This window comes from Piliocolobus tephrosceles, chromosome 4, assembly GCF_002776525.5.
Source record: "Piliocolobus tephrosceles isolate RC106 chromosome 4, ASM277652v3, whole genome shotgun sequence".
NCBI lineage: Eukaryota > Metazoa > Chordata > Mammalia > Primates > Cercopithecidae > Piliocolobus > Piliocolobus tephrosceles.
In genome coordinates, this window is record NC_045437.1 from 173,746,581 (window position 1) to 173,818,669 (window position 72,089).

The window sequence follows — 72,089 nt, forward strand, 5'->3', positions numbered from 1 at the left end:
TTGCACCACTGTAAAATCTAAACTTAAGTCAGGGACCATATCAGACAATTTTCTGACTTTATAATGGTGTGAAAGCAATATGTATTCAGTGAAAACTATACTTCAAATTTTGAATTCTTGGGCTAGCAATTCTATTTTCCTGGCTGGGCTAGCAATATGTATGATATTCCCTTGTGACGCTGGGCAATGGCAGCGAGCTATAGCTTCCAGTCAGTCATGTGATCACAAGGGTAAACAACTGATTCTCTAGAGTGTACTCTATTTTTGACTTAGGATATTTTCAATTTGCAACAGGTTTATCAGGATATAAGGCCATTGTAAGTTGAGGAGCATCTGTGTTTCTTTTGCCTGACTCTACCTCTCAAATCAAAATATTATCACTTTAAAAACTCTTCAGGTGTAATAATTCATGCCATACACTATTGAAAAACATATTTAAGATAGTATGTTCTATACCTTATAGGGAGCCAGAATTCTCTGCCTGAACTTTTCAACTGTTTCTTGACCCATAGAAGACCACGTATTGACAAATGCTTCAGCTTTGTCTTGTCTAAGATGAATGTTCTCTAATTGCTGCTGCAAAGCTGCTGGCTTCACATTGTGATATACTGCCTATTAAAAAGAAAAGAAAATGACATATGTCCCTCATCTTTATACAGAAACCTTAAACTATAATACAAACAAAATTATTTTTAAATGACTTAAGTCAAAAAAAAAAAAAAACCTCATAGTCCTATTACAGACATTTTTGGTTATTTTACAAATAATAAAATATACAACCAAGGGCTGGAAGATTCAGGATTAAATGGCCTAAATTATTCAAGATGATTTTGTTTTTTCATTTTTGCCTATGCTTTAAGTAATCCTAAATCCACTTAATAACCAAAAAACTTCTTCTTTACTTTGGCTATGTAAATAGTACCCTAATTAAAATTTCATTTATTTCACTTAATCATTTCAAATAAGTATACAAGAAGTTTTGTTTCCCAACTAACAATTTTTTTCCAAGAAGCACTTTCTCAAAATTACCTTATCTACCAATTTCCTACATGATATATAATTAAAAGTTGTAAAAAATTTTAACAGTGATACCAGTTCTGTTTCTTACACTATTCTGGAACACCATGCTATGCTGTCCTACTCAATGATCCTTTTCTTCTACTGAACACCCACCAAAAATCAGAACCACATTTATCTTTGTGATCTATAATGTATGTCAGGCTGTAGTAGATAACTGGCAGCTTGTCCCCCTAATATTTCATTAAAATGCTCATGAAGTTACAAAACTATTTAAACTTTTATTTCACAAATATTATTTTTAATCAACCAACAAGAATGTATGAGGATCTATTTTAAGCCCATCAATGTATTAGGCTTATATAAGATACACAAAAAATATGATCCTGCTCCCCACAAATTAGAATCTGGTGAAGGAGGCATAACTAACATATATGAACTGCTGAAAGACTAACAATGTGCTCTACTGTGATGAGCCAAGGATTTTTAAAACTCCAAATAAAGGAAGACTGAAAGTATAAGGGGTCACAGCTCAAGAAAAGGAGATGAGCCTTGAATAGGAGCTTAAATCATGAAGCGAATTTAGATGAGAAAAAGGGATGCAGAAGGCAGCTTAGTAGCACATAATATGACAATACTTCTTTTCTAAATGTCTGTCTTACCAGCCCAGTCAATACATCCCCCAAATCATTTAATATCTTAAGTAAAATATGTCCATTTTTCCATTATACCAAGTACCAATGAATTAAAATATTTTGTAACTGTCTCAAATCAATGAAGTCTCAATTCATATTTTCAAATACTTTATAATATTCAGGTATTTTTACATTGAAATTGTTCACAGCTTCCATCCTGCATACTTTTTAATTAAAAAACCAGAATGTTAAAGATATCATAACAATACAAATATGTAGTAAACAAATCATGGTTAGAAAATTTGAGGCAACAAAAATACCTGTTCTAAAATAAATGATATTGTTTCAAGAACTAGGTGAAGATCTTGTTTCTCTAGAGAAAATGCCACTTGAAGTTTTTCTTCCTCTTCTTCACTGAAACTGCTCTCAGCCTATAATACAAATAGCAATCTATTATATTAGCACATATTCAGACATTCAAAGTTCATACTTGACAGAAGATTCATTTATTTGTATATGAGATGAGAACTTTAAAGGAAAATACATGGTGAAAAGAAATTGACGTGCATGTAAATTTATAAAATGTATGATGCTCATTTCTAGACCTTTGTAAACAAAATAAATTAGATTAAACAAATATCTTGTGGTGACTCAGGTCATAATTATGAGCATCAGAGCCCTGTGCTAAGGGGCTCACGTATCCTAAAGAACTGCTGAGATACATGGATGATTTTTAACTAGAGCAAAAACAAATCTAAGACTTCTGTCCTTTTATGCTTCTTGGGTCTGATTTTCATAACTCTTCCACTTCATCTCATGATCAGCAGTCATTTCTTAAAGCTGCCTACATGCCCCATGACAGCATCTTCAACCCCCAGTTTGCTATTTCTAGTCTGCCATGGTCAGGAGCGCTGACCTCTCAAAACTAGTTATATAGTACTGTTACCTCAACAGGCTTTGTGTGAGGGCCTCAAAGTCTCTCCTATGAAGCCAAGTACATGAGTTTTTTTCATTGCACGAGCTGTGACAGTTATTTTTGAAGTGCAAAGGCCACAAATGTTTATTTCTAAGTTCCCAGCTATGGAAGTTCATCTGACTTCCATCAGTATTTCCCAATGCAAACCGCTGGCACGCTGAATGAGACAATTCTTTGTACACGACTGCCCTAAACACTGCAAAATATATATATTTTTTGAGACGGAGTCTCGCTCTGTCGCCCAGGCTGGAGTGCAGTGGTGCAATCTCGGCTCACTGCAAGCTCCACCTCCCGGGTTCACGCCATTCTCCTGCCTCAGCCTCCCAAGTAGCTGGGACTACAGGTGCCTGCCACCACGCCCGGCTAATTTTTTGTATTTTTAGTAGAGATGGGGTTTCACCGTGTTAGCCAGGATGGTCTCGATCTCCTAACCTTGTGATCCGCCCGTCTCGGCCTCCCAAAGTGCTGGGATTACAGGCGTGAGCCACTGTGCCCAGCCGACACTGCAAAATATTTCTAAAGTCCCTGGACATTAAATACCAGCAGCAGCCTCCACACATTGTAACAAACAAAGAAACAAAATCTCCGTGTATTTGTATATGCCAGGATGAGCCAGGAAGATGGTCAAAGAGGACTCCCAGATCCATAATCTGGCATGCCCACATTCTGTACCTAAGTTGTCTTTGTTCCCTCATACTGATTCCTACTCGGGATTCCAAGGAATCAGTCTGGACAAAAACATACCTTCTGCCCATAAACAGATCAAACTTGGTAAAATAAAAGTACCAGTAGAGGGGCAACAAAATCCCAAAACGTCTTCACCAATCTGCCTGCCTCAGTTTCACTATTCTAAGAATTCTGCCTCAAGGCAAAGGCCAACTTAATGGAGTCGGGGCACATAAAAGAAAAGCTGGCAGATCCTGAAATGCAGTGCAAACTTGACTGAAGAGCCCTTACCAAAATAAGACCCTCTAAAAGATGATCCCCTGAAACTGTACAGGAAAAAAACAATTACATCTTTCCTGACATTTTCTTAGCAGGCAAGTATTCACATACATATGTTTCTTTATTTAAAAGTACCTGGACATTAAATGCCAGCAGGACCGGTAACTTCGCTTTTCAACAAGCACCTCTATTCCTCTCCACTCCCCTACCTCTGATGACAAAGCATTCAAGCTCCTCCATGGAATTCTTTAGCCATTCAGTTAACTCTAAGATAGATACCAACTTATTCTCAACTCCATACATGACTGAGAATGTCAAAGACAAACATCACAATTTTCTGTGCAAGTGCTCCACTCTCCCTCAGTGTGAAGAACAAAAGATGTGTGTAAGAGTTTCTTGTCCCATATTGTTACACACAAGCAAGCACCCACCAGCTCAAGAAATAAAGCAGCATATCTGTATCGCCCACATCATTTGCTTTTGGGCCAATTTATGAAACATTCCATACCCTTTCCGGAGGTTTCGTGTAATAAGGGATAGAGTTACGGAGCCAAGCTGCCTTACTAACTAGCTGTGTGACCTTGGGAAAGTTACTTAACTGATCTCTGTCTCTAGTTTGGTCACCTCATAGATAAAATGAAGATGACCAGAGGTGACCACAGTACCTACTTTTTCAAGTTGCCATAAGGATTAGATGAGCTAGTAACACAAAGCCATTAGCACCACACCAGTCAAAAAGAAACCAATGTAACTTTATGAATAGCAAATACCACAGAATGCTGCCGCTATCATTGCAGTTTCTCCTTTCTCTCCATCCACATCACAAATTCCTTAGAAAAAGGAATATATTATAGAAGACTGAGGTTTGTTTTGTGTTTTCCACAGCAAGGAAAATAATTAACTCCAAGAATATTTACTGAGTGCCAACTATACTAGTAGCAATGTATTAGGAATGGGAATTATAAAGATGAGTAAGACATAATCCTCAAGATATTTAAAACCAGAGGAAGACACATTAATAGGTTTAAGGGATTTGTTGCCTTCTAATCATGAAACAAATACTTATGATGCAGTACTAAAATCAGGTGAGAATGAATTACAGCACAGAAGAAAGAACAAACTGCTGAGACTGAGACTGTGAAATCCTTGAAGGATGAACAGGTTACTCAGTAAAGAGCAGAAGAAGGCCATTTATAGGCAAGGGAAAGAATATATGCATAGATACATTGCTGAAAAAGTTCATGGCATGTTGTAGTAAACAGGCACCATCTAGTGTAACTGGAGCACTTACAAAATGAGAATGTAGACTGCAGCCCTATTATAATGCGACTTGTACACAATATTAAGCATTTTAAACTTTTCTCCATGGGGCAATGGAGAGTCACTGATGGCTTTGAACACTGTGAAAATTATAATCCATCTTTGTTTTAGGAAAAAAAAAATTAGAAAGTAATTTACATAGTATTATGAAGCAGTAGAAAACAAGAAGACTATAGGCAGGGAAATCAGTTTGAAGGTAACTATTGTCATCTAAAAAACAGGTAATAAGGATTTGACCTAGAATTGTGAGAACTTGGATTTGAAAGACACTTCGAAGGGGAAAGGCATGGTTTTGAGGCTGGCTCTTGGCCAGGAAAAAGAAGAGGAAAGAGTAAGAGTCTTGGTTCTCACTGGATGATGATACCTGGCACTGCATAGAGCAGTTAGTGTGTGCTCCATAAATATGTCAGATGGAATCAAATTTTTATACTTGATAAAACAACTAACTTGGATTGGGCCAGGTAGAGAATTACAAAGCATTCGCATGTCCAAAACAACCATACCCTTAAAATAAAAGTGGAAGAAGAACAAAATTAACTGAAAGATTAAATACTAGTTGATAGAAAAAAACCACAGAATTATTTTTAAGGGGAAAAATCAAACCAAGACATCAGAATTTTTCCCTAAAGTATATTTTATAGAACATTAGTCCCAAAATACATACCATAATAAAACAGATCCAAGGTCAAAACACATTTGGAAAATGTTACCTGCCATAATCACCCTCACATACGTACCACAAACACTAGCATCTAAAATACTCTGAAAAGTTCCATAATTTAAAAAATTTAACTTTATTGAAGACAGTTTCTCAAACTTTTGACCACGAAACATTACCAAATCTTCCACAGAACCAGTGTCCCTAAGAATATACTGGAGAAGCTATGGCTTTGCAAAAAGTTCTCCAAATAATCAGACTTTCAATTAAATCAGAAAGAAGATTACAAAGTGTGGAAACACAAAAATACAAACCTTCAGGTGAAGTTTTTGAAGAATCCGAGTGAGCAACCGTGGAAATCTTCCTATATCTATTGCATTGATCAGTGACACTGCTTTCTTCATGCTAAAGAAAAGTATAAAACAAAGTTTTAAAATGAGCTTTCCAAGTTGAACTGTACTTTCTATAGCTGTCTATAAGTTTTCATTCCAACAACTCTGATTGCTATATGGTAAATCTGAATGAAATAAAGGAAAACAGATGACAGCCAGCAAAAAGGGCAGGGCAACCTGAACATTTCCAAAAAGATGCCCCCCAAATTACTTCTGCTGAAAAGGTCCATTTGGCAAATTTTCTCTTGCTTTTGGGCAAACCAAACTACTAGGGAAAGCTTGTACTCTGCAGGGGAAGAGCATTAATCTAGTAGAGTGTTTATATAACCACTTAACCCAAAAACGGAACTCTGAAAGTGGTGGGAGGAGAGGATAGCAATTATGGCAATTACACCAAAAACATAAAGAATACTGCAAGGCAAGTAACTTTTCAAATACTATGTACAAAAACATTTGGGGTCACTAAGGACACAGTTATTTTAAAACCCTCTTTCGATTGTAATAATCAACTTTATTATTATAATAATAATCAATTTTGAGATAAGGTCTCACTCTGTCACCCAGGCCGGAGTGCAGTGGCACGATCTCAGTTCACTACAGCCTCTGTCTCCTGGGTTCTAGGAATCCTCATGCCTCAGCCTCCCAAGTAGCTAGAACTACATGCACAGGCCACAACGCTGGCTAATTTTTGTATTTTTTGTAGAAATGGGGTTTCGCCCTGTTGCCCAGGCTGGTCTCTAACTCCTGAGCTCAATCAGTCCTGCGGTGGCTCACGCCTATAATCCCAGCACTTTGCAAGGCCAGGGAGGACGTATCACCTGAAGCCAGGAGTTCCAGACCAGCCTAGCCAACATGGTGAAACTCCATCTTTACTAAAAATACAAAAAAATTAGCTGGGCATGGCAGTGGGCGCCTGTAATCCCAGCTACTTGGGAGGCTGAGGGAGGAGAATCGCTTGAACACAAGAGGGGGAAGCTGCAGTGAGCCAAGATGGCGCCATTGCCCCCCAGCCTGCACAACAAGAGGGAAAAGCCTTCTCAGGGGGAAAAAAAAAAGAGACATCTGCCCGCCTCAGCCTCCCAAAGTGCTGGGATTACAGGTATGAGCCACAGTACCTGTCCTGTAATAATCAACTTTAAATGATGTGATGAGAACAATTCTTTACTGCACCATATTGGATACTGTTTACTGATGTAGCAGTGTTCCCCAAGACATTGGTATGAAGAAAGAAACTGGCAATCAGAACCAAAGTGAGGCAGGAAAATAGGGTCGGGAGGCTGGGAACATAAGGCTGATTCACACTTCAGCTATGACACGAAATGTCCTCCATATAGGGCATAGGCGGAGTAAATGACTTTGTAACTTTACTTCATCCTCTTCATTTACATGGGGAGTACACCAAGTAACCAATGGAATCCTCTAGAGGTTATTTAAATTCCCAAAAATTCTGTAGGGGCCCTTCAGCCCCTATGCTCAGGCAGTTTCCACACTGTGGAGTGTAGTTTCATTTTCAATAAATTTCTTCATTCTTTCCTCGCTTTGTTTGTGCGTCTTCTCCAATTCCGTTAACGATGCCAGGAACCTGGACACCCTCCACTGGTAACAAAAGGAATCCAGGAAGAAGGAAAAACTTTAAAATAACTCTTTTCTTCTGGAAGATTCCTGCCCAACCCAAGCACAAAGAAATTACATCCGAATACTATTTTGCCTATATACTTCAGTACTTTTTCTGTATCCACACACCACCTGCACTATTACTTATTTTTTTCACAAATTAAGTCTTTGTTTACTTAAATAATGTTAAAGGGGAACTTTATGTCACCACCATGGACAACCAGCTTTACCTACCATAAGTAGAAATTAACTAAAAATTTGTTTAAAATGCAAACAAAAGCAAATGCTATCAAAGCCAGGCTAGATTCTGTTACCAATCAAAAATTCGGTCCCATATTCGATCCTGATTTAAAAGGGGTTTTAACACACGTTGGTCCAGCACCAGCGCGAGCCTTTCTCACCACAGGGTCCGAGCGGGAACTGAAATGGGAAAGGGAATACCGTCCCACAGGATTCGGCAGCCTCCGGGAACTTCTGTTACCAAACTCCGCCAACAGTGACGCAGACCCCACGCTTGCAGACCACACGCTTCCATACAGCCCTCAGCTGCCAAGCGCAGTGAGCCCCACAGGTGGACCGCCGGGAAGGAAGAGGCGCTACAGGGAGGGCCCCACGCACTCCGCGGACCCAGCGTCGCGCCCTCGGCAGCCCACCCCACCCAACCGGGTCCGCCGCGGCGGCCAGGCGGCGGGCAGCACGGCCAGCCTTGTGCGAGCCCGATCCGCGCCTTCCTGGGCGCGGCTACCGCAGGAGTTTAGCGGATCAGCTACCTGGGGCTTTCCCGTAGGATCAGCGCCGCCGGCACCGCCATCCTGGACTTTCTCGCACTGCCGCCCTCTGTCAGCTGCGCCGAAGCCAGCCAATGGCGGCCGCGGCGGACGGAAAGCCGGAAGGCCCAAGCCGCGCAGGGGCCGATTTCGCGCTCTGGGGCTCCTGCGACCCCGGCACCCGGAGACCTGTCCCGTAGTCCTGGAGGGCGGAGAGGACGGCCCAGTTGTCCTCCCGACACTACAATCGTGTTGGACTTAAATCTGTGCTTATATATATATTTATATTTATGTATTATATATGTATGTACATACGTGGACAGGGGGGTGTGTGTGTGTGTGTATTTAATAGGGCAGGTTTAAGCAAGTCCATGTACAGACCTGGATAGATATGTGTGTGTATGTATGTGCATATATATATATGTTATTTTTGACAGGGCATGTTTAAGCAAGCCCATGTGTACATACTTGGATACGTGGTGTGTGCGTGTGTGGGTATTCTTTGGAGGAACGGAGGCAGGATGGTGCACTTCCGGGTTCTCCTTCACCACCAACTCTTCCCGTGTGTGCGAGAATGCAGCTGACGGCCGGGAAGGTGCAGATTAATCAGGCATGCACCAGGTGATGTCAATCCGAGGAGACCAAGATTTACCTGGTGGCACCTGCGGAGCGCCCCCCCCTCCCCCGGCATGCCCGTGCCCCGCCTATTGCCCTTCCACTCCTAGAAAAGTCACTCCCAGCAGATGCGCCCGGGGCGGGCTTTCTCAGCCCCCACTCTTGTCGGGACTGTATTAGAAACCGCCCCCCCCCCGCCACAGCTCCGGTCCCTGAAGCTAGATGACCAAAGAATAAATTTGCAGTTTTGCTTTTAGCCTTGCCTACTCGCTGGTTCTTTTGTGCCCACTCTGGTGGTCTTAGAAAAACAAATCAGGTATATTTTTTAAATAGGGCAGGTTTAAGTGAGCCTGTGTGTACATACTTGGATAGGTAATGTGTGGGTATTTTTTTTCCTGCGTTTGGCCTGCGGAGAGGCAAGCGGTTGAGCCAGCTCCCCCTGAGCCTGCCCGGGAAATTGCGCATCACCCCTCCGGAAAGATGGTGCCTCCAGTTCCACCCTAAGCACTGTGCCATCAACCCCTCCTGTATCTGCATCTGCAGGGCTTGTAGTATGTATATTCAATTCCTTCAGCAACGTTCAATGAATGAGCGCCTACTGTGTACCAAGCGCTGTTCTAGGCACGGGAGATACAAAAGGCCAAAATTCCTGCTCTCAGGGTTTGCCAGCAGTCTAAATGGACGAGTATTTGTTGCACCCTTCTTTAGAGTCTGACACTGCAGAGCAGGGGAGATGAGTCGCTGCAGTGAGTGATGTCAAGGACCTCATCCAAGACTAGGGAGACACCATGTTTGCATAAATACCTTGGTCTGCCTTTGAGAAAAACATGGAGTGAGTTAAAGGAATTCAGATGGGGGAGCAGTGAAAGGCATCGGAGGTAAGATCAGGAAAAGCTTCCTAGGGCAGGTGGCAAATGCGGTGGGTCTGCAGAGATGTGGAGGTGTGCAGGGTGAGGCAGTGTGTTTCAGGTCAGTAGAATAGAAGGGCGGTTTGACGTTTGAAGAACAGGAATTTAGACTAGAAAAAGCCTTTAATGACTGGTTGTGGCATGTGCACTTAATCTGGTGAGAAATGGGTAGCCATTAAATGTTTTTTCTATCCATTAAATGTTTTGAAGCAAAGAAATTTTGCAATGGGAGTTGGTTTTTTGAAGGTTGCTGTCAGCAGAATGATGATTGGAATGGAGAGGTAAGCAGGAGAGCTACCTGGAAACTACTGCAATAATCTATGGAAAGCAATAAAATCCTGTGGTACTAAAAAGGCATTGGTGAATTAAAAGATAGTGGATGGATTAGTTACATTTCAGCAGTAGAATATTCAAGAGCTGCCAAAAAATTGAATTTAATTTTCCTTCCTAATTATGTTTTACTTAAATTATTATTTAAATTAGTTGGCATTCCTGGAGCAGCCCAAGAACAACCTAACTGAAAGGAGAAACCAGATTGCAAATTAAATGTGAATAATCTCCACATGGATAATTGAGTCAATTATACAATGTGTTGAACACATACAAATACATTTAGTTCCACAACACTCTACAGTCCCCAATGTATGCATATCTGAAAAAGATGTATGTGAATCTACATAAATTATAGATCTCTGATCCAAACACAGATTACCTCATCTGCAACTTAAAAGGGTCCCAGTTCCCTCATTCTTTGAATCATTTCCCTTTTGTCTTGATTCCTTTCCTGAAGTAGAACCACTAACCAACTAAAACTGTTTCAAATCCCTAATGAAGTTCATCCTCTGATTGCCTTAAAAATATACAGCCAGGATTTTGAGCAAAAGAGCATCAAGATGGCTCAAATCCCAAATCCATGTAACCTTGGACAAAGTACTTAACCTCAACAAGTTTCTCATTCTCAATCTGTAATGGGGATGAGAATAATGTCTGTTCCTCCAGATCTTAATGCGATTTAAATAATGTGATACATATGTAAAAGAAATACTCTACCCTCCTTAGAAAACAAACCCAGACCTCTAAGGTTTTCATAAAAGCAAGTCTCCAGTAGACACAGAGGCCACTTACTCTAATTCTCTTCATTTTCAATGATGGGCTGATTACTACTTATTACCACGTGTTTCTATATAGGCGTGATGCTGTGAATAGTTTCACACCTCAAATAAGAACCTCACCCAAGACATTTCTGCATTCTCTGGAGTATAGGCATCTATGTCCATGAAAAGTCCTTTTAGTTGTCTGCTATTATTTTGTGGGAGTCTTAAGTCTCTTCGTAGGCTCTTCAAGAACTTGCTTTAGAATGTGGGTGCTCCTATATTGGGTGCATATATATTTAGGATAGTTAGCTCTTCTTGTTGCCTTGATCCCTTTACCATTATGTAATGCCCTTCTTTGTCTCTTTTGATCTTTGTTGGTTTAAAGTCTGTTTTATTAGAGACTAGGATTGCAACCTTGGCTTCTTTTTGCTTTCCATTTGCTTGGTAAATATTTTTCCATCCCTTTAGTTTGAGCCTATGTGTGTCTTTGCACACGAGATGGGTCTCCTGAATACAGCACACCGATAGGTCTTGATTCTTTACCCAATTTGCCAGTCTGTGTGTTTTAATTGGGGCATTTAGTCCATTTACATTTAAGGTTAATATTGTTATGTCTGAATTTGATCCTGTCATTATGATACTAGCTGGCTATTTTGCCCATTAGTTGATGCAGTTTCTTCATAGTGTCGATGGTCTTTACATTTTGGTATGCTTTTGCAATGGCTGGTACTGGTTGTTCCTTTCCATGTTTAGTGCTTCCTTCAGGAGCTCTTATGAGGCAAGCTGGTGGTGACAAAATCCCTCAGCATTTGCTTGTCTGTAAAGGATTTTATTTCTCCTTCCCTTATGAGGCTTAGTGTGGCTGGATATGAAATTCTGGGTTGAAAATTATTTTCTTTAAGAATGTTGAATATTGGCCCCCACTCTCTTCTGGTTTGTAGGGTTTCTGCAGAGAGATCTGCTGTTAGTCTGATGGGCTTCCCTTTGTGGGTAAGCTGACCTTTCTCTCTGGCTGCCCTTAAAATGTTTTCCTTCTTTTCAGCCTTGGTGAATCTGACGATTATGTGTCTTTGGGTTGCTCTTCTCGATGAGTATCTTTGTGGTGTTCTCTGTATTTCCTGAACTTGAATGTTGGCCTGCCTTGCTAGGTTGGAGAAGTTCTCCTGGATAATATCCTAAAGAGTGTTTTCCAACTTGGTTCCATTCTCCCCAACACTTTCAGGTACACCAATCAAACATAGGTTTGGTCTTTTCACATAGTCCCATATTTCTTGGAGGCTTTGTTCGTTCCTTTTCACTCTTTTTTCTCTAATCTTGTCTTAATGCTTTATTTCATTAAGTTGATTTCCAATCTCGGATATCCTTTCTCCCATTTGATTGATACAGCTACTGATACTTGTGTATGCTTCACAAAATTATCTTGCTGTGTTTTTCAGTTCCATCAGGTCATTTTTGTTCTTCTCGAAACTTGTTATTCTAGGTAACAGTTCCTGTAACATTTTATCAAGGTTCTTAGCTTCCTTGCGTTGGGTAGAACATGCTCCTTTAGCTCAGAGGAGTTTGTTATTACCCACCTTCTGAAGCCTACTTCTGTCAATTTGTCTAACTCATTCTCCAACCAGCTTTTTTCCCTTGCTGGTGAGGACTTGTGATCCTTTGAATGAGAAGAGGCATTCTGGTTTTTGGAATTTTCAGCCTTTCTGCACTGGTTTTTTCTCACCTTCGTGGATTTATCTACCTTTCGTCTTTGATGTTGACCTTCAGGTGGGGTTTTTGCATAGGTGTCCTTTTTGTTGATGTTGATGCCATTGTTTTTTGTTTGTTAGTTTTCCTTCTAACAGACCCCTCTTCTGCAGGTCTGCTGGAGTTTTCTGGAGGTCCACTCCAGATGCTATTTGCCTGGGTATCACCAGCAGAAGCTGCAGAACAGCAAAGATTGCTGCCTGCCCCTTCCTGTGGAAACTTTGTCCCAGAGGGTACCCACCAGATGGCAGCTGGAGGTGTCTGTCCACCCTGCTGGGAGGTGTCTCCCAGTCAGGAGGCACGGGGGTCAGGGACCCACTTGAGGAGGCAGTCTGTCCCTTAGCAGAGCTCAAGTGCTGTGCTGGGAGCTCCACTGCTCTCTTCAGAGCCAGCAGGCAGGAATGTTTCAAGTCAGCTGAAGCTGCACCCCCAGCCACCCCTTTCCCCAGGTGCTCTGTCCCAGGGAGATGGGGGTTTTATCTATAAGCCCCTGACTGGGGCTGCTGCCTTTCTTTCGGAGATGTCCTGCCCAGAAAGGCGGAATCTAGAGAGGCAGTCTGGCTACAGTGGGTTTGCACCCAGTTGGAACTTTCCGGAGGCTTTGTTTACACTGAGGGGAAAACCGCCTACTCAACTCTCAGTAATGGTGGACGCCCCTCTGCCCACCAAGCTCAAGCATCCCAGGTCGACTTGGGACTGCTGTGCTAGTAGTCAGAATTTCAAGTCAGTGGACCTTAGCTTGCTGGACTCCATGGGGGTGGGATCCACTGAGCTAGACCACTTGGCTCCCTGGCTTCAGCCCCCTTTCCAGGGGAATAAACAGTTCTGTCTCGCTGGTATTCCAGGCGCCACTGGAGTACAAAAAAACTCCTGCAGCTAGCGCGGTATCTGCCCAAATGGCCTCCCAATTTTGTGCTTGAAACCCAGGGACCTGGTGGTGTAGGCACCCAAGGGAGTCTCCTAGTCTGCAGGTTGCGATGACCCTGGGAAAACAGTAGTACCGGGGCCGGATGGCACCGTCCCTCACGGCGTCCCTTGGCTAGGGAAGGGAGTTCCCTGGCCCCTTACGCTTCCGGGATGAGACAATGCCCCACCCTGCTTCTGCTCACCTTCTGTGGGCTGCACCCACTGTCTAACTAGTCCCAATGAGATGAACCAGGTACCTCAGTTGGAAATGCAGAAACCACCACTTCCTGCGTTGGTCTGGCCGGGAGCTGCATACTGGAGCTGTTATTCGGCCATCTTGCCAGCCAAGTAAAATATCCATTGCAAACTTTTATGAAGTCCGCCTTTTATTACATTCTGTATTAGCCTGACTTTTCCAGAAAATAAGCCTAGTTATTATACATGCTCAATTGGGAACTATAATTGCAAGGGAGTAGGAATGCAGGCAAAAGGAAACTAAGGAAAGCTAGGGAGAAAGCAAATACAGGGTGGCATGTTATCGAACTGGTTACAGCTTCAAAACCTAGCTTATTTCTCAGTACTCTGGGATATTTCCAGAGAGGCTATTCAGAATCGCTGTGTCTTAGAACAACATGGGGTTGGAGTGGAGAAAGAAATTAAACTCTTTTCAATTTTTTCTTTCTTCATCAAAATCTGTCCTATAACTCATGCTCCTGCATTTCCAGGATATGTCACCTGGTGCCTCTAGGCAGCCCCACTGGAAAATTCAGAGCTTCCATGGGCCCAGTAGAATAGGAACTGAGTCCTGAAGCTATAGCAGAAGAGGAACCCGTGGTTCAATCCCTGCCCATGGCCCCTTCTCGATCCCCCTCCCTCTGCCCTGCCAAGGGTGGCAGTGAGTGACAGGGGCTTTAAACAATGGGACTGTCAAGAGTTTCCAGGGGCCATTTTGTCAGGAAAGTAGAACAACATGCTGAAGCCTTGGAAACCAGTGGGGCTGAACTTACCTGGGGAGGGACATAACTTAGAGACAGTTGTAGCCTTTAGTGGTGTCTCAAAACAAGAGTTGCTTGGGCCCTAACTGCTTCAGTCTTTATTATGCAGCTTTTTCAATTCATATTCATGTAATTTTCCCAAAGTACATCATGGCACAACTTGGAGTAAGGTCTGGTGTCAGCCCTCCCTGTATCGTGGAAGCTAACGCTTCTCTGAGTGTGAGCTTTGTCCTGTTTGGAAGGGCTCCTTTGTGGCCTCTACCTACAGCCCCACTGTGTTCTCCCCCTCCCCGCATTAGGCATGATTTATATTTTTGACACCCAGTGAAGTAAAGCCAAGATCTGGGATGTTTTTCTCCCAGAAGTCTCCCCCAACCCTAAGGGAACTCTGAAGACACCAGGGAGCCCCACCCAAACCTATCCTTCGACATTGCAGCCCCCAATGCATATGATTATCTTTGGAGGAAGAGTAACACCTATTCACCCACCAGAGTCGTGTCCCCAGAAACCTAGTCCAGCTGAAATGCTCTTTTAAGTCAGTTTTTGATATATATTCTCAAATAGGGGGATGCAGGCATTTTATTATGTACCTCAGATTGTTCTGGCAAAGGATTGGCCAACTATGTGACCCAGTTCTTTAACATTTTGAAAGCCTGAAGTCCTACAACTTATCCTGAGTTCATCAGATGCATCTAGCAAATGGACATATAAAGGCAGGAGACTAAAACTATCTGCTACCCATGCCTGACTGCCAGACTGACTATAAAACACAAACTTGATATTCAACAGCTTTGTCACACTCACCTGCAGACACTGTTGGCCCAGTTTTCCTCTTTCCCACCCTGCACTGCACATGGTCTTCCTCTCATTATCATGACACACATGCAGTTTCTAGCCCTGTTTTTAGCTCTGCAGTCAGCACTTGCCTCAGAGGTGTGAGAGAATCAATTGAAGTGGAACTGAAGAACAACAGCCTTCTAGATGGTAAACATGTAATTGTTCATTTCACATTGCTTCCCCAGAGTCCTAGGGGGATACAGTTTTTAAATTATATAATCTTTATTTTTGAGTTACGTATGTAAATATTCCTGTTTAATGTGATACACATAGGGGATAAAGAATGCTTGAACATAATCTATTCTCTGAATATTTGCACAACAGGCTGTACTGCAGAAAGAAGCAAGAAATGGCCAGGCACAGTGGTTCACACCTGTAATCCCAGCACTTTGGGAGACCAAGGAGGGCAGATCATGAGGTCAAGAGATCGAGACCATCCTGGCCAACATAGTGAAACCTCATCTCTACAAAAATACAAAAATTAGCTGGGCGTGGTGGTACGCGCCTGTAATCCTGGCTACTCAGGAGGCTAAGGCAGGAGAATTGCTTGAATCTGGGAGGAGGAGGTTGCAGTGAGCTGAGATCATGCCACTGCACTCCAGCCTGGTGACAGAGTGAGACTCTGTCTCAAAAAAAAAAAAAAAAAAAAACAGACGCAAGAAACAGAAAGAGAATAGTTTCCAGGTTGTAGGCCACATTTTCCCATAGAAACAATATTTATGTTCACCCACCCTTAACCAAATGGAGGGTGGGGAAGAGGATGAGAGGGAAACATTTATTAAAATGTAGCAAAAATACACTTTGTAATATATGAACAGATCCCCTCATAATGTGTTCTCAAACTTAAAGTTGAAAACCATCTCAAATTATCACTCATCCATTTTCATTTGCACCTAGTTTTCCCCGTCCTACCTCCCAGAGGCCTGTGCCATTAACAGGACTGATATTTACACATAGGATGTGTGAAAGACAAAGTGCTTTCTTCAGTAATTTTCACCTGTGAGCACCATTTGAAAAGAATCAGTGGACATGTCAGAGCAAGGCAAGATTACAGACTGCCTTTTACCCCACAGCTAGTGAAAAAAATAAAGAGTAAACACCATAAATAGACAACAGGAAAAAGAAGTCAAATCGTTAACAGCAAACAAAGAAGCATAAGTTCATACTACACTTGAAAAATGATTTAAGAGGCAGTATTAAATTTTAAATGCCAGTATTAAATGCCAGGCATGGTGACTCACACCTGTAATCCCAGGGCTTTGGGGAACTGAGGCAGGTGGATCACTTGAGGCCAGGCATTAGAGACCAGCCGGGGCAACATAGCGCTTGAGCCCTCATCTTAAAAAGCTAAATAAAATTAAAAGTTAACCAGGCATGGTGGCTGTCACCTATAGTCCCAGCTACTCAGGAGGCTAAAGCGGGAGGATCATTTGAGCCCAGGAATTTGAGGTTACAGTGAGCTATGATTGTGCACTCCAGCCTGGGCAACAAAGTGAAAACCTGACTTTTAAAAAAAGAAACAAAATCTTGAGAAATCATCTTTTATTCCAAAGAAAATATAAAAATCTCACTGAACCCAGCCTTAAATAATCTTTTTGAAAAAATTCCAAATCCATTTGAAAAATAGTGGTCTTGATTTTGTTCTGTGTAAAACCTAAAGTACATACAAATGGCCAGCAGAGGGAGCCAAAACCATGCATGTATTTCATTTGTATATCGTTTTTAGGAAAGTGGATTATTAAAAATTACAAAATGCAAATAACCTTCATCATTCAAGAATATATGCAAAAATCATAGAAATCATATATTTAGTGCTACTCTATGCCAAGTACTGTATGGAAAATTCAAAGCTAGAATGGGATTCTAAATGTGAAGCAACGGAAAAATCACTCCTTCCTCTCACTCTCTAGGACTTTTTTGGGTTTTTGTTTTTTTCTTTTTTCTTTCTCTGGGACTTTTCTGTAGTAACTCCTGAAAAGCAAAATAATTTGTGTTCTATTGAAGTGGGAACATTTTATGAGTTGTATGAACACTTTTTCAGTTCCTATTGCTGAGAACACAATTGTTAGCAGTGTGTTGAAAAGAAACGGGAGGGTCTTAGCTCACACCTCTTAAATCAGGCTCTAGGTATCTCTCAGGAAACAGAAGGAAATCATTTTTGTGGAAATTTGTTGACAAGGAATTTGCCGCAACTACGCTATACATGTCTCTCCATTTTCTGGACAACAACTGCATTCGTTAAGGTGTTTTGTTTATAAGTAATAGAATCCAACTCTGACCAACTCTGGCTAACTAAGGGGGGGAAATAATTTACTGAAAGAATGCTGGTTAGTACTATCCTTTCAATAATTTATAAATATTTGGGGAAAATGTTGATATTTTAAAATCACAATGAATATATTTTGTATAACTTTATGTTCACAAATTTGAAAATTTATATAAAATAGATAACTTATAGAAAGATATATATGTAATATATAATACATAAGAAAAATAGAAGAAAACAGAATATAACTATTTTTAAAAAGAATGTATTATTGACAACCTTCCTATTAAAAAAAAAGAGAGAGAGAGAAAGAAAACAACAAAAAAATCCCTTCAGGTCCAACTGGCCTCACTGGCAAGTTCCAATAAACATGTGAGGATGAACAGTTTCACCTGAAACAAAGACTTGTAGAGAAAAGAAAGTGGTCACCGTCTCCTTTTATGTGGCGAGCATCACCTTGACCTGAAAGCCCAACAAGGACTTCCATTTGCAGAAAAATGAGTAGACATGCTTTTTTTCTATTCTTCTCACTACATACAGTTACAGACTCTGGACATTATGAATAAAACAAACACAAGATGACTTTGAAAGGCAGAGAGAAGGAGGCAGACTGGCTAGGGACCTGGGACATGAGGAATGACAGAGCAGTAAGTACACTGGGTTTCTTTTTACTTCATACATCCTTAGGTGTATGAAGACTGGGTCATGGAGATGTCAGCAATCCAGAAATGCCAATAGGCACAGATGGAAAAAGCCCCCAAAACCTTGGTCTCTGTAGCCAGAGAACCAAGAAATAGGCAGCCCAGCAAGACAGAAAAGTTTTAAACAGTAACCCCTCTATTCCACCAACAATCACAGGAGAAAACTGCGCCCTCAGTCCCACCAGCAAAGGCTGAATAGGGAGCCTGGACTTCCACCCTGGCTAGGCTGTAATGAAGCACCCCAACAACAGAACACATACTCACAACAACTAGGGAGCCTGGACTTCCACGCTGGCTAGCCTGTAACGAAGCACCCCAACAACGGAACACATACTCACCAACATGTATCATAACTCAACCTCTGAAAGCTGGAAAACAATTTTTTTTAAAGCAACCAGAAAGAAGCAATGCATTACTTCTGGGAAAAAACAATTCAAAAGACAGGTTTCTCTTCAGAAACATTGGAATCTGGAAGAAAGTAGCAAAAAATGTTTTAAATGAGATCCCCAAAATCAAGAACGAGGCAAGGCTGTTTGCTCCCACAACTGCTATGAGAGTAATGGGAGGTCTCGCCAGAGTAATAATGAAGGAAGTGGACAGATAATGCATACACATTAGAAAGAAAGAAATAAAACTGTCCCTGTTTGCAGATGACAAATTCTATCTACACAGAAAATTCCAAAAAAATTTAGAAAGATTTTTTTAAATCTATGAACAGCCTTCTAAAACTAACAAGGGACTTCAACAAAGTTGTAGGATACAAGATCAACATACAAACATCTATTTTATTTCTACATGCTATCAATAAACACTGAAATTTAAAATATGATACCATTTACAATTGTCGAGAATTGAGACACGTGGTTGTAAATCTAACAAAATACGTATAAGGCTTGTAAGCCAAAAACTATGAAATGATAATGGAAAAAACCTATAATGGAATATGGATGGAATGATAATGGAATAAATATACGAAAGGACATGCTGTGTTCATGAACTAGAAGGGAGACTCAAGGTAATAGAGATGTCAGTTCTTCCCAAATTGACACACAGATTTAACACATTCCTATTTTAAAATGCTAGCAAGATTTTTTTTGTGGATATAGACAAGTTTAATCTAAAATGTATATGGAAAAGTAAATGAATTATAGTAGTTAAAACGATGTTTAAAAGAAAAACAAAATGGGGGGAATTATTTTACCTAATTTTAAAACTTGCAGTTGGCCCTTGAACAACAAGCTTGAACTGCCTGGGTCCACATATACACAGATTTTCTCCTGCCTCAGCCGTCCCTGAGACAGCAAAACCAACCCCTTCTCTTCATCCTCCTTCTCAGCCTACTCAATGTGAAGATGAGAAGGATGAAGACCTTTATGATGATCCACTTCCACGTAATGAACAGTAAATATATTTCCCCTTCATGACGATTTTCTTAACATTTTCTTCTCTTTAGCTTACTGTATTGTAAAAATACAGTCTGTAAATATGTAACATACAAAATATGCATTGGTACCCCAACCTTTGCACTGTTCAAGAGCCAATTGTATTATGTATCTGCCATCACAAAGACTATGTGGTATTGTCAGATGCATAAATGCATAGATCAGTGTAACAGTCTAGAGGACCCAGAAATAGTCCAGCACAAGTATGACCACCTGACTTTTTACAACAATGCAAAAACAATTCAGTGGAGGAAGGATAGTCTTTTCAATAAGTGGTGCCGAAAAACAGTTGGATATCCATAGGCAAAAAGGAACCTCAACCTTAACCTCGCATCTCACATCTCATACAAAAATTAACTCAAAATGGATCACATAAAACCTTTAGAAGATAATATAGGAGAAAATCTTTCGTAATGAGGGCTTGGATAAGAGTTCTTAGACGTAACACCAAAAGCACAATCTGTAAAAGACAAAAATTTATAAATTAAACTTCACTAGAATTAAAACTATTGCTCTGTGAAAGACCTTCTTAGGAGGATGAAAGCAAGCTGTAGAGAGAAAAATGTTTGCAAGCATGTATCTGACAAAGAACTTGTAGCTAGAATATATAAAAAATTATCAGGACACAGTATTAAAAACATCAAATAATCTAGTTAGAAAATGGGCAAAAGATATGAAGAAACATTTCATTCTGATTATATACAGATAGCAAATTAACACATGAAAGTGTCAGCCATTAGGGAAATGCAAAGTAAGACCACAATGAGATATCGCGAATTACCAATCCAAATGGTTAAAATAAAAAATAGTAACACTACTAATTGCTGGTGAGGATTAGAATAAGTGGATCCCTCATACATTGCTGGTGGGAATGCAAAAGGGTACAGGCACTCTGGAAAACATTTTGGCAGTTTGGGTGTCACTCTGTTGCCCAGGCTGGAGTACAGTGGCACAAACACGACTCACCACAGCCTTGACCTCCTGGGCTCAAGCGATCTTCCCACTTCAGCCTCCCGAGTATCTGGGACTACAGGCACGCACCACCAGGCCCAGTAAATTTTTTAGTTTCATTTTTAGTAGAGACAAGATCTCACTATGTTGCCCAGAATGGTCTCAAAATTCTGGGCTCAAGAGATCTTCTCACCTCAGCCTCCCAAAGTGCTGGGATTACAGGTGTGAGCCACCACGCTTGGCCTCAACTTCCTTAATGTGCCTAAAAGGCCTCCCCTGATATGAGTACTCTCTGCCCTGCAGAGGTTTCTCATGCTTTCCCCTCCACCCACCCAGGCTTCTTCTAGTGTCTGGAACATGCTCTAGCCTTTCCTGCCACAGACGCTTCAACATGCTCTTTATTCTGCCAAAAACATTCTCCCCCACCCCCATCTTCTCTGCGACTTTTTTCTCACTTTTCAAGCCCTGGAACTGTGATCACTCCTTTAGGAAAGACTTCTGCGACCACCCATGTAGAGATGTCTTTAATAACTCCTCTCACCCATTACTCTTTTCACACTCATTTGTGTCATGATATTATGATTCTATGTCTCTCTCCCCACATGACTATTCTGTAAAAGTCTGTAAGAGTAGAGACCAAGTTTCAGCATTTTTTCCCTTATCCATTGTATCCTTAGCACCTAGTAAAGTGTCTGGCATATAAGAGGTGCTTGGTAAATGAATGAATAAATGAATAATGGGTCACTAAGTAGTGTATCTATTAAGTGCACTATGCTATGGATTGCACTATTGAAGGAAAAACAAACTCAGTCACTGATCTCGCTGAATTTATTGTATCTAACCTAAGCTTTGGCCAGCTTAAAAATAATATACAGACAGCCATACAATACTGAGGAAAAAATAATCTGTTAAAACTACAAATTATAAACACAAAAGAAACATTTTTCAAATTGAATATGCGTCTTAAGTAATACATTGTTTATTAGACATGAATAGTAATAAGAATGTCATTTCCTTTCTGTGAAGAAAAATACAGAATTTTAGGAATCTGTGAACATTAAAAAGAATATTCTAAGTCCAGGATTAAAATATAGGTTCTGAAAAGGAAAAAGTAGTAGAAAAACTGTGTATGTTAAATCATATATATAGACTGTTGTCCTAAGTAACCTCAAAACCATGTTCTGCTGTTACAGACGTCAGAAGAATGATGTTTCATTCAGAAAGGAGAATGCTTTTGGCAGAGTAAAGAGCGTGTTGAAGGGTCTGTGGCAGGAAAGGGTAGAGCATGTTCCAGAGCATGTAAAGAATGTTACAGAGAATGAAGGAAAAAAGAAAAAGGAGTCAAAAGAGGAAGGACACATAGGGATTTTTATTTTTATTTTATTTATTTATTTATTTATTTTTGAGACAAGAGTCTCGCTCTGTCGCCCAGGCTGGAGTGCAGTGGCCGGATCTCAGCTCACTGCAAGCTCCGCCTCCCGGGTTCCCGCCATTCTCCTGCCTCAGCCTCCCGAGTAGCTGGGACTACAGGCGCCGCCACCTCGCCCGCTAGTTTTTTGTATTTTTTAGTAGAGACGGGGTTTCACCGTGTTAGCCAGGATGGTCTCGATCTCCTGACCTCATGATCCGCCCGTCTCGGCCTCCCAAAGTGCTGGGATTACAGGCTTGAGCCACCGCGCCCGGCCTGGGATTTTTAAAAAGTATTTTATACAATAATATGAACCAACCTAAAGCACACAATGTCTAACACAAAGTAAATGTCAATACATGCTCTACCGTTAAGTAGCAAATGTCCCTGCATGGCCAAACACTGAAGCCTTGCATGTGTAAATGTTTAAAAACGTCCAAAGCGTTCATTACGTAACTACCGTCTATGACACCCACAGACTATCCAAAATGGCATTGTTCACTTTTATAAAAATAGAGGTTAAATGATTTTTCTGTGAGTTAGCATCCCAACATCTATACCTGCAATGGATCCAAGACGTTGTGTCTTGGGTGGGGGTAGCTGGAAGGGGAGGTACAGAAGGATTATCTCAGACAGTGTTCAGATATTCTTTAACTCTTACAAATGACACTCAAAGTTGTCACACAAATTGACGTGATATGGCATTCTAGTCCAAAATCCTTGCATAAATGGGCACAGGATAATTTGTCTAAATCCTTCGATATGTACTGGTTTAATTTAAACAACCTTTTGTAAAATAGGTTTCCTTCCATTTTATACATATTCATGAAGACATGCTGTCAGCATTGAGAGATAGCCCAGCAGAATAAAGTCCTATCACACTGACAAGACAATTTCCTTGGGTAATGTAATCAGATAGTACAGCTGCATTCCTTGTTAATCTGAATTCCTTGTTCAAATAGCTAAAGAGCTTTATTCACTTTGTAATAAAAATTATACACTTGCAAAATACATTTCTGACAATTCACGTAAATTTATTTTTGTAATAATTATTTATTGCAAGTGACTTTTAAAAAATACATTGAAATGGCATTAGATCAAGATGAAATAACCTGATTTCTGAAAGTGTACTTCATCAAATGTACTAGGCTTCCATAATAGCAGTATTAGGCTGTCTGCTTAGTTAATTATGCAGGTTTTTACTTTATTTTTTGCCTTACTTGGAAAATTTACCAACATAATTTTTCAACACACTTTTTAAGCCAGATCATTTTAAACGAGATTCCTTTATCTAATCCTTAAGACTGAGTGACAAGAGGAGACAGAAAGGAAGGAGGCTTTAACGCTAATTTGCCTAGGATTATTTTTTAGCATGAAAATTGGACAACTGATGATATAGGGCTGTGTTTCTCAGATGTATCAGATCGTGAAACTTAACTATGATGCTTGTTTAAAATTATGGAATCCCAGGTCTCATTCCTACAGGTTCTGATTCCTGAAGATTGAGATGGGTCTTAGGAATGTGTATTATATTAAAAGCACTTAATGAGTGCAGTGTAGGAAATACATGGCATCATTGAAAGAACTCTGACCTAGTCTTAGTGTTCAAAACACCAGGGCTGCCAGTTCTTCTGTGTGTGCTTATCTGAGTCATGTAATCCCACTGGGTCTAAATCTCCTCAGCTGCAAAGGTACAAAAACAACAAAAAAACAAAAATAGTTTGGCCTTAGTCCACAAACCCCAAGAAGACAGGAGCCAGGCAGATTTTGTTCACTGCCTGATGCTCTGCACCTAGCCTGCTGCCTGTCACAGAGCAGTCTCTCTGTTAGTATTTGTCAACTAATTCACTATATAGATGAGCTGCAAGGCTCTTTTTGGCTCTAAGATTATATGATTTTAAAATGAAGAAGTAATAAATGCATTTGGTCTACCAATTACAAAATAATCATTATTCTCAAAAATAAAACAAGATATAAACTGAAAAAGGCCCTGCTTCTTTTTACTGGTTTCCGCGCTGCACATTTCTGGTGAGCATTTCAAAGGATGTGAGTTGAGTAATTTGATTTTACATCTTCCTTACTGGAATGTGACTGTTAAAGGTAATGCAATTCATTACCGTGTTAACACAATGTTTAGTTCACAGTGTATGCTCAGTAAAAGTAAGTGCAATCTGGAAAACCCAGTAAATTCTAAGGAGAATGATGCAGAAGAATGTAAGTTCTCTTGCTCCGTGGACAGGTGTACTGTAGTCACACCATTACTTTTAGGACTTGGCTTATTTTAGTCCTGAAGCATACATTAAGCAACAAATCCAGAAGTGTCAGGAATGTTCCCTGGCACAAGTAGATTGTGCAGAAGTGAGTGCTAAAAACTGATTATGAAGGAAAAATAAATCCTGAAAACTCTATTTATAAAAGGCTGGTCACAGTTGCTCACACCTCTAATCCCAGCACTTTGGGAGGTGAGGCAAGCTGATCACTTGAGGTCAGGAGTTTGAGAACAGCCTGGTCAACATAGTGAATGAAACTCCATCTCTAATAAAAATACAAAAATTAACCAGGCGTGGTGGTGCAAGCCTGTAATCCCAGCCACTTGAGAGGCTGAGGCAGTGAACTGAGACTGTGCTACTGCACTGCAGCCTGGGTGACAAAGGGAAACTCCATCTAAAAAAAAAAAAAAAAGAAGAAGAAGAAGAAACAACAACAACAAAAACACCCCTCTATTTATAATATTTCTAATTTATTTTAAAACTTAAATGCTCTTATTTACTTTTAAATTTTTATTACATTACTTTATTTAAATACTTCCAGCTTTGTACCATAGCAGTATCATAGTCAATGAGGTTTAAATACTTCCTTACATTATGTATCTAAAATAATTTAGAGAAGTGGTTCTCAAAGTGTGGTCCCCACATCAGCAGCATCAACATCACCTGGGAACGTGGAACAGATCATTGAGCTCTGTCCCAGATTCTGAGTGTGGGGCCACAAAAATCTATGTTTTGACAAGTCTTCCAGGCAATTCTGATGAATGAGAACCACTGACTTAAGGTTAAAAAAAGACTGTCATAAAAGAAATGAATTCAAAGAAAGCTGAATTCAATTTTTATAGCTCTGATAATGTATCAAAATTGAAAAGACCACATCATGTATCTAGTCAATTGATTATCAACAGACTCAATTAGCAAACATATAGAAAATCATTTTTATATAACTTGTTTCCTCTCTATGAAAAAAATCCTGAAATACTATTTCTGAAATCAAAAATATGTAAACTCCTGGCTTTTAGGATATTAAATTCCTGACTTCTCAATTTTACAAGTACAATACAAATTTTTAATGATTAAAAATACTACCAAGTATTACTAAATTTCATTTTTATTTTATTAAAACATGAACAATAAAAAATGACACTATGGGTATACAGTACAAAGTCACAGGTTTTTTTTTTTAATCCAAATGGCAATTCTGATTTACAGCTAGTGATGTGTAAGATTCTAAGGATAATTAGATATTATAAATTTAAGATTCTATGTACCATGTAAGAAAAGCTCTCAGCCACAGAGTTTTGAAAATCTTAAAGCTACATTTTCTCAGATATCAGCAAAGAGGGAAGAGAGTTTTAATTTGAAGGCAGAGTAGAGATGAGGGTGCTGATGAGAAATGCTGATCCCTCCATTGTTACATTCTTCAGTCGTAAGTTAAGGAACTTGAAACTTGTTGACACAGTTAAGAAGGTTACAGAATTATTGCCCATTCTACATTGTTCTGGGGCTTGACAGAACATGAGTCTTCAGTATGTTTTTTTCAATATTTCCCCCAAGCCCTAAAATTCACCCAAGAGAAAGAGGTTGACTTAAATGTGTAAGAAGAAGAAACAAATCATTCCATATGCAAGAACACCTAGTCAGGAACATTAAATGGCAGCGTGCTGATGGCCTCTCCGGACTCGGTGACGATGGCATCGTAAACCCACCGTCGGTTGCAGCGGCACTCGGGCCCACACTTGTTGGAGTTACACCTGGGGCATGGGTAGAAGCAGCCCAGGCAGTTCTTCTCTAGACAATCACACAGGTCAACATTATTACAGAGGAGTCTGCCACTTTTGTCGTACTTCCTCATTACTCTACAAAGAAAAAGCATGACATTAACATGACAGTGCAATCATCCTCAACATTGAGAATAAATGAGTGTACAATAAACATCATACACGTGACTATTTTACCCTGAGCCAGAACTCCAGAGATTACCAGAAACATTGGTACGCTGGACCAGAATTCCAGAGATTACCAGAAACACTCCAGAATATTCGATGGCAGTGACGTCATGGGAAATTGAGTCAATATGAGATCAAACAACTTCCAGTGCAGCCAGGCTTGTCATCTAGAGTAACACTTCATCTTTCTAGCATTGCTGGGAAATGCAGCGATCTACCTAAGAGAATTATGAGGAATAGCGAACTAAAACTTCCTCCGACAAATGCTCCAAAGTTTTCTTTAAAATATTACCATTCTTGATGGATTTTTCCCTAACAAATTATTATTTTTTCTTAAAAGCACCATGCCAAATGCAACTACCACATTTTTGTTACCTAAAATTAGAACTGTCAGTTACTACACCATAATCATTTAAAGAAAGAAAAGCACCTTTGCTAACAGACTCCAAGTGCCATTTCTTCTGTTCCTTTCTGATTCTGCTTTTTACCCAGTGTGGAGGGAGAAAGGAGGTGACCAGGAAGGGAGGATCATGCATCGTAAGCTCTGAGCGAAGGTGAGATGCTCTGTCCCAGAGGACAGTGCAGAGTCCAGACTTTCTCTGTCAGCCTCTACAACATGGCCAGGGACAAAGGACTTTCACAGGAATCCTACCACCTTCTCAAACCCAACCATTTTGAAATAAATCCTTCAAAACTGAGTTGCTTCAAAACCTGAGAATAACAAAAATACCTCTGTACAACTTTTAGCCATTATTACCACTGAAGTCCAAACGGCTGGTGGTCCCGAGCTAGTATGACAAAATTATATATAATACTCCTGCACCCTTTGTCCTCAGGCAGGCAAAATACCTCCTCTCCTTCTGTTCAGCTAAGTAATATCGTTCCATCCTCTTCCCTTTCCTAAGAATGCAGGGAAGGGAAAGGATTGATTAGTCATTATGTGTACTTGCTGCCTGATGATCACGCTTTAGCAAGAATGCCTTCTAATGAAGATTCACATTTGCAGTGCTTTATTTGTGGAATGAAACTCTTCCTAAGCAACCCCCAGGAAATTTAGCAGAAGAGGATATTTTAAATCTATTGTAAGAATGATGGAGTAGATGGTCCTGAAACCAACCTATAGCACAGGTCAGATTCTGTCCTCCCTTTGCCTTAACTCAAATACTCTCCTGTGTTGGTAAGGTTTTATGGTTTCCTGCCTATTTGATGCTTTTTTTGTGTGTATGTGTGTGTGAAATCCTGAATTATACACATCAAAGCATGCAAAATATATACACTACATGCATAGATAAAGAAGAATAAAACAAACCGGTGTGCCCACTGTCCAGCTTAACAAAAGAGTGTTACAGCTGTGAAGTCCTCTTCATTTCCCACCCATTGCATACCTCTACCCTCCCCTCAAAAAGGAACTGTACCTTGATGTTATAAAAGTCACTTCCTTGTTTTGCTCTTAGTTATGACACATATGTAGGTGTCCCTAAACATATTGTGATTTTTCTTTTGTAATTTTCTTTGTTATTCTAGTCATGAGTTGAGATTCTTCCATGATGATACATGTAGCTGTTCAAATATTTTCACTTCTATATGTATTCCACTGTGTAAATACACCACAAGTTATTTATCTTTTCCATTGTTGATGGACATTTGGATTATTAACAGTTTATTTTCTTTGGTATTTCAGTGATGCCATGAAACTTCTTAAACATATTAGACTTTTTCCAAGATATTAACATATACTCAGGAGCGAAGATGTTAGGTCATAAGGCACACAGGTAACACTAAGATGTTTTTAAATAGTGGTTGTAGCTTTTTTACACTTAATTTATATCCCATAGCTTCATCAGCTTTGATGTCGACAGACTAAATTCTGACTCCTTGGGGAGTATGGCACTTCTCTGCATGTGCCAATGAGGTTCTATATCCTGAATGTTTATTTGTTGTTTCTTCTATGAAATGTGTTTATCAGTTTATTGATTTTTCTATTAGGATATTTACACTTTTCTTATTGACTTGTAAGATTCTTCATATATTTTGGATACTGATTTTTTATATTATAAATAACTTTTACTTTATGATGTGTCTTTCAGTGTTTTTATGGAGTTTTAATGGGCATGTTAATTTTAATATAGTCAAATTTATCCTTTTCCTTTATAGTTTGCTTAGTTTATTATTATTATTAATTAATTAATTAATTTTTTTTTTTAGATGCAGTCTTGCTCTGTCACCCAGGCTGGAGTGCAGTGGTGTGGTCTCCGCTCACCGCAACCTCCACCTCCTCCCAGGTTCAAGCGATTCTCCTGCCTCAGCCTCCCAAGTAGCTGGGATTACAGGTGCGTGCCACCATGCCCAGCTAATTTTTTGTATTTTTAGTAGAGGTGGGGTTTCACCATGTTAGCCAGGATGGTCTGGATCTCCTGACCTAGTGATCCACCCACTTTGGCCTCCCAAAGTGCTGGAATTACAGGTGTGAGCCACCGTGCCCGGCCACTTTACTTAGCTTATACTTACGATGTGCTAACAATCATGGTACTTGATGAAAGTGCTGTGCCCATTTGATATCCCGAATTCATTCCCATGGTTATATTATTTATCCTTGTAATGATACATCTTCGTTACTTTTAAATCATCTTTCCTACTAAAGCCATTACTCTATGACAGGGCTATTGACGCCTTTGTAAAAAAATCGATTCCTAAGTCGGGATTATGGTCTGTTTTTCTGTTTCTTGAGGTTGCTACGTCCAGGCACATGGGTACTATATTATATTTTACAAGAGATATTTTTAAATAATAAATTATAAAAAGAGGGACCTTTCATTGCTTTGTCAAGGAGAACTCATGCATCTCATAATCCCTCAGATCAAATACAATAAAGTCAGACTCTTACTTGTATTTTGTAGAAAAATACTCATTCATCTGTGACATCCGGGCTTTCTTTTTCTGCTGCCTTGTTTCAGGATTAAAGTCTGCTACCTGCGGCCCAGGGTTTTGAAACGCCAAGCATTTTAACTGCCGCTCTATTTGTTGCTATTAAACAAATAACATGTATTAGTAGTAAGAACCAGATAGTTTTATGTTTTACTTTTCCCCAAAGTGAACTTTCTGTAACTTTCACCATAATGGCATGAAAATATATATGTTTTACACAAAGAAATAAACAGTTTAATCTAATTAAGTTTCCAAAGATGGTGTAAATTTTCTCAAGTTGGGCCATTCTTTCTGAATAAAGAAACAGTGTAACACTCATAAAATAAAATGTGAAAAACAATCAAGGGAAATAGACAAATTCTCTTTAAAACTGCAAAACGGCACTCAGCTTTCCAAATCTGATGGGGATGCACATCAGAACTAGCGTTTGATGTGGGTAAGGACAAAGGAGTAGAGGCCCTTCCTCAGCTGTTAGCTAAAGAAGCCCATGTAGTGTCTCTAACTACAGTGAGAACACAGAGTAGATCCAGCCCTCCCCTTCCTGCCCTGGGACACATTTCGGAGCTACTCCCTACCCAGGACTGGCCTCCACGTGGGGCTCCTATTTAGAACTCAGCCACCTGAAGGATTGTCTTTCAGTCAAAGTCAGATTGGAACAAGAGAAATATTGCTAGGATAACTTTCTAGGGCATAGGGGGACATTTTCAAAAGTCTCTGGAGATTTTTTTTTTTTTTTTTTTTTTTTTTTGAGATAGGGTCTTGCACTGTCACCCAGGCTGGAATGCTATGGCATGATCATGGCTCACTGTAGCCTCATTCCCCCACTGGGGCTCAAGTGATCCTCCCACCTCAGCCTCCCATGTGGGTGGGACTACAGGACGCACCACAGTGCTTGGCTAATTTTTGTGTACATATGCAGTACAGATGGGGTTTCACCATGTTGCCCAGGCTGGCCTTGAATTCCTGGGCTCACGGGATCTACCTTGGGCTCCCAAAGCGCTGGGATTACAGGTGTGAGCCACTGTAATTAGAAATTAATGGGGCCTGAGCTGAAAGACAATTAGACATTAAATGGGGCCTGAGCTGGAAGACAAACAACAAAATGCTTCAATCGAATATTGTACTGATAACTTATTGTGAACATGTAGCCCATGTCATGAGGGAAGAAAATGCTCTTTTGAAGGATTATGGAAGAAAATAATATCAGAAGCACAAAAACATATGGGCTGACATATACATGAAATATTCCACCTGGAAACAAAGGGAACCTTTCAATACAGGAATTTCAATGTAACAAATTAGTAACAGAATGTCATGGGCTTTTCTGCAGTTTATTTAGTTTAATACCAGTCTAGTCGGTCTAAAATAATACAATGTTTCTTTTAAATTTCATCTTGGTATCTGTATATGAGTTTGTTTCATAAACTTAACCTTAAACGGTTCTGCATTAGGTATGGTTATGAAATATGTACAACTTAGTACCATCGATTACCATTCTAAGTAGCACAGCAAGGTTAAGAATAGAGACGCAGGGTCACCTGCCTGTGCTCAAGCCTTGGCTCTGCCACGTACTAGTGGTGGGCCTTGAGCACATTCCTATGTCTCTAGACCCCAGTTTCTCCCTTTGTAAACTGGAGTTAACAATAGTATGGTGTGAAAAGGATTAGATGAGTTAATACATGCAGTTTTAGAGCCATAATTTGACATAATAAGAACAAAATAAAGATTCATTAAATAAAAACATTTGTATATATTCCCCACAAAAAGCAGAATTTTACTGTACAGAACACTGGGCTGAAAATCAGGGTACACAGGAGGTGGAGAGGGGATCGGTGAGGCGAGAGCAGCCCGCACTGAGCAGTGGGGTGGAGGGAAAGCTCCATCAGCCTGAGCGGCAGAGCTCCTCCCTCTGAAGCCCTGCCTGGGCCCACCTTCCCACCTACATGCATGGGCATCTCAGAGATCCTCGAGGCAGCACTCCCCAGTAGCGTGGAATCATAAAATCTGTGTGCCATACCAGTTGTTTCTGTCCAATTTGACAGTTCTTCTCAGGAAAACTACGATCTGTGTGTCCCTCTTGAATGGAATTGTTTTTCTCTGATTGTTCACTCATTTCTGATCACTAAAAAAGTAATTGGAAAAAATGAAACATATTAGTATCATCTATTCCCATTGACTTTATCTGGTGATTCTTTTCTACTCTGCCTCCACGTCTCACTTTTTTCAAAATCAGACTGCATCTGTACTCCCAGCACCTTTTCTCCCACTCACTGTGAAACCTTGCATCTGACTCCCCCAGACCACTGTACTGAGGCTCTCCTCTGCCAGGGGTTCCAGGAGAAAATCAACTGTACATTTGACAGTCTTTAGCATCATAAACCTCTCTGCAGCAGGATTAAGAAGACTCTGAGTTTTAGAACTCCATTCTTCCTTCTTTACACACACTCTTGAAAGAAAAAGTATGATATGTTAATGCCGTACACACCCAGTAATGTTGTGAAAAGCTCATCCACTCCCATGGTTTCAGCTGACACCTCTTCATATATCATTCCCACAGTGACTCCCCAAAGCCCTGACCTCATTCAAGTTTTCTGATAAATTTCTAATGCAACTTGTGCTAAACGGTAATCAGTTTTTCATAAAACCCCACTGCTAAAATGCCTGTAACTTACTTCTTCTAAATTACTTCAGTAGTATATATACAGGGTGCGTGTGTGTGTGTGTGTGTGAGAGAGAGAGAGAGAAAGAGATGGAGCCCACACAAGATGCTAATCATGAGTGACAGTCCAGGGCTGGTCTGCAATGTTCTATCAGAAGAGACCACTCTCCAGAGGAAGCTTCCACAAGCCCTGCTGTTTTCCCTGACTCTCATCTACTACCAATGCTGACTACAGGGTACCATTTCTACCAAAGGAACTTAAGAGTTACATGTTATCATGTTGGCTTGACTCACTGAGCAGCACCTCCAATTGCTGACCAATTGGAAATTCCATTTCCATCAATGGGAAATCTCCAAACTACTCTCAACAGTGACTGGACTAATTTACATTCTCACCAACAGTGTGTACGTATGCACCATGGAATACTATGCAGCCATAAAAAGACCTAAATCATCTCTTTTGTGGCAACATGGATGCAGTTGGAAGCTGTTATCTGAAGTGAACTAACATGGAAAAAGAAAACCAAATACTGCATGTTCTTACTTATGTGGGAGCTAAACCCTGGCTACACATGGACAGAAAGATGGCAACAACAGACACTGGGGTCTACTGGGATGGGGGGAAATGGGTTGAAAAACTACCTATTGGGTACGATGCTCATTACCTAGGTGCATTATCCCCCTGTAACAAACCTGCGTATGTACTCCCTGTGTCTACAATAAAACTTGAAAGTAAAGAAATACAATATTCACATTTTTAAAAAAAATCACCTTTTTATTTCTCCTTATAAAATTCAAACAGTCATTCTCAGGAGAAATAAATAACAACTATTTTAAAATGCATCTATTCATAAATAGAATTCATAAGCAGATATATATATTCACATATATATATATGAAATAAACACATTGAAGCCTCAATGGTTAATTTAATTTTGTTTATCTTGACTTTTCAGTCTTTGCATTTGCTGCCATAATTTCTACTGCCATTATTTTGGAGAATTTTAATTTACTTTTTTGTGCATGTTACATAAATACTTAGGGCTGTGAAAAAATGTAATTTATAATAACTATTATTTCTAATTGGAAAATACAGTGCCATAAAGACTTACATGTGGTGTTTTATAGCGCTGCTGGAGTTTCTTACTGCCCTCTCATAGCCAACTTACATCTCTTTTATGGTCCTTCAGACTATTTGTTGGCTTAACATATTATGAATGAAAGAAAGGACACATTTAAAAGATGGCAAGGGCAAGGAGGGCAAGGGCTGAAAAACTACCTATTTGGTACTTAGCTCTTTACCAAGATAATAAGTTCCATCATAATCCAAACCTCAGTATCATGCAATATACTTCTGTAACAAACCTGCACAGGTACTTCCTGATTCTAAAATAAAAGTTGAAAAGGAAAGAAAAATTAATTAATTAAATTTAATTAATTACACTTTGTCTACATCAGTTTCTACTTTGATATCCTCACATGCAATGTCAGACCTGATCAGCCAAACATTCCTATGAAGAATTTTTCAACTTGTAGAAGATAAAAATCATATGGAGTTGTTTCAAAAATCACTAATTTTCTTCTGAATCTCAGACCTACTGCAGTTGTAATTTGCAGGAAAGAATCTGGTATTCTGCATAATTAATAAGCTCTCTAGATGAACCTTATCATTAGGCAATGAAAGGAAATACTAGGGTAGGAAAAGTAGGTATAATTTTCTCCATGCAGTCTGATGGTAAAACTATTGTCTATATAGATGGTCCCTGACTGAAGATGGTTTGACTTAGAACTTTTTGACTTTATGATGGTGTGAAAGCATGCTCCTTGATTTGCCATGGGCTACGTCCAAATAAACCCATAGTAAATTGAAAATATCATATGCCAAAAATGCACTTTCTACTTAAAAATATTTTGAGTTTATCAGTACGTAACCTGATCATAAATAGAGAAACATTGTATTATCTCCCCATCCCCAACACCGTAATTCATTTAATACATTCCAGCCCTGCGAGTATTCCAAAATCAGGAATCTCTTTATCTCATTTTTATTAAAATACTTCAATGACTCCTCTCTGCCAATAATATCCCACCCTTCTGGTATATCAGTGAAGGTTCATCATAGCTGTCTCTAAACTTTATAGGCTCATATTCTGTCATACCTACACTTGGACCAAAGCTACCTGATCCCATTAATCCCATTGACCTCCCAATTCTCACCTAACTAAATCTTTCAATTTTAAGCTCTGGTTCTGCTCCCTCCTCTAAGAAGACCTTTCCGATCCACAAAGATCCTTTTCTTTCTTGGGCTGTTTGGAACTTCTTCAATGAAATTCCCAGAAAGGGGTCCCAAATCCTCTAGCTTCCTCATGTAGCAAATTTTCCTCCTCATGGGAATAGATGTGACCATTAGACTACTAGCATCTTTGCAAGCAAGAACTTTTCCTGCAAATATATTAGATAGACTTAACTGAACTGGGAGAAAATGAATATCTTATGATGCCTGATGTACCTTTGTTTAAATCTTTAGTGAACTGTAGGCCTCTACAAGCAAGTTAGGAGCAAAACTTGCTTCTGTATATTCCAAACAAAGCAAAAAGAAATTACAATAAAATTTCACTGGGGACTGAAATTGTCATTGGATTTTATTACAAGCTCAAAATATCTGTCCCAGGAAAAGTAGTAAAAAGCTTCAGAACGCACCCCTCTCCACACCCCCCACCGACTTCTCTCTTACTGAGTATGCCCAAGGCAAGGATTCCTAACCAGAAAATGCAGGGGGGTCTTGAACTTGAATGAGTAAAAAGTACATACTCGTTTTCACGAGTTTCTAACTGAAATTCTTCTGTTTCCTTCTATTATAATGTAACCAACAAACCACAGTAGTGTTAGCAGTACCTGTGACATTGTCGACTATGGAAACAGATTTTCATACCCCACTAGAGTTGCCATAGATGTCAAAGTTTTACTTATGTTCACCACTTCTTCAAGGTAATAGTAGCTCTTAGACATGCTACTAGATCTTGTTTGCTGTGTTAATAATTGGGCACATATATTACTGTCACAATATTTTGATAAGCATATTTCAGTATAATTGGTTTCCTAACTTACAGGTTTTATTTTATACAATTAAAAATAACATTCTGAGAAATGGTCCATAGGTATCACTGTCTGCCAAAGGGATCTGTGATACAAAAATAAGATTAAGAACTGCCAAAAGGCAGGGAGAACCTACTGCCACCATCTCCGCTGATAACTGTTTGGAGGAACGGAGGCAAGATGGTGCAGTTCTGGGTTCTTCACCGTCAGCTTTCTGCGCCCGGGAAAGACACAGGTCGACTGCGCAGGCGCAACCCGACTTCTGACGGGGGGGGAAAAACCGGAACCCGCCTAGCCTCGCCCACTGCCCGGCCCCCGACCCGCCTATGTCCCGCCCACTGCCCGCCCACTTCCGGGCCCAGGACATAAAAGCCGCTCCCGGTGGGCGGGCGGTGCGCACTTCCTCAGCCCTCACGGCTGTCGGGACTGTGGGAACTCCGCCGGAGAGCTCCACCGGGTGACTCCCCCGGCCTCCCCTGCCGGAGACCGACGGACCTCACCCCTCCCCCACACCTTCTTTCCTGAAGCTGGGGGACCAAAAATAAATGTACAGTTTTGCTCCTAGCCTTGCCTACTCGCTGGTCCTTTAATACTCGCCCTGGTTTCCTAGAAAGCAAATCGGGTTCCTGGAAAGCAAATTAGCTTCCTAGAAAGCAAATCAGCTTCCTAGAAAGCAAATCAATGATGGTGATGAGAAACAACAGTTCCCAGCTCAGGATCATTCAAACTATACAAGAGGCTCATCTTCAAGCAGGCCACATGTATGCTAAGGTATTGCATTTGAGGGGGATACAAAAAGTGTGAAATCGGGTTAATAAACTGATTTGTCCTGACATTATGTCAGATTGCCCATGAAAGAGCCATAAAGCGTTCTAATACAAAGAGAAGAGGCTCCCCCAAGAATCAGACTCCTAGACTTTTAACACAGACTGCTAGAGCAGAGGTGGTCAAAGTGTGCTCTGAAGATGGGGCAACTGTTCAGTACCAGTATGGGGAAAGAAAAGAAGCTTGAGTCAGAATAGAAATCAACTGCTTCATTAAGCATATTGGGTAGTGTTGGGGTTTTAAAAATAATATCTCATAATGAAGGCTTCAGAAATAGCCTCAGAAGCAAAACTTTCTCTCTGTCTTATGCCCTCTTATCTCTCAGTCCTAATCTCTTTTGAGTCTGGCCATAGAAACTAGAATCCCTCTTCCCCAAGGTGGGCTAGAGAAACCAGCACCCCTTTTCTCCAAGGCCAGTCATAAAACCTTACGATATTACTCTAACTTTCCCTCCACCCCATCTGTGTAAAAACTGACCATAAAGAAATCATTAATATCTGACCCACCTTGTTTGACTGTAGGTCATAAGACCCATTCCAGAGAGGGTCCTGCCTTATACCCAGAAGGAAGGAACACATGCTCAGAGAGGCCAGGGAGAATGTAGAGAGATGGGACTTGCTGGGTTTCCCCACTCGGTCTATTAGCATTAGATCACACACTTTTTGTCCAATCATAGTTTTATACAGCTGTCCATACCTTGTTGAACCTAAGCAGTACAATTTTCTGTATTTTAGAGCTGAGGAAACCAAGGCTCAGAAATATCATTTGAGTCACAAAGATACTAACAGGCTGCATGAGTTTGGATCTCAGATTTAGGTGACCCCCAATACTATGCCCTTTTAAGAATGAAACCCTTCTCCAACGTTTATTTTATTGGTGATTACCATCTCTACACAGAAGCCTGGGGAAGGAATAGTAAAGGATGCACTATAAATAATCTCAAGTTTTCCTCCTTCAGCTCTTCTTCAGTAACACAACACTCAAAGGGTATACTAGGAAAGAAAAGCCCCCTGTTTAGGGCATATGAGCCACGTCTGACTTCAGGATTGGATTCTGAAGGAAGTCACTATATTAGTCTTCTCAGGCTTCTATAACAAAATATCACAGACTGAGTGGCTTAAACAACAGACATTTATTTCTCATAGCTCTAGAGGCTGGGATGTCCAAGATCAAGGTGCCAAGTGAGTCAGCTTTTGGTCAGGCTCTTTCTGGCTTGCAGGCTGCCTGCTTCTTGCTAAGTCCTCACAAGGCCTTTTCTCGGTATGCACACAGAGAAAGAGAGGCTGTTTTCCTCTTCTTACAAGACCAGCAATTCTATCAGATTAGGCCCACACCCTAGGACCTCATTTAAACTTAATTACCTCCCAGAGGCCCTATCTCTAAATATAGTCATGCTGGAATTCGGGCTTCAATTATGAATTTGGAGAGGACACAGTGAAGTCAATAGCAGTCATATACAGATGAAATTACCCTTGAAAATCCCTTCAGAAAATGCTACATTGAAATAGCCCAACACAGCCAGGCATTTCTTTAGCACTGGAACAGATTATCATTCCTTAGGGTCAGCATCAGATGAAGCAGCTGGCTTATACATAGGAGCCATGATGGCTGAATTATCCATGATGGATACATGATGTTTACTTTTAAGCCTCAGAATCCCACACCCTGGCAAGGTGCTCATCCTGTGGAGGCCTCAGGAACCACATCCCTTGAGGGAATGGCACCAGGTCCACGCCTCTATCTTCTTTTTTTTTTTTTTTTTTGAGGCGGAGTCTCGCTCTGTCGCCCAGGCTGGAGTGCAGTGGCCAGATCTCGGCTCACTGCAAACTCCGCCTCCTGGGTTCCCGCCATTCTCCTGCCTCAGCCTCCCGAGTAGCTGGGACTACAGGCGCCCGCCACCTCGCCCGGCTAGTTTTTTTTTTTTGTATTTTTTAGTAGAGACGGGGTTTCACCGTGTTAGCCAGGATGGTCTCGATCTCCTGACCTCGTGATCCGCCCGTCTCAGCCTCCCAAAGTGCTGGGATTACAGGCTTGAGCCACCGCGCCCGGCTTGACGCCTCTATCTTCACACTAACTCTGAGGCACAGGTCATTGAGAGGAACTCCAGGCAATGTGACTCATATGTTTATTGTTTCCATTTATGTTTAGGATTGCCGTGGCAGGTAGAGTTGAATTTACATCAGTTGATTGTGTCTTGCATGGGATAGAATGAGTAATTTTCTGTCATTACCCCTATGGACACTAGCAAATTATCAAAGAAAGAAAAGTTCCATTTAAATTCTAGCCTAAAAGTTGGTCTCTGTTCTTACTCATAGCAGATAATGTCACTTATTCAGGGACACTACCTGTAAGATATCTCTTGGAATATATTTGGAAGTGAAAGACACACACACATATATACAAGACAAGCGAGTCAAGCTATTTTAATCTCATTCGGTCTCTAGTCTGAGTTCCTATACTTGCTAAATTTATGGGTCGCTGAGATAATTGACAGATGAGTCAATACCACCAGGGGCATATGTGGTAAAGAGAAAGGACACCTGTGCAGGTGATCAATGAAGTCATTCCCTTGCTGCCCTCTCCAAGCTGTTTCAGTTGTTTTCAAAACCACAAGACAATAACCTCTAAAAAATCTCCACCGCCATTTGTCCTTTAGAATTAAAAGTAACTTTGATTTAAGCCTTTGAGAGTGTTGTTAGATAATCAATATTAATGCTCTAGAAGCAACTGTATCTACAATATCCACAGATTCCTGGAGATACTTTTGTAGTTGTATTTTCCTACACACACACACACACACACACACACACACTTCTGTGGCTCAATATGAAACAATGTGAAAACACTTACAGTATATTTAAAATAATTTGAAAGTGCACTCAGCAGAGAATTTCATCATCTGTGGAACACAACACCACCAAACAGTTGCTATTGCTAATGTCACAAAGGCTACAGTCTGGCATCACTTTAAAACCAACTCCCTTAAACAGCCTGTCTGGGTCACTGACAGATCAGCATCTAAAAGGGCCGCTCTACTACACCTTATTTGTACCATGGATCTCTTGAATTATACATTCAAATTATTTCTTGCAATTTTAAAGTTTGTAAAAAACCAACCCTGTCTGTTTACCCTCCTCCACTAATGGAGAGTGGAAAAGGATGAAAACTCTTTTATGAGACCAGAATACTGTGCTACTTTCAGCATCATCCTGGTAAATATATTCAGCATTTTCCTGATAAACATCCTTCAAAAGCACTCATCTCAAATATTTAAGTGTGGAGGTTCTTTCTTCCAAATCCCAATGATCCTATTATGCTCATTTCTTAGTTTTTATTTTTACTTTCATTTACACTGCAATAAAGGAACTCCAATTGTCTTTCACTCTTAAGTATAACACATTAATATAGCAATATATATTCAGAATCTACGTTATGTGGCTTGTTTTGTCTCTTCCTTCTCTACCAGCCTCAGAGGGCATCGGGTTTAGGATGCATCATTTGTAAAGGTGCACCTTTCAAATGATGAAGTTTCACAGTTCCATCACTTCCTGCTTCTTAATGTGAGTTGCCTCGTGAAGATGAACTAGTAGGGTGGTAAAGAGAAAGAACACATACCTTTAAGTTGGATGAAAAAGAAGGAAAGAATACTGGAAAGAAAGAAGAACTGTACTGCCTTCTTCCCTTTGTTTTGCTGAGAAACCATAGAACCCTCAAGGGAAAACGAGAAGGTCTCAAAGGTGCTTCTACAGTTTAATCCTGTATAATAATGCCTGGGACGCGGGGAGGTAGAAAATGAAGGAGGGGATGGACGTAAATTTAACTCACTCTTCCACCATGACTCTATTCTAAAATCATATGAAATCGGATTATGAGAGTTCACCTTCTCTCCCATCTTCCATTCACAATAATCAGTTAATCTAGAGTTAAGTTTTTACTCTACTGTTCAGTCTCCTATTGCAACTTCAAAAGTTTAACTAATATGAATTATTAACTAATAAATTGTCCCCTTTGCTATTTTGTACTTCAGTGCAAATAGCACTAATAGCACTACACACACACACACACATATATATATACACACACATATAGATAATGTTTTTCTTAAATGTTAAAGCCATTTAAGAAAAAGCTGTTTTCCCAAGAGAAAACTAAACCATGTTTATAAACTGTGTCTAAGACATATACTAATCTCTAAATTACCACCCTCTAAACATTGTCCTCTGCCACCAGGGTTTGGATATTATGTTGTGAGTCATTAAAACCCACTTCACTGGCAGGCTAATACTTGCTCTGTTCACTTGTGAATTATAGGGTAAAAACTGCCATTTCATTACTAATTACTTTTACTGCAAAGAACAAGGAAAGGAAACAAAGTCTTCAATGATAAGAGCTTGCAACCCATCTGGCACTGATGCAAAAATCCTAAGGTGGTTCCAGAATGAATATACTTGACCTGAACTTTTATGTATTAAGCCACTGCTTACGTATTAAGCCTTTGCTATATTTTGAGATTACACAGCAAATTTTGCATAATTAAAAATGTGTTCCATCTTGCCAGTTCCAGACTGATAAAATTCAAAGCTGGTAAAAATCCTACCAGACTTTTCCACAGTCAATCACTTCCTACAAAATAAATTCTTCGGACAATGTTTGACTTTGCTTTTAGACAATTAGCAGGAGAAGGGAATCTTTGCTAATGTGCTAAACTAGCACTGAAATACAGCAAACACATCAAGGGCCGAGGGCAAAGACAGCAACACTCTTAAAACTAGACAGAGGAAAATTTTCTAACAGATAAGGCTTGTAACCAACCAAGAAAAGTCCCAACTTAAAGTTTTTTAAAAATTAAAATGCCAAGAAATAACAGTACACCATGGCACTGAACATTACTTCCTCTTATTTTTCTAATTTAAGTGAGAAAATAAGTCATACGAAGTAATTATCCTGTACTATTTACAAGTTTCTCAAGCAAAACTTAATATAGTTTTTGAAATAATGGTTTAACTGATAAATCTTCAGGAGAACTTTATCTCACTTTTTAAAAGATAATTTCCTTTTAAAAGACTGAAGAGTATTTTTCAAAGGTAATAATACCTCATTAAATTTGCAAGTTCAGAAATTATTGAACTTCTGACATGATTTTTGCTATAAAATTATATTTTTTCATCTTCAGATATTCTCAGGTTTCTTAGAGAATAAGTTGAATGTAATGTAAAATTGGTTGCTTTTTCAAATGAAGGATTTACATACTAAAACACTCCTCAGTTTACCCTTTAGTTCTCAGAAAGTAAAATCTTCACGCTTATGAGTTGTGAGTGGTATTATCAGGTTGGTGGTGCAAAGGTGATTGCAGTTTTTGCCATTACAGTCAACAGCAAAATTGCAATTACCTTTGCCCCAAACTAAATTTATTTTACCAGTTTTTAGCTGTCTATATATTAATTTGGAATATACTCTGTACTTAAAAGTGACACAACTCCTGAGCTTATCCATTGCAGCATTGCTTATAGCTGTGAAGTATTCAAATGCCCATACATAGGAGAGTGGTTGAAAAGATTATGGTACATCCACATGTACCATAAACATGTAGTACTACACATCTGTTAAAAAAATAAAAGAATAAGGGAGATCTCTATGGAGTTGTATAAGATAATTTCCAAAATATATTGTCAAATTTAAAAAGCAGAGTACAAAGAGTATTTATAGGATACTATCCTTCATATAATGAAGAAGAATTATAACAAAATTCTTACTGTAGCCAAGTAATTTTAATAAATTCTATATGATACAGGGTGTGGCTTGTGAAATAATTAAAAAGTTGCTGGCTTCGGGAGTTATAAGCATCCAAGGAGGGGCTACAGTAGGAAACTCTCTGGTTTTATCTTCCTAAAGCTGTTAGCATCTCTCTTAGCACTTATTGAACAAGCTCTCACTGGGCTGCTCCAATCCTCTAATTGAAAGGCTCCAAGAACAACCCTTATTGTCAGGGTACTATTACTTCTGGTTCGCTGTGGTTACTGTTTTATCAAGCTGCTGTTCTACTGTGAAGGTGTTACAAGTTGTATTTTTGAAAAGGTACACTTTCTAGTGGGAGTCATCATGGGCGGCCAGAAGTGGATGGCACTGATATCTAGAATACTATAGACCTTAGCCAGGACCAGTGGCTCCATCACTGGATATACTCGAGGGTATCTGTCCACACTGCCCTTCAAATCAATACTTCTTAATGAGCCAGACAATGTGCCAATGATAAAAGGGCAAATAAGACACAGTTCCTTTCTTCAAAGTGCTCACAGGTCCAAAAGAAGAAGATATGTAATTAAGTAAGTACGAGATGTGCATCACGAGTATTCAAGGCACTGCAGAGCTGAGAGGGGCAGAAGGGGTGGAGGGACTAGTGTGCTGTCCCTGGGAATCAAGGTGTCAAGAAAGACTCCTGGTCGGACATTGTGGCTCACACCTGTAATCTCAGCACATTGGGAGGCCAAGGTGGGAGGATTGCCTGCACCTAGACATTCGAGACCAGCCTAGACAACATGGTGAGACCCCCATCTTTACAAAAAATAAAAAAAATAGCCGAGCATGGTGGCTCATGCCTGTAATCCCAGCTACTCAGGAGGCCGAGGCAGGAGGACCGCTTGAGCCCGGGAAGTTGAGGCTGCAGTGAGCCGTGATTGAGTCAATGCATTCCAGTTTGGGTGACACAGTGAGACTCTGTCTCAAAAAAATTTGTTTTAAAAAAGACTCACTAGAAAAGATGCCAGTTGGTGAATCCTGAAAAATGCACAGGGAAAACTCAGGTAAAGAGGGAGGGAGAAGGACATTCTAAGTGACTGCAGCTGCTATGAGCAAGAGTTTAAAGTAGGAGAAATGTACAGATTTCAGAGGGCTCTAGTGGGGGTGTCAGGGGTTGTCTAGGCTCTGACATGGCTAAACTGCAAAGTGCACTCCAGTAGCTTCTCTGTGTGTATACAGACTCTAATGAGTATCATTCCCAATGACAAAAATGGAGTGGCCAGCAGGCAAATGAAATAAAGTCAACAGAGAGGAGAGTAAGCAGAGTTACGCAATTTCAGGACCTCCAGCAGATCCATTTTGGAAAATCATTAAAACAATTTAAAAAACAAAGAAACAAAAAGAAAACAAAAAATAGGATAAACACTACTTCAATGTTTTCCCCCAAAACTTCCTTGTAGAACTAGCATGACTTATATGCCAGTAAATAAATACATATATTTTTATATATTGAAAAATAATAATAAAGCAGTGAAAGTATTCTGTATAATACTTCAGTGGTGGATATATGTCATTATACATTTGCCAAAAGCCATAGAATAGGATGCAATAGACAAAGAACAAACCCTAATATGAACTGTGAACTTTATCAATACTGGCTCATGAATTATAACAAAAGTGCCACACTAATGCGTGATGTCAACAATCAGGGCAACTGTTGGGGGATCACAAGGGAATACATGAGAACTTTCTGTGCTTTTGGTTCAATGTTTTCTATAAAACCAAAACCTCTCTAAAAAATATTCTATTGTGTTTTTTGATGCACAGCATAAAAACTTTTTACACAAGTTCTAATTTGAAACAGAGAGTGGTATAAGTGAACATAATGTTCAGTTTAATTGTTTTATATTAAAAGAAATTATTTTCCTTATGTTACTATTATTACTATTATATTTACTACTACTTTTAACACAATTATTATGCTCATATTGTGTTACTAATTTGACTTACTGATATCGTGCAGTACGTCCCAGTCCTAGGACACATTTTGTTCTTGCTGTACCTAAATGTGCCTTTACTCTCTTTTCCAGAAATGCCTTCCTGTCACTCTTTCATCACTCCTTTAATGCCTTCCCTTCACTCCTGTTATATACCAAATGGCTATGATTTCTATTATTCTGTATAAATTAGGTAATTTCTCTCATGGCCATTTGGTATATAACAGGAGTGAAGGGAAGGCATTAAAGGAGTGTCTAAGCCAAATGGCTATAATAGAAATTATATATAGCCATTGGGTATATATCAAAAGTTTTAAAATAGACATTATCTTTGACCCAGCAATTCCTCTTTGAGACATTTATTCTAAGGAAAGCTAAAGATCTTCGCAAAAATTTAGCTACAAGAGTAAAGCTAGGCATCGAGTTGCTAAGTTGGGAGAATAAAAAGTTTGGCAGCAACTTAATTGTCAAAACAAAATAATGTGATATGAAGTAGTCATTAAAATAATGTTGTGGAAACATATTTGTTAAGAAGCAAGATTGATACACATTGTTGTTACAAAAGCAGGTCTGAGAATGCAGAGAGTTTTAAAATTTGTGAGACAGTTTAGTATATCATATTTTTCTGGGAATGTAACCATTTCTTCTACGTTTTCAACTTTATTGGCATAAATTTGTTCATAATGTCATCATGTTTTCACTGATGTCTGCAGCATCTGTAATTACATAATGTATTCATAACACTGTTTATTTGTACCTTTTCTCTCAGAGATTTCTCATCTTCTCAAAGAACTAAGTTTTAGCTTTCTTGTTTTTTCTATGTCACATTCTTCTAAGAACTTTGGGTATATTTTGATGTTCTGTTGTTCTAAGATGTATGTTTAGCTCACCAGTTTTCATTCTTTTTTTCCCCTTAATGTAAGTATTTTGGGATATAAATCTCATTATGTTTTTCCCTGCCTGCCCAGCTTTGTATCATCTCTCCTTTTATCGTATCTCTATCTTTGATCTGATCACTTGTTTCAAAGAAGAAGTGTTTTCTTAATGTTTTTGTTCCATGGAGAAGTTTTTTTGGTCTTTTGTTCTGCTTTGTAGTGTATTTGTTCTTCTATGTGTCCCTTACCGGCTATTTGATTTTCCTGGTACCTTCGTAGAAACCCCATTCTGGTTCTTTCTGTTCAATCTGTGATCTTTGCATGAAGGCCATCCTTTCCGAGATACCTATTTGTTGAAAGATTATAGGAAGAGGGCCTGGGATCAGGAGTGGATGAGCTTAAGAGAGCAAGTGGTTAGGTGTGTTGACTTGGGAGCCTTCCCACCAAACCCTGTTCAGGACATGACCCTCTGTCCCAGGCTTACATTCCCTCCTGGGGTACTACTGAGTCTAAAATGTTTCCTGTCCTCTTATGGGTCAAGACCAGTAACTGCAGAGCTGACTGCCACCCACCTTCTTCCCCCACCCTGCCACCAGAAAGCAAAGGCGACTTGTCTGCGCATTTCCTCATTCTGCTTCATTTCCTCCGCAGCCCCTGGGCCCCAGGGACTCCCTGAAAGGCTCTCTGGGGCTTGTAATTACAAAGTGTTACAGATTTGACCTCTCAGGGTAAGCCACTTAATTTTGAAAGGTTCTGCCTCCTGTTAAAGATCCACAGAAACGTGTGTTTGCTCTCAGATTTCTTTTACAACTGGGTCCAAATTTTGTTTTTTAGAAGTAGTTAGTCATAGATTGTGTTTTTCAGAAAGTGCTCTATTTCCTCAGTGCATTGAATTTTCATCTTTTTCACACTCACCCTCCCCACCCCATGTTTCCCAGGCTACCTTCTAACCTAACCTAGTTTCCCTGCCTTAAGTCCTTTCAATCTCCACACTTCGCTGCTGAAGTTATTTTCCTTAAAATTCTTGTCTGCATTGTGTCACTTTCCTCCTCCAAAATCTTTGTGGTCCTCAGCATGAGATTTTGGGCCTTCCATAACATGACCAAATTCTACCTTCCCAATCTCATTGTCACTGCATCCTTTCATTAGCCTGACACTAAATTCTAGCTAGAGTGCTAGAATGTTCCCACTTCCAGGACCCACTTACGCTTTCCCCAGTGTATGTCTAAAATCACCACTGTGTAATCATCCCCACTGCTCAGTTAGAATAAGCACCTCTGTTTCCATGTTTGCAAGCTTGTTCATAGTTATTTACACACTCGTCTCCCCTATCAGACCTCTCCCACTTCAAGGCAGGATCTATATGACTTATTCATTTCTATGGCATCATCTGCCACAGCAACTAGCACGTTGGTACTCATGCATACCCACTAATAGAAAGGATCAGTGGCACATTCTTCACTGTGAATAGTAACTTAGTGATCTGTTTCCCAGGAGTCTGAGCAATATAAGGCATTTTTTTTTTTCAGGTTCTAACCCACTCCGCCATCCCTACCTCTCCTCCTAGCTTGCCCTGTTAAATTGGAGCATAAGATTCCTGCTTTGCACGATAGGCAATGCAAGTCTTAAGGTTCACAAACACAACAGCGGCTGAGAGCATTTCCTCTCCATGAACCTTACATTTGCAATGCATCCCCTCTTCCTGCTATTGCTATAACCTATATCAATGCAGTGTTGATCTCAAATTGGTGTTAAAATAAAACCCACAACTAAAACCAAACAAAGCACATTCTTATGTGCAGGTAAGAAAACAGATATTAATAGTAGGTATCTCTGGATTGTTTTATACTTTATCATTTCCTGTATTTACTCATTTCCTATAATAAGCATATATTTCACAATTTTTAAAGGTACTAATATTTTAAAATACTTCTAAGAATAATGTAGAACTCTCTTGTATGTGTGAGATAAGTATGTCCAGCCCAGCAGATGGCACAAAATCCCTAATCCAGAATTAAAACAGTTAAAAAAACAAAAAACAAAAAAAAAAAAACCTTGCTACTTGAAGAATGCCATGTGAAGGGCATGTATCTTAGTGACCAGGAATCAGCCAAAATGGACACTGCTTCCAGAATCTTCATCTCCACTAGGTAGGATTTGTTTGTCTCTGCTATAGTCAAAGGTGAGTCGTGTCAGAGGAAAGGAAGGGGCCTCTGTGATATGCAGGATGTGTGGGACCTGCAGAGGCTGCAGGGCAAGTTGGACTGTGCAAAACATTCTCGAAAAGTGGACAAGCTGTGTATCAATGCGGTGTCACATCTGGAGAGGGCTCTGGAGCCCGTCTAGTCCATGTGTTTTCGGACAATGTTTTTACCATTTTTTTCCTAAATAAACTTCAATGTATGAAACCAACAAAAGTGAATCTCTCCTATTTAAAGCAGGGGATGGGATGGGAGGCAAGGGCTATGCTGGTCCTTCTCTTTGTCCCAGCGTAGCCCCACCCCTTGTAGCTGACATAGTCAATAACTGGCTATACTTAATCAACATTTATGGAAACCATGAAATACTTCCAAGAGGTCCCTAGAGAAAAGCCCTAATGCAGTGGTTTCATTTTACTGCTGAGAAAAGGGCTGCTCAGAGGAGAGCTGCAAATAAAAAATGGAAAAACATATAAAAAGCAAAAAAAAAAAAGTCTTAATTGCCTTTAAAGGAAAACATCAATAAGAATATTCAAAATGCATCAATGAATTTAGTACAGATGTTTTCCCAAATTTGACATCTGAAACTGGAATTTATTATATATTAAATTTCTGATATTTTAAACATTAGATTCACTTAAATCTGGTTTATAGTTATAATGGTTTATGGAAACTATAGGAAACAGCATTTCAGCTAACGTGAGGTTTCATGAGAAATGTAAGCGTATTTCTAGGTTATATTTTTACAAATAAAGTTTATTTATATCAATAAAATATCCTTAGGTTGTAATTCCTGCACAGTCTATCATTTTTCAATGCAACTATAAACCCAAACAGTGACTTGACAGCATGAAGCTAGTCATTTTAGAGCTTCTATAAGCCCCTAAAAATATATCTAAATAATGTTTGCAAAGTAGACGCAACCATCTATTTAAATGCATTTACCTAAAGTTTCTTTTTAGAACAAGTCCAAATTTAACTAGTCTTATGATAATTATCTTATAAATTTTCCTTTGTTTTGGACACCCATTTCTGTTATTTCCAGGAGCTTCCCACTTGACACTATATTATTTCTGGTTTACGGAAGATGTATGTGTTTTTTTTAAAAGCTTTCAGAGAGGCTTCTCAGAGTGTAACAGTATCTTAACCATGTCCTAAATTAATAAATAAAAGGAAAACCCAAAGGTGAATGGGGTTTAGCAGTAGAGAGCATGGGTCTTAAATTCTAGCTTCTGCTTCTGCTAGCACTGTGACCTTAAACGCCTATTTCCCCACGTGTTGAGATCAGAACAATTATACTGACCTGAGTTGGTTAATAAGCCATTGTGTCTCAGTTCCAAAACCACCTTTTAATGCTCTGCTTTGTGATGTTAGGACTCGGACTATGTAAACCACATTTTAGCTTTGCCAGCTCTGCCAACAGGGTTGTCAAGGGACGTGAAAGGTTGGAAGAGAAAGAAGGGGCTTGCTTGCTCCTTCCTGTTTGCTTCCAGTTTCTGTCGGTATCACCTCAGCAATGGTTTTTCCTCCTGGCAGTGGCTGTTGGATTCCAATTCTCAGGATTCTTCCCTCAGTCTCCCAGACCAGCTTAGTAAGTTCCCACAGAGATACCAGCAGCAGCTGGCCAGAGCCGCCTCCTCAGAGGTATGAGTCCAGCTCCAAGGGGCTTTCCTCTGAGTTTTTGAGGCATCAGCCCCAGTCAAGTTGACCCTCTCCTTAAGGTCTGGATCCTGGCTGGGCTGAGCCCTGTCTCTGAGATTGTGAAGTAGCCACACCAGCTTGTAGGTTCTAATAACTCCACCTCCTGCCTTGTTTCCCCCCGCCCCCACCAGAAGTGCTAACTGTTTCTTGTGGTTCCTGTCTCGATGCTATCTCAGCCTTACTCTTTTGTCATTTTGGTTCTCCAATACCAATTCCTTGTAAACAGTTCTCATTCAAAAAAGCCGATTTGGTTTCTGAGTTCCTGACCAACTATAGAGAATTCTAGGAAATAGATTCTCAAGATAAGATTCTGAGCTTAGGCTTGATCATGACTTTGGGCTTGAACACAGTGCGGACTCCTAGTACTCCCACGATTAATCAGCAATCACCTGTGGTTGATTACAAATGAAATACCTACTCAAGCAAGTGCCTTCTGGGACCAAGTGGCTGCTTTGTTTAACCACTATGAAGATCATATGGTGAGATAGCTATTTCTGTGTGCACTGGAGTGCCTATGAGATGAAAATGACCAACTTGAGACATGGTCAGAGAACCAGAAAACTTCTAAGGCAGCTGAAAAGAGTCTCTTAGGTTTTGTAGTTGCTCTGTGGGATACATCATTACAATGTAAGTTGAATTCACAGCCTTGACAAGGCTCAAGTGTGAGCATTAGAAGATTGGTTGGGAAGGAGAGAGATCCTGAGATTTGGAATAAGAACATCTGGGTGAAATCAAGCAAAACAGAAAATCTTATACTCCTTCATCCAAACTTCTACATCCTAGTAACTTTAACCTCTGCCCATTATTCCCCAGTTTTGAGGCTGAGAACTACTTCCTGAGCTATAACTTGGGGTTCTTCTTTTGTTTTTTTCACTTCTCTAATACTTGTTTAACAAATCCTTAACATTAAAATCTCTTTGCTAAAACAAGCAAACAAAATTGATCTGGCTTCTGTTTTTCTAACTGAAGCCTACTGGACACACTGTCCTACAGGGTTATTTTGAGGCTGAGACAAGGCACATATAGCACATAGCTCAGTATGGTGTATTACCCACAGAAGACACTCAGCAGGTAGTAGAATTTCCCTGCTGACCACATCTTCTCCCTACTTCGTTGTGCTACTTCTAGTCGAGCAGGTCAAAACTTCTCTCTGAACTTATTTATAAAAAGAGGTAACATTTCTCTAAAAATGGGGGTATGTGCTGGGGGAAATGAAGGAAAACATCAACCTTGTGAAGAAATGAATAATAATTCATTTCTAGAGCTACTACTAGTACTTTCACCCTGCCTCCCTCTGACAGGAGTTCATAAACACTGAGGCTACCCTCTAGTGCTAGGTGATCAGAAAGGTCTCCTGCTCACTATTGACAAGTCAAAGGAACACTTTCTGGAAGAAACCAGAGCTATTCTCTGTTATGGAGAATTATCAGGACAATCTCCTAAATGAACCCTGAGAGCCCTGGCATCACTAAGGATTGTCCCTACCCATAGGAAATGATGGGACTAACCACCTGTGTTGATCTCAAGTAAGACATGCAAACACTAAAGAACTATTCTCAAAGACAAGGTGATCATTTCACAGAGGATAGAAAACCCCAAACTCTTGCAAACTCCATACTTAGAGCTCCTTTAATCCTCTGATGTGTATCTATGAATTCTGAGAGTATAGGACTCATCACGTCATCAAAATCGTCCACCTTCAGTAGACGCCTGAGAGCGGAGAAGGTGACAGCCTCATCTCATTGCTTGGTATTGTTTGTGAAAGAAAGCAAAGACAGTGAGGAAGCCTTTATATCCTGCTATTTCTTTTCCATGGCAATCAAAATAATTAAAGTGCAGTTCAGCCAAGGACAGGCAAGTGTTCACATACACACTATTCCCACAAACATAACCTCTATTATAAATACACACACAGCCTTTTTTTCACAAAATAAACTTTTTAGCAAGCAAAATAAGTCATAATATACTTTTTTTTTTGAAAGAAAGCAACTTATTTAATGAATACTTTTTAAAAATATGTCACTGTGCATAAAAGTGTTTAGAGATACATTCAAGGCCCATGTCACTGTATGACACTTCTTCATTATCACTTCAATAGCAGTGAATCCAGGGGGTGGGAGCACAGATTCTTGCTATGTATTTCTTCCATGTGTAACACTTCATACAAAAAAGAATGACTTTAGTCCTTTAAGCCCCACCCCAATATTTTAGAAAATATTATATTCTTGCCTTAAAACAGTGCTTTTGTGTATCTCAAACGTTTGATGCACTGTTTGCAGCAGTAATATTGAATGAGCATTTTATATTATGTATTTCATCATTAGGAATGGCGAAATACATAATATACTTTTAAGAATATAGCTTGGGTAGAAAGAGTTTCTATTAAAAAGCCTGCAACTTATTATTTTGAAAATCCTGATCCAAGGATCTACATTTTAAAAATAGAGTAGATAATATCTACCTGTGTTTTCCATTCTGTGCCTCTAAATTCCATTTAGAATTTTGAAGTCATGTTGTAGCACCCAAATCAAGATAATTTTATTCATCTAGTTAGATTTTCTTCAATGAAAAAATTACAGGTGATCTTAATTTATGATGAAGTTATGTCCCCATAAGCCTATAGTAAGTTGAAAATGCAGTTAATGCATCAAACATCATAGTTTAGCATAGTCTACCTCAAATGCTCTGAGAACACTTACATTAGCCTCCAGTTGGGCAACATCATTTAACACAAAGCCTATTTTATAATAAAATGTTGAATATCTCATGTAATTCATGGAAAACTACACTGAAAGGGAAAAAAAAAAAAACAGAATAGCTCTGTGGGTAGTCAAAGTATGATTACTATTGAATTTGTATCACTTTTGCACCATTGTAAAGTAAAAAAACAGTAACTCAAACCACGGTAAGTCGGGATTGTCTTAGTGAAAGGAGGTGGTAATCTGCACCTAGCAGAGAGTTGTTATTTCACTTCTACTAGATGGTAACAATTAAGAATACTTAGCTACGGGCCAGGCGTGGGGACTCACACCTGTAATCCCAGCACTTTGGCAGGCCAAGGCCGTTGGATCACTTGAGCCCAGGAGCTTGAGACCAGCCTGGGCAACATGGTGAAATCCCGTCTCAACTAAAAATACAAAAAATTGCCCGGGCATGGTGGTGCATGCCTGTAGTCTCAGCTACTCCGGAGGCTGAGGTAGGAGAATCACCTGAGCCTAGGAAGTCGAGGCTGCGGTGAGCGGAGATGGCAGCACTGCACTCCGGCCTGGGTGACAGAGTGACACCCTGTTTCAAAAAACAAAAACAAAAACCACCACAACAAAAAACCCGGAATACATAGCTATGGATCAGGAATCACATGCTACCTTCCAAGGTCCCCAGTGGATGCCTAAAACTGTGGATGTTATCGTACTCTATATACACGAATGTTTTTCCTGTACATATGTATATGTATAGAGTTATGTATACTCTATATACACGACTGTTTTTCCTGTACATATGTACTTAGGACAAAGTTAATTTATAAATTAGGCATAGGAAGAAATGAACAACAGTAACTAACAATAAACTAGAGCAATTATAACAATATATTGTAATTAAAAATATGCAAATATATCTTTCTCTTTCAAAATATCTTATTGTACTGTACTCACCCTTCTTGTGATGATGTAAAATGGTAAAATGGCTACGTGATGGGAAGTGAGGGCAGTAACACAGGTATTGTGACACAGGTGGAAAATTCCAGAAATAAACAACTCTTAAGTTTCAAATTGTGCACTGTTCTTAGTGGTGTGATGAAATCTCTTGCCCTCCTGCTTCGGCCCACTGGATGGCAATGAGTCACCATGTAGTCACCTTGGTGATTAGAGCAACTGTTGCAGTATTGCAGTGCTTGTGTTCAAGTGACCCTTATTGTACTTAATAGTGGCCCCAAAACACAGGGTAGTGATGTAATATTTTTGAACTATAGTTGACCCTGAGTAACTGAAACTGTGGAAAATGAAACTGCAGCTAAGGGAAGACTACTTTACTATACTTCTAGATGTGTACTGTTCATCACTGATTATATAAAATGGTAAAATATTATTAGCTATTACTGTAATATGGACTAAGTCAAGTTGTTGGCATAATATTCAAGTTACATGATTCACTCATGTATATGTAAAGGTCTTCCCAAAAGTCTTAGTGAAATTGTAAGATTGAATACTTTTGGAAGTATAAAGGCTACAAATTTTTATATAAAGGTTTCAAACAAACTTTATTTAAAAGTGTAATGACTTACATTTATTTTACATTTATATAGCTTTGTTGATTTTGAGTAATACATTTAAAAGTTTTAAGTTTTTAGTCCCTCTGGTTGAAGACAGGAAATGTTGACTGAAACAAGAAATTAAGTCTTTTTGGACAACTTGCATTTCCAACTTGGGCATAATTATTAAAATACTTAGTAGATAACTTCAGGATTGTGGCTGTGGCCATTATCAAATTTTAAAGAAAAAAGTGACTTGAAATGAAAGAGCATTGCAGTTCCAGTAACAAATAACTCTTTTATTTAAGTTTAGTTTATTCAGAAACTTATAGAAAACCTGGAGTTATTATAAAAATATTTTTTTCCTGAATCAACAGGTTATTGCTTCACTCCTTGATGTGTATTTCTCACAGCCAAAATATTTTCTACATAAATACAACAAACCATCAAAGTTGAGAAATTAACAATGATAGCATCTGATCTTCAGACTCCACCCAAGTTTTGCCAATTGTCCTTGTAACATTAGTCTTTTATGGCAAAAGGAACCAGTTCAGGACCACACACTACATTCAGTTGTCATGTCTCTAAGCTCCACCAGTCTAGAACGGATCCTCTGTCTTTCCTTGACTTTCATGACCTTGAGACTTTTGGATATTATTTTTGTGGCCTGTCCCTCAATTTGTTTTTTCTTCATTATTAGATTCATGTTTGCAGCTTTGTTAGAAGTATAACAAGAATAATGATGTAGTTTTGTCATTTCATCTTATTAAATAGAATAAAATTTCTATTTATCCCACTGTGATGGAATATCACTGGAACTGATCACGTGATTGAGGTGACATCTGCCAGGCTTTTCCCATTGTAAATTACTCATTTTGCCTTCATTATTTAACTGCACTTTGTGGGAAAGAACTTTGAAATTATGTAAATACCCTTCCTCATCAAAATTTTAATTGTTATTTAGCTCATGATTTCTCATTTTGTTCCCTTACTGCCTTTATTATTATGATTCTTAAACTTTCCTAGATTTGGCCAGTGGGGTTTCCTTCAAGCTGGCTTTTGGGCCCATTTGGTATGTCCCCATTATTTTTTTTAGTACTTCCTTGCTTTTTGCTTCAAAAGATGTTCCACTTTTAATTGTCCCTTTCCTTTCCTGTCCTGGCCCTGAAATCAGCCATTTCTTCAAGGAACTTTGGCTCTTTTAGTGGAGAATGGCATCTAGAAGTCAAGATATGGGCAATAGCTGTGCTCATTATTAGGGTTGTCTTAGTTCGAACTGCCATAACAATACACCATAGACTGGGTGGCTTAAGCAATAGACATTTCTTTCTCACGGTTCTGGAGACTGGAAGGTCCAATATCAAGGTGCCGGCAGCTTCGGTTCCTGGCGAGAGTGCTCCTCTTGGCCTGTAGACAGCCACGTCCTCTCTCTGTGTTCACTTGCCGTTTTTGGTGCACACACACAGAGGGAGAGAGAATGCTCTGGTGTCCCTTCCTCTTCTTGTAAGAGCACTTATCACATCATGTGGGCTCCAAACTTAAGACCTCATCTAAACCGAATTACCTCCCAAAGTCCTCACCTCTGAATACCATTACCTTGGGGGTTAGAGCTTCAACATATGAATTGTTGGGGGATACATTCAGTCCATAACTAGGTGTTGCTGCTGCTACTCTCTCTCAGGAGGGAAGCTAGAGTCTAAATCCATTAGGGTGGTGCAAAAGTTACTGCAGGTTTTGCCATTCCTTTTACTCTTTCTCTATCTCTATATAAATAGAGAGAGATAGAGATGATGTAGATATAGATATATTAGGTTGGTGCAAAAGTAATTGTGGTTTTTGCCACTGAAAGTAATGGCAAAAACTATATCTATATCTATGTGTATTCAGATAAAGAGCAAAATATATCTACACATATTACGGCTGTTCGTTACATACTTTACAAATACTTATAAATCTATCTATATATTGAAAACCATGAGTCCACACAAATACTTCCAATTCCATACCAGAACAGTTCATTCTTGTTCCCTTCATTTAAATATCTGTAACTCCCTTCTCTAACTATGAGAAGCCTGGATCCTATTACCATGGATGTATTTTCTTGTTTGACCCATAACCCTGTGGCGACTCACCTTTTATATCTACCTCTCTCCCTCCCCGTGTGGATTCCCTCCTTACCCTTCCCAGGCTCTGATACCTCATACTAGGCCACCTTCCAACATATGGATATCCTCTTTACCCCACAAGGACTCGAACTGCCCATTTTGGGTTGCACAACCCCCATTAGATGCCCTTCTCACCCTATCTGGGCTCTAAGTCACCATGTCATCATCCCCTCCACCGCCGCGTGGTGACCTTATGAATAAGGTCTGATTCTGTCTGGAATTCTGTCTGGAATCAGAACCTGTCTGGGTTCTGATATTCCGCTGTGATCTCCCCTCCTCTGTGTGGATTCTTTCTTCACCCCATTCAAACTCTTAATGCCCACTTCAAGTCATGGGCCCCCTTGCTCTATTTCACCTCTAGGACTGACTTATTTATGAAGGGAAGGGAAGAGGAAGAGTCCGAATAACTCCTAAAAATGTGTGTTGTAGAGATAACCTTTGCTAAATCTTGTTGAATTAGAGAGAAGAATGAGCCAAAGGCAACATATGTATGGTTTCAAATGCTGCTAACTGTGCTAAATCATTATTTGCACGGGTGAGGCAGTTATATTTACTTGTAAGCGTCCCTTAAGGCTTTGCTTTGAACATGGTAATCCTGCTACAGTTTGGATGAGAAAAAAATAGGTTTTATTGGAGCAAAGAATGGATTAAACACGAGAAGTAACTAAGATGAGCTACATTTTAAATCTCATCTCACTTTGCTTCTTCATGCCTTCCCCAGAATAAATTGCTATACAGATTGGTCCCAGAGATCTAAATTACAAAAGATGTTGAACATCACACTAAGGCATTTGTTCTTTCATTTAAAGTCAACAATGACAAGTCACTGAATGGGTTTGGGCCAAAAAAAAGGGCGTAAGATTGTGAGAAAAAATTTAATTTCTAATTATGAAATTGGAAAAAATCATGACTATATTGAATACGTTGTTAATTATTTTCAGGAAGAAAGGTATACAATAAATGGACTGGGTCAGGGAAATCATTTTATAGTTGGGGTGATAATAGATAAGCAGTTTTTATTGGTTAATAAAGTATTAATGCCACACAGACAAATCAGCCTCAGTACCACTCCCTGACTTGTTACTGCATTATTGCTATCACAGAAACCAATCAACAATTACTTGTTTTTATACTTTGTATAAGGTAAAGCATAATAAAATGCAGTGCTTAAGTAACCGGCTTCATCCAAGTAAGCAAAAATGTTATATCATCTATTTTTTTCCTCATATTTAGAGGAAAGACTATTAATCAAATATTTGGGCATTTAATTTTGGAGAAACACCTTCAGCAGTATTTACTTACCACAGAAGCTAAGATGTAATAGGATTCAGTTTAACTTTTAACTGTCTGGAGAGACAGTTGAACTGTCTGGACACACCAGCCTACATGCTCTTTTGGCAAGATCAGTAGTTCTTGGCATCACCCAATACCAGGCATCAGAGCCTTCTTGACCCTGAGTGTCAGCCTCAAAGCACACTCAGTGGACTGAGAACATGGTTGCATGGAAAGACCAAGGAGTGAGGATAAGAACAACCAGGCAGAAGGAAGGTAGCGGTCACTGGAAAGAGGAGAAAGGGGAAAAGGGGAGAAGGGAAGAGGGAGCTTGAGAGAGAAAGAACAGGAGGGGAAATAGAGGAGAGAGCTATGTATGGTTTGAATGTGTCCCTCCAAGGTCATGTGTTGGAAACTTAATCCTCAATGCAATGTTGAGAGGTGGGACTTTCAAGAGGTGATTAGGTCATGAAGGTTCTGCCTTCATGAATAGATTAATGCTCTTATCGTGGGAGTTGGCTAGTTGTCTTGGGAGAGGGTTCTTGATAAAAAGGATGAGTTCAGGCCTCTTCCCTCTTCTTTCTCTTGCCCTCTTGCCTTCCACCATGGGGGATGACACAGCAAGAAGGCCCTAGTGAGATGCAGGCCCCTGGACCTTGGAATCTCCAGCCTCCAGAATGGTAAGAAACACACCTCTGTTCTTCACAAATTACCCAGTCTAAGGTATTCTGTGACAGCAGCACAAAATGCACTAAGACAGAGAGGAAGAGGAGGAAGAGAAAAGCAGTTGAGAGGACACATGAAGACAAAGTTATTGAAAGATGAGATTCATTATCAGAGGAAATATGGGAAATATAGAATGAGTGTTTAAGAAAAAAAACAGGGAAGTATCTCACCTATAACACTTTGAAGGCGTGCAGATATTTTATTGCTGAAAATTTACATTTCTAAATTTGAAGAAGAAATTCTCTGACCTGTGCTTTCGTTTGTTCACATGGTGAAGTCCCACAGCCTCCCCCTGACACTCAGGGAGAACCTTCTTGTGAAGCAAATATAAAAGCAAAATTTTGTTTCGTATTTTCATTTATGGCTGCCTTAACTTGTACCAGAAATAGGAAAAACGTCTTAGGTCACATTGCTTTGAGCTTATGTAACATCTTTAAGGACTGTTAATTGATGTCATACTCCTTAACCTTTACATATACCACCCTGAGGTGGAGATCTGTAGTTTTACCCCCATTCTACAAAAATAAAAATAAAATAAAAGATTAAATTATATATACAAAGTCTAGAAGAGGAATAATTGGCTTTAGTTGTCTTGTTTTAATCAAGCATGAGAAAACTAAGCTAATTCCATACATTGGGACTGACCAAAGTATGTGAAGTAAGTTAGTCCACATTACAAGTAGGTTCAATTTGGCCAAAAGACACCATGCTTCAAACTTAATCCCCTGAGTGCAAAACTGTAAGATTATGCTCCAGTTAGCCTTGTAGTTCTGTTTCCTTCATTTCAGGATTCCTTTTGCCCTAAATAGTAGCCCATACTTGCTATTGTCTTTTGACATCATTATTTTCACTCATATGCTTATATTTTGGAATATAAGCATCCCACTGGTGTGTCCATCCCACTGTGAACACACAATCAAGAGCTTCAGAGCAAAGCCTTCATCTCCACTGTGGCCTCCACCACAGCAAGCCTAAGTGCACTTCCATGGATCCTACAATCATTCGTCTTTTTGCGACACCATGAAATTCAGTGACTAGCAATGTGTGATTCAATGCAGGATAGACTGTGGGAGAGAGAAATGGGCAGGAGAAGACATATTTCTTGCCTTTAGGGCTCGTTAAATTGGCTCCTCTTTCTTTTTCAACTTGCTTTTCTTTGGCTCTTCTGTCTTCTAGTGAATATGCTTTTTGAGCTTCTGTCTTTTCATATTGTCATGTTATCTTCTCATTAGTCTTTTCAATTTTCAATGTTGAACTAAATAAACCCTCGGGCCTGGTTAAACTGTTATTTCCCTCAGCAAAGAATGTGCTACTCATTAATGCCAATGATTTTATATTCCACTGGCCTTCACAACAAAATAAGCAAGACTTTCTTAGGTTAATTTGTTTTTACACAACATTTAAAGTAAATTCTGTGGGATTACAGCCCAACGTGAAGTGACATCTTTCCCAGAAATACAGCAGCATTGGCAAAATTGTCAGCAATCACCCAACCTCAGGGCCAAACATGACAATATGAGAAGAAAGGCACTCTGAGTAATAAATGTGACTGGAATACAAACAAAATGTATGGTTTTCCAGACTCACAAAGTATTGGAAGACAAAACTGTGAGCAAACTACATTATAATATGCAAGAGGAGTGCTGAAAGATAGCCACAAGCTATGTGTTTCTCCTTAGCCACGCAGCCATCCTGGCACTTTGCTTCTTGTTTTTCAGATTTTCATTCTTTATTGTCTGTAATTTGGCATGAACGCTGATCCTCGAGTGTTCCTCCAACATGTTACTGAAAAACTGCTGCAGCTGGAAGGACAGAGAGACAGATGATCAGTGCAATCTAACTTCCCATTTGGACAAAACAAATATCTAAATGCTAAGCGGCAACATGATTTTGCAAATTGGTGATGATGGTTGGAATGAGTAGAAATGTATACATACTCCCAGATTGTGTGTCCCTGGGGAGACTGTGACTGAGACAATGTGATGAACACCACACCTACCCCAAAGAAGCAGATGTAGACAGGAAGGTCCGTGAAGCAGAAACTATGCCGTATTCATTGCTCTATTCCCAAAGCACATATTAAGTCTCAATGAATATTTACTGAAGGCAAATAGTGTGTTCTCTAAGATTTGCAGACAGAGATACAGTGAACTCCCCCACTTTTTTTAAATCTCAAAAGAAACGGAAACTTCTAAAGCTCAAAATTGGTACATAATAGCTGCATCTTTACAAATGTCATTCTTTATTTGAGAACACTTAGATAATGAATTCGTCCATTGGCTGAATTACCTCCTTGGGTCAGGTCAGGCATTCAGTTATCAGAACATTTGCTGCAATATTACGTATAAGTCAGACTCCAAGTGAATAATAAGTTATATTCCAAAATATAAATAAATTATAAGTTTTTTCAATTTTCATTTTACCAAAAGTCTCTTTTTGTATCAGTGGATTAGAACTCCAAACACAGCTATAAGATGAAGATGCGCATTCCAGTTCACAACAGCTCACTTCAACCCTAATATACTCAAAATTGCATAGTAACAGGGCTATTAAGCCTAATTACAATGTAAAAGAAATGTTTTAGGGAAAAGTAAGTTAAAGAGCCAGGAATAACCCTCCCACACTCTTTCCTTCCCTGCTTACACCTGCCAGGAGGTGGTAACCAACAGCCCACAACTCCACATCACGGACAGTGTGCCCAGGACTGGGCTCCTGTAGTGGTGGGAGGGGAGTGGCGATGGTGTTTGGGATTGTAGGTGGGCTTTATGTGTGCTTGAGAGTATGTCTAGCAGGGGAACATGAAAACCAGAGCCAGAGATGCGGAAGGTGTTTGAAAATTGTGCCTTTGGAGAGGGACAAGGGAGGCAAATGATTTCATTTTCACTTTCTTTTTTATTATTTATTTTAGATACTACCCTGTGAACTGATGCAGCATAGCAGGACTGCTGGACATTAATAGTTGTTGGCAAGGATATTCATCTTAGCTAATTCATTTATTTTTTTAAAATTGCAACAATTTAACTACTGTTAAATCCATTTTTCCAATTTTGAAAAGCTGTCAGTGACTAGAATTTTGAAATTCTGAAGATTGCTAAATTTATACAAATCTCATTTATTATTCATTAACAACAACAGAATTTCACTAGATTCTGTAGAGGCAAAGATTGAACTAATGAATTTTAGAAGATAAAAACACACACTGAATCTTGATTTGCGGAGCTTTTGTATCAGCATGTTCTGGGTGTAGTGTGCTTTTCTTTCCCTTGTCCAGGGAATCCCTGATAAATCAAGTCCTGACAGCTCAGCCTTAGGCAGGCCACAACTCAAAAAAAGATAATTTCTTTGGGAATTAGCAGTTCTGCTTCTCTCGTGATAACAATGATATGACTTCTACTTGTCCTTTTTTTTTGCTTAGGATCAAAGTTCAGGCCTTTATGACCTATATATGTATTTGTTTATTTGCTTAGGGAGAGTTGATTTACCTTTATTTACAAAGGCTCTTCTTGTTCTTATTAACATAGTTTCAGGCCCTGGTGTTTAATTTTAATCAATTTTATTGGGATTTAATCTATGTACAATAAACTAGATATACTTAAACTGTACAAGTCAATGAATTTTGACCAACGTGTACCCCTTTGAAACCACAGACACAATCAAGTACATTTCCTCTACCCTGAATAAGGGTCCTCAGGCCCTCTTGCAGTCCATCTCTGTCCCAGGCAACCACTGATCTGCCCTTTGTCACTATAGATCCATTTGCATTACCCAGAATGTGACTGGTTTCTTTTACTAAACATAATCACCTTGATATTCATCCATGTTGCTACACAAATTTTAAAAATTTCAGGATAGTATTCCATTGTGTGGGTATATTACTTTTCCTTATTCATTTACCTATGGATGGGCATTTAGATGGTTTCCAGTTAACATTTAAAAAAACTGCCTGTTTCCTGACATGGTTGTGCCATGTTACATTCCTCCCAGCAAGATAAAAGAGTTCCAGTTGCTCCATATCTTTGCCACCATTTGGTACCATCAATCTGTCTAATTTTACCTACGCTACTGGGTGTGTACAGGTTGTATTTATATTGTATCCTTGTTTCACTTTGTGTGAAAGTATCTTTTTGTAGACATTTGCTTTTGTCTGCTTCGTTTACTTTCTGGTTTCAGCCTTCTGTCCTTTCAGAACGATCCCCTCCCCTTCCCAGTGCCTGTGACTTGGGTGGGGCTGTTCGACCGTGGCTAGACCAATCAGAGTATTCCATCTCCCCTGGACACAGTGACTGCTGCCTCTGACCTAAGTAGGACCAACCAAAGTGCTTTTTTCAGGGCAGGAACTCTTGAAGCTGTGAGAAAGTATCCTTCCTTCTGCAGCTGGGAGTGCTGAGGATTATATAAGCAGGGAGCTATGCTTCTCTCCACATGGAAAAAGACTGCCTAATAAAATTCAGCCTAGAGGAAAGCAAAGCCAGGAAACGGTAAGAATCTAGAATAGACAGAACTAAGATATCATCTCAGTCCTCAGGGAGCTTATTGTAGCCTCATGGGGTAGACATATTTACCAGTGATTACACTGTAATGTAATAAGCACTATGGTGAAAATATATTCATAGGATTACTTGAAAGTATAGATGAGGAAAGGGTATAAATCCTTCATTAAAAAGTTCCCAGAATAGATAATAGGAGCAGAATCTTAAAGAATGACTAGGAATTATCCCGCCAGGAACTGGGATGAGGAATGTTCTCCAGACAGAAGGTAGAGTGTTTCTGAAATCCAGAAAATGTGAAGCTATACAATGATTCAAGAAAACTTGTAAGTGGTACAGTATAGCTAGAGGAAATGTGTTTAGGGTTGTCTGTCCATCTCTCTTGCCCTCTGACACTTGGTGGTGAGGTAAGCAAAAGTGAAGCCAAACTGTAATGCAGGGGCCAGATCATGAAGGGCCTCATGTGCTAATCACAGGATTTCAAAATTTCTCTGAAAAACGATGCAAAGCTACTGAAGCTCTGGAACACAGCAATGATGGGCAGTGATGGCAAAGGTGGGATAGAAGGAAACCCAATCTGGGACAGGAACCCTGGGCGAGAGTCCCCTGCATTCAGGTGAGAAAGGATGAAGTACCACCCTTCATGAACAGGTGACCTCTATTTCAGGAGGAGGATACAATTAAAAATACTTCTTCACAGTGATACAGCAGCAACAGAAGCATAGAATGTAATAATTCAGATAAGCATATTATTATTTTTAATTTTAACAAGTCCAAATTGCATAAAAAGTGGTTTCCAAATTATCATTGTATTTCATAATATTTAAAGTGCTTACCTCTACAATCTGTAAATCTGTAGTTATGGCTCTCCCTATTGCATATATTAGATTGATCAATGATTGTGTGCCATACCTACAAGGCAATAAGATGTTAATCAAGGGTGGAAAGCATTTTGCAAAAGAAAGCTATATTTTATACAGCAGATGAATGCCAAGTGTATGGCCCCTATTAATTCCTATGTCCCAAATCTAAGTAAAAACATGTATAAACTAGGTTAGCTTCATCTTTCAGTAGAAAATCCTATTAACACTAAGGAAATATTGATAGTTAAATACTTATATGTGTTACACAAATCTGTTATCTAAATCTAAAACGTTCTTCTTAAAAACAACCATTATCTATTAAATGAGGTAGTTGGAATACATGTCGCATGTCTCAATACAATTTCTAAAGGAATAAATAAATATATAAATTGTGTCCCATAAAAAACAGTAGTTAATAGAGGATCCATTTCAGAACTGCTGACTAAAGCACCCTGAACGTGTATTTAAAATGTTTTCGTGCATGCTTTTTGGAGAGAAGCTCCGTATCTTCCGATGTTCTCTAAACGCTGGTGACCCTGAAGACTGAGCACGATGGCCCTACCTGTGCTTGTTTCAATAGGTGTGGTAGTGGAAACTTTCCCTCTAGTTTAGTGTCCCAGAATGTCTAGCAAAAAAAAATCTTAAAATAACTGTGAAGTATTGCTATGAAAAAACAGCAGATACTTACCTGCTCAAAGGGTGGCTGTAGTTAAAAAAGTAAATAAAAGACTTTTGGGTGCATTAAAAAAGAAAGAAAAATTACAATAGGGTTATTATAATGGACTGACCAAGAGATGGTTGAATAGTTAATATACACAATTGATTTACTTCAAAAATATGTACTTGAAATTAAAAATTATAAGAGTTAACTTTGGCATAATATACTAATAAAGGTGAGAGAAAATAGTGCTGCTATTTTTCTAAGTTCCTAGCTGTAACTTATGCTGCGTCTACCTGAGCAACGTGAAGGACAATATAACTCTGCATATAATTGAGGCAAGCGAAACTGTTTTTATGAAGAAAGAGGAAACATTTCTTAGTTCTCTATTTTAATTGGCCAGCTAGGCAGAAAAAAACCTATAAAATGATTCAAGAAACTTGAGTTCCAAAGAACCCAAATTTCAACCTTAAAAATAAAAACAGAAAACAGAGGAAACCTACCTATGGTGCTAAATGTGTTAATTTCTGCCAGACACAGGAGAAAGGTACCTGAGGAGGCAGGGCTGGGTTTGACATTACCTTGGAAAATTTATAAATTGTAAAAATGGAGAATAACACATACTTAGAAGCATTGTTCTGGAGCATAAATGAGATAATGTATATGGAAGCACCTATTGGATTACCTGGCACACTTCATTCCTTCCTGCTCTTGTCAACTGCAAGAGGGGCTATTTTTGAAACAGATGATTTATCATTCTTGTTGAGAGAGCAATCTCTTTCAAATATTACTCAACAAAACTGCATTACAAATAGTTTACCCCATCAGTGTTCAAATACATTCTAATTAATATGAAGTCAAAAGCCAATATGAGTCAATATAGTAATCCTTTTTAAAAAGTTGGTAACATCTAACATTAGTGTGGGAACAGTGATTTCGGTACTCCAGTCTGGCTCTCCTTTCTGCCTCTCCCTCTTCTCGCATTACCCCTCCCTTCATCTCCCCTGCCATGTCAGATTCCTTCTGGCAAGGATGGCCATGCGGCAAGCATGGGGACACCAAGCATCCAGCCTGATTCATGCCTTGGGAACAGACTCCCCAGTGCTTGGACTCTCCACTCTGATAACCTCTCACTTTGCTTGTGCTCCTGTTTAGCCTTTTTGGCTGTGTTCCCTATCATGAAATACAACCAAGTAGAAGTGAAAATGATTCCATATTTTTAAGCTTAAGACTTTAGGCAATGTAATAACATGTGGAGAAAAAAAATCAAGTGCTTAATAAAGAGGGTAAGATTCATTTTGGACAGGATGAGTTTAAAACTGATCATGCTCTGTATTCTATATTGAGATAAAACTGGCTTTTCTGTATGCTGTGAAGCCCATTTAACAGAGATGATAATGGCACAAATAATGCTTCTACCACATCCATTGAAAAGTCCCCAAAACACTATTGCTTCATCCCCATTCATATGCTTCCATAGGACCTACTCTTAGCTATGTGTACCTACTGACTTTTCTGTAACTTGAAAGAGAGCTTCACGACCAATGGAGTCTTTCTCACTGGAATGAGTATTCGAGAGATCATCTTTGGCCCAATAATTAACTAAATTTTCCCACACCAACCAGTGTAATGCCCTGTACATGACAGTGAGGGGCAAGACCAAGCCAAAAGTTGTTTTATTCAATCAAATATTCCAAAATGTATTTCCAGATTAGGCTTCCTGGGAAGAATTCTGGGCCTGGCTGAAAGGAACAGCGGTTCCTGCACCGCTATTCGCGACGTACTCAACTCCAACATGTGCCTTGGTGTGGAGACGATGTCTGTGAGCTTGCCTGCATGTCACATATGCCCATGAGTGCTCTGAGATAAGGGAGGGATATACTCAAAACCACAGCACTGGTCACTTCATGCCCAGGGCCAAGCTGGACATCAGATGGTATTGTTTTGTTTTTGCATTTAGGCAAGCTGCCTCTGCCAGCCTGTCTCTCACCCTGTAGAAATGGAGCATAAGATCCCAACAAGATACCATCTTATGGGAGGGGTGCAAAGCCGCTCTGCTCGTACTCCTCCTGATTCTAGCTCCCACAGCCAAGACCAAACCAGCAACCAAAAGCTCAACACATTAAAAAGCAAAAACAAAAATAAAATGAAAACTTCTGGAATAAGAAGTAGATTATTCAAACTTTTTCTTAAAAAAGCAACTGACTATGGGCAGAGGGAAGGATGAATAGGCACAGCACAGAGGATTTTTAGGGTAGTGAAAGTATTCCGTATGATGCTGCAGTGGTGAATATGCATCATTATACATTAATACATCAACACCCATAGAATGTGCAACACCAAGAGTAAACCCTAAGGTAAACTAGGGACTTTGGGTGATAATGATGTGCCTGTTTATGTTAATCAATTATAGTACAGCTGTGAGCCACATAACAACGTTTCAGTCAACAATGGACAACATTAAAAAGGAGCCAAAAAATTCTTATCCCCTAGCAATGTCATAGTCATTGTAACATTGTAGCACAATGCATCACCTTTTCTATGTTTAGATATGTTTAAATACATAAATACTGGCTGGGCGCGGTGGCTCATGCCTGTAATCCCAGCACTTTGGGAGGCCGAGGCGGGTGGATCACGAGGTCAGGAGATCAAGACCGTCCTGGCTAACACAGTGAAACCCCGTCTCTACTAAAAAAGAAAAAAAAAATTAGCTGGACGTGGTGGAGGGTGCCTGTAGTCCCAGCTACTCGGGAGGCTGAGGTAGGAGAATGGCGTGAATCCAGGAGGCGGAACTTTCAGTGAGCCAAGATCACGCCACTGTATTCCAGCCTGGGCGACAGGGCGAGACTCCCTCTCAAAAAAAAAAAAAAAAAATACACAAATACTTACAGTTGTGTTACTACTGCTTCCAGTATTCAGTCACATGCTGTACAGGTTTGTAACCTAGGAGCAAGAGACTATACCATAGAGCCCAGGTGTGTGGTAGGCTCTACCATCTAAGTTTGTGTAAGTACAGTCTATGCTGTTCACACAAGGACTAAATCATCTAAGGATGCATTTCTCAGAATGTATTTCTATTGTTAATCAACATGTGACTGTAAATGTGTGGCTCTGATGCAGGATGTTGATGGAGGGGGAGCTTGTGCCTGTGTGCTGACAGTGATGTATGGGAACTCTGTCTGCTCAATTTTGCTATGAACTTAAAACTATCCTAGAAAATTAAGTTTATTAATTTTTTAAAAATCAACTGAAAAGCCACTTCATTTATTTAAACCTCTTCTGGAATTGAGATAAATAAATCACATCATGAGAAGGGCTTTCTAAGTAAAACAAATTTAAAATATTTGAACAAATCTTGGCATCTCAAAATATTTAAAGGATATAGCATATCTTAAAAAAAAAAAAAAAAACAAAACGGAGTTTTGTTCTTGTTGCCTACGCAGGCTGGAGGGCAATGGGTTGATCTTGGCCCACTGTAACCTCCGCCTCCTGGGTCAAGGGATGGTCCTGTCTCGGCTTCCCGAGTAGCTGGGATTACAGGCATGCGCCACCGCGCCTGGCTACTTTCGTATTTTTAGTAGAGACGGTGTTTCTCCATGTTGGTCAGGCTGGTCTCGAACTCCTGACCTCAGGTGATCCGCCTGCCTTGGCCTCCCAAAGTGCTGGGATTATTGTAGGCGTGAGCCACTGACAATGTAGATGAGGTGTTAGTTAAGAATACATTGAAAGATTAAATATTTTCAGTAGTACTCTCATAAAATAAATAACTAAGAAGTATATGCATCTTCTTACTTAGGAGGAAGTAAATAGAGAGCCGGGAATCAGAGCCGGGGACACGCTTTCTGATTCAAGTTTTTTTATTTACTAGGTATTGACTTTAAGTTATTTAACTTCTGAGTCTTGGTTATTAATTGGTAATTATTTTATGGGTGGCTGTGAAAACTGTAATTATTGCATATATACACACATTATTTTGTTTTTAAATTTTTTGGTAGAAATAGAGTCTTGCTATGTTGCCCAGCCTGTTCTCAAACTCCTGGGCTATAGTGATCCTCCTGCCTTGGCCTCCCAAAGTGCTGGGATTATAGGCATGAGCCACCATGCCCAGACTAAACATGTTATTTTAAAGAACAACATCAATGTGTGTTTTTCATTCTAAACATGAGACTCTAATACTGCTGAGGGATGTTATCAATAACATAAAAATAGAAATTGATAATATTGAGAAAAAGAAATAAAGTGAAGGATATAGGGACTTGTAGTAAAGCACATACATTATATTATCTCACTAAGATAATAATAATAATGAACATTAAACATTTATTATGCACCAATCACCTTAAATAGCACATTATCAAATTATCTTAAAGCCTATTCATTATTATCCTCATTTTATGAATGAGAAAGCTGAAGCTTAGGTTAAAAATCTTGTCTAAGGTTACATATTTAGCACTCTCCTCATCCTAAGATTGATCTAATTCTAGATTCCATTGCCTTAACTCTTTGACATACCATGTCTCTAGTGGATACATGAAAAACTAAAGCACAATAAATAAAAGGACAAACGACAGTAATGAAGAGACACTTCCATAGTTCTTAGAGGAAGAAACCACCACTTTGCTGTACTGCTCTAGTTAAGTCTGTCCCCATCCCCCGGTTCTAGAACTGACCCCCACTAGTGTTAACACACTGTCATAATCAGGACAGCCTGTGTGTGTTTCACATACGACACCAGTTAGAAACAGGACATCACCAATGAAGAGCACAGAAAATAAAACTCCTTCACATGATATTTAGCGCCTATTATCACCCATCCTTCTCTCTGACCCTCAACTTACCTTCCCACTCCTATCTCCTCTCCAGTGCGCTAAGCTCCTGCCAGTTACTGTGACTAGTCCCAAGTTGGCCTCCCAGCTCTGCCTCCAGGCATTTCCTGATGTTCTGTCCTCCAGGTAGAAGGAGATTTGCAACTGTGCTTGTTCAAATCACATGCACATCCCTTTCTTCCCCTTAAATCCCCAAAAGCCCCTGTCATCTCTCCTCTACGGCATTTATCAGATACCAAGTCCTAATCTCTTTACACCTCCAGTAACAATTTGAACTGCACCTTGATGTAGAAAAACTAAAACTTTTTATTACTAGAAAGAATCTTACATTTATGGAATACATCTATTATTCTATAGAAGAAGAAAACAAGGCCTAAATGTTAACTAATGGGTTTTTTTTAAGTTCCAGAACCAAATGAGAGGGTTGGAAAATTTTGTTTCTCCCATCTGTCTTTCTTCTGGAACAACTGGTCTACTGGCAAAATGACGTTTTGTTTACATCAGCATATCCCAAGCTGGAGTTTGGAATAACTACACCTAGAAGATGTTGTGTAGTCAAACTGTATGGAAAACTCTAAATTGCCTTCTGCAGGACTTCTTGGATACTTTATAATGCTAAAATGCACTGTGAGTCTGCAAAAGTGAGGGTTAAAACAGTTTCAAAACAGATGGAGCTGTTGTCTCCGTCTGTCCCAGAAGGCTTATCATCCCCATCTTCATGAATAGCATCCAGTGGAATATGCGTGAGAAAAACTAAGTGCTAACTTGTTAGTGATCAGTCACATTTTAGCAAATTCAGTATAGATACTTTCCATATCGTTAACAGAAAATTTAATCTGGCATAAGCATTTTTACTTATAATTTTATACTACCTTCTTCATTACATTAGGACTAGTGACATACATATTATCATGTCAAATATATCTGTTTAATTAGTGATAATTAAATATTCAGATGTACAAAGAACTAAGTAAATGTTCCTGTGCCATTTTGACTATAAAATTTTAATTATTAAGTTGAACTTTTATTTCCTTCTTACAATCCATAAATAATGTTACTGTCTATTCAAACAAAATTATTAGCAAAATTGAGCAAAACTGCTGACTATAAACTAAGCCCTAAAAACAAATGCATAAGATGTAGAGAGCAAATTAATTTGAGTCTGAAACACTTTTTGTGCAGAATGTGCAAGAAAAGTGAACTAAGGCAAATTTATCAGAAGTAGCATAGGCATCTATTTTATGAGTATGGCATGTTGTCAACTAAAAGATAAAAATATTCAAGCCACAGTTAAAAGTTCATGCATTGCTCTTCCATAATACAGGCAGTTTGTAGTGAGACTAAACGAAGGAAAAATGATCACTTTTCTGGTCAATGCAAAGGACTTTTGTGACCTAGCTAGACTACAGCTGAGCTTTCAGCACCAAACCAGTGACCTAAATGAAAGAAAGGTCTCACTCTCCTTCTTACCTTTTACTCACAGCTTGCCAGTTGTTGACTAAGAAGTCTTTTGCGACATACCGGCCAACTTCAGATGCTGCCACAATCTCAATTACATTTGTTTCATTAGAAGTGAATGGAGATGTGCTGATGGCATACTCCATAAATCTGCAAAAGTGCATTTGCAAAAAATACATTTCAAACATCCAACATAAAGAGTTAATTTAAATAAACGAAATCAAAATCGCATGGTTCTAAGATCGTGCAGCACAAATACGCATCTTTTTAATACTTACATTAGCACATTTCTATTTTTTTCCATTACCAGGAACTTTCAAGGTAAGTTGAGCATAATCACCTGTTAAGTATCCATGGGTCTTTGCTGCAGCTCATTGCATAAGCAAGTTGAATCTTTTCTTCTTCCTTTGTTGTATTAGTGTAAGTATTTAACAAGATGTCCCACTCTTTATCACTTCCCAAGGCAATGCCATAACATAAAACCACATCTTTAATTGGATAAGGTATTCTGTAAAATATAATATAAAATGATACTTTTCATAGTAGTTATGTTTCCCCAGGTTATCATATTTTAGAAGTATGAATCTAGAAAAAATATTTGTAGTCACAGATATAAAGGTCAAAAGTAGGAATCTAGACAGGCAATTGTCAGAACTGTCATTAGCATTAATTCCATGAGAAGAGATCATCAATTCCAAACTAAGGGGCTTTAAGAAAGAAGGAAATTAGAATAGTATAGAGTATATTGATAATACAAGTTGGTCTTGTATCTCATATCTCATTATCACATTTCCTAAGAGTCCATCTGAGGTGGTATATTAAAGGTAATAAAACCAAAATGAGAGTCTCAGCGCTCAGTGAGGCAACAAACTAAGAGAGAGATGGAGAGGGAAAAGGAAATTGCTGGTGCTTAAATAGGACAAAAACGAGGAATTACAATATTACTCTTACTCATTTTCTGGATGGTCCACCCATTTTGTGAAGAGTTCTTTTGACAGCTGAAGGCAGTCTTCAAGGCCCAACCAACACGCAGTTCCAAAAAGTTTTTCCAGTGATATTCTTGAAGAAAAAGTCAAAGAAAAACAGTTTATTTTGCATTACCACCTTCATTTTCTCTGCTTCCAAGAATATGTGTTTCATAAAAAGTTGGGTATTTTTAAATATCCTTTCAATGACATCGGGTTTGTTTAAAAAAATTGCTTTTGTGGATGACAGAAGTATTTAAGATTCAGAGAAATATTTACTGAGAGGCTCCTAGGCACCAAAAAAAGCTCCTAAGACTAGTATTTTTTGAAAGTGAGAAACAAATTACTGCCATCCTTCATCTCCCTCAAACACACATGGGTGTACACCCACTCCCCAGCTGTTGTCAATTTATTTTTCCTCTCTTTTACTAGAATTGCCTTATGGATAAAAAATGATTTTAGAGTATCTGATCTAATAGACTTTAAAATAAAGTTCTTTCTCTATACAAGAAAGGAAAAGGGAAGAGTTCACTTCTCCCCTTCTACAATTTGCTTTCTCTTACTTTAGTGTGTTTCTCCTACTCCTCCCGGCTGTTATATACATGTTCAGAAAAAGAATAAAGGTGTTTGGTTGGTTTGGTTTGTTTTTACAGCTGAGCAGGGGTATACACTGTACTTTAAAACAAAATAAGTTCAAAAGAATACAGTGAAGACCAATAATAAATCCAGGTAAGTGATGCCTTGTGGTCCCTACTCCAGTTTGGGGTCAGGGTCAAGAAACCCAAATTGGCCATAAGTTTCCAGAAAATGCAAGCGCCAAATCTCTGTTACTCCATCTTCCAGTTTCAACCCCGCCTGGCCTGACCTTCTGATAAGCTGAGGAGGAATGTGTAAGGGTGGAGGTCCTCTGAGAGACATTCTAGGTATTCATTTACATACTCTAGTCACTCCCTCTCCTCACCCATCCCAATCTCAGGCTGATCGCCACAAGCTGGAGTTCTGTGGAAGTGCAGTCTAACCCCTAGAGCTGCTCTGAAGAGAACTGTCCCTGGGATGCTATAAAAAGTGGGCTGCTTCACTCCAATTTAGGAGAGCCAAGGATATGTCTGGTTAACAAATATGCTGCCTGATTGAGCACCCTTTTGCCTTCCCGTTCGTTCATACAAATGGCCTAGCCACTCTCGATCCCAGCTCTTCCTCATCATTGTCCACCTACTCATCCATCACATTTTATGTCCTTCCAGTCACATCCCTTAGCACTCAAATTTCTGCCCTCCCAGAACAGTACTATTGAGTCAGAATAATCATACTTTGTATATTTTGTATTTCTTTCTTGGTCTAATTGATTTGAACTTAATGTTGGCCAGAAGTTATAGGTATAATCCCTATACGGTTACTGGCTACAGAGTCCCTCCCTAAATCTAGGGACCATCTTACGCACAAAACTTAGGACACAAGGAAGACGGAAATACTACCACTCCATTTTGCCTCTTGCCTCCTTCCTAGACCACCATGACAATGTGCTTACTCTCCTCACCAAACTGGTAATATGAAAGTCATTTGTGATACCAAGCTGTGCTCACACACAGTGACTGATCTATATCACTGTCAACCTACCTCATCTTATCTGCATAATGACTGAATTTATGTTGACAATAATACACAGAGGGGGCCTTTTCCCCCATGGCTTTCCCATGCCCTTCACCTCACTGGTACAGGCTAGCTTTGCTTAGCACACCTTCACCAATAGTAGGAAACATTTATAATTTCAACCAGTAGTCTAGGCTTTGAGAATCTAGAGCTGTAAGTTCCTATGTGTACATGCACGTGCTTTGCAGGTAACTTAAGTTCTAAACGACTATTTTCTGTTAGAATACATGTAGCCCACCAACCTCTGAGCTATTGTTCTCAAATAATAATAGCATATAAAATATCTCAATGAATAACAGGTATGAAGGTTTTATTTTATTACTTCTGGAAGCCTATTAATATGAATGCGTTT

At 39.3% G+C, this 72,089-nt stretch overlaps 3 protein-coding genes across 6 annotated transcripts in view; all 3 read right to left on the bottom strand.

The window, feature by feature from the left end:
• The window catches only part of COMMD10 (COMM domain containing 10), a 222,621-nt gene extending 214,155 nt beyond the window's left edge, over positions 1–8,466 (bottom strand). The window contains exons 1-4 of one of the 3 annotated variants that reach the window (XM_023197496.2): positions 8,328–8,466; positions 5,866–5,956; positions 1,973–2,083; positions 457–612 (exon numbers count right to left, since the gene is read on the bottom strand). In XM_023197496.2, the coding sequence (XP_023053264.1) occupies positions 457–612; positions 1,973–2,083; positions 5,866–5,956; positions 8,328–8,368 (399 nt within the window). In that variant the 5' untranslated portion in view covers positions 8,369–8,466. Of the gene's footprint in view, positions 1–456; positions 613–1,972; positions 2,084–5,865; positions 5,957–7,958; positions 8,210–8,327 lie in introns of those variants that run through there. The other 2 variants (XM_023197482.2, XM_023197487.2) reach the window with 2 other exon arrangements.
• A 17,300-nt stretch (positions 8,467–25,766) lies between these two features.
• On the bottom strand, positions 25,767–54,107 carry ARL14EPL (ADP ribosylation factor like GTPase 14 effector protein like). Of its 2 annotated transcripts, none has more exons than XM_023194238.2 (4): positions 54,002–54,107; positions 31,349–31,453; positions 29,291–29,430; positions 25,767–26,316 (listed from the first exon to the last, which is right to left on the bottom strand). In XM_023194238.2, the coding sequence occupies exons 2-4, from the start codon at positions 31,442–31,444 to the stop codon at positions 26,094–26,096; spliced, it is 459 nt and encodes a 152-aa protein (XP_023050006.2). In that variant the 5' UTR covers positions 31,445–31,453; positions 54,002–54,107; the 3' UTR covers positions 25,767–26,093. The 2 variants fall into 2 exon arrangements, with proteins under 2 accessions (XP_023050006.2, XP_023049999.2); XM_023194231.2 differs by lacking the exon at positions 54,002–54,107 and adding an exon at positions 48,021–48,443.
• Positions 54,108–58,202: 4,095 nt separating this feature from the next.
• LVRN (laeverin) overlaps positions 58,203–72,089 on the bottom strand; it is a 71,183-nt gene continuing 57,296 nt past the window's right edge. The window contains exons 16-20 of the mRNA XM_023194251.2: positions 70,074–70,181; positions 69,463–69,630; positions 69,135–69,272; positions 62,154–62,229; positions 58,203–58,632 (exon numbers count right to left, since the gene is read on the bottom strand). Of these exons, the coding sequence (XP_023050019.1) occupies positions 58,492–58,632; positions 62,154–62,229; positions 69,135–69,272; positions 69,463–69,630; positions 70,074–70,181 (631 nt within the window). The 3' untranslated portion in view covers positions 58,203–58,491. The remainder of the gene's footprint in view (positions 58,633–62,153; positions 62,230–69,134; positions 69,273–69,462; positions 69,631–70,073; positions 70,182–72,089) is intronic.

Coding starts and splice junctions, on each gene's coding strand:
- ARL14EPL (XM_023194238.2), bottom strand. CDS start 31,444: ATGAGTGAACAATCAGAGAAAAACAATTCCATTCAAGAGGGACACACA. Junction 29,431..31,348: donor AAATTGGACAGAAACAACTG/GTATGGCACACA, acceptor TTTGTTTAATAG/CAACAAATAGAGCGGCAGTT. Junction 26,317..29,290: donor TATTTTTCTACAAAATACAA/GTAAGAGTCTGA, acceptor TTTTCTTTGTAG/AGTAATGAGGAAGTACGACA.